The sequence below is a fragment of the Toxorhynchites rutilus genome, chromosome 3 (assembly GCF_029784135.1).
Source record: "Toxorhynchites rutilus septentrionalis strain SRP chromosome 3, ASM2978413v1, whole genome shotgun sequence".
NCBI classification, from domain to species: domain Eukaryota; kingdom Metazoa; phylum Arthropoda; class Insecta; order Diptera; family Culicidae; genus Toxorhynchites; species Toxorhynchites rutilus.
Genome location: NC_073746.1, coordinates 204,511,455 through 204,572,402, shown reverse-complemented (window position 1 = coordinate 204,572,402; position 60,948 = coordinate 204,511,455). Strand labels below are relative to the sequence as shown.

Genomic DNA, 60,948 nt, shown 5'->3' with positions numbered 1-60,948 from the left:
ATAGATTGCAGTTGTGAGAATACATGAAAAAGTTCATTTTCTAATAACTGTATTTTTTGTAAAGCAAATTGTTCCATGATGTCGTTTTTATTACACATCCATGTATGCATTATGTTTACTAAGCTTCATTCGTTGAGAGAATATCAGTTTTCGCCAAAACATAACCATATTAGCACTTTTGGAAATATAGATATTTATAATTTTCATAGCCGATGTCTCAAAAAAAGATTTGGCATCCTTTCTATAGAGCTTTGTGAAACATTTCAAACTCGTTTCAAAATATTTCATTACTGCCACTGACATTCGAGCAGAGTAACGAATCGAGCTGTTTTCCTCGATTTCTACAATTCCAGATTATACTCGGTGTGATAGTGATAGTGATTGTATCGAATCCTCGATTCGATTTCTATAATAGGGCCCGAAAATTGGTATGTAGGGGTTTTTGGGGCCGGGGAAGGTTTTCATGACAGTTTGAGACCCCTCCACGCTCTAAGAGGGGGCTGCCATACAAATGAAACACAAATTTCTACATTACTCGAGAATTAATCAAGCAAATGAAACGAAATTTGGCATGCGAAAGTTTTAGGATGCAATAAATCTTTCTATGGTGGTTAGACACTCCACCCTCCTCTCTTAGGGGGGCTGCCATACAAATGAAACACAAATTTCTGCATTACTCGAGAATTAATCAAGCAAACGAAACGAAATTTGGCATGTGAAAGTTTTAGGGGGCAATAAATGTTTTTAAGCTGGTTAGATACTTCTCCCCCTATCTAAGGGGGGGCTGCCATACAAATGAAACACAAATTCCTGCATTACTCGAGAGTTAATCAAGCAAACGAAACCAAATTATGCATATGGAGGTTTTAGGGGACACGAAACGTTTCTATGGTGAATCGACGCTTCTCTCCTTCTTTAAGGGGGGCTGCCATACAAATGAAACACAAATTTCTGCATTACCCGAGAATTAATCATGCATTTGAAACCAAATTTGGCATGTGGAGGTTTTATGGTGCAATAAATGATTCTAAGGTGGTAAGATACTCTTCCACCCTCTCTTCTGGGGGTGCTGCCAGACAAATGAAAACAAATTTCTGCATTACTTGAGAATTAATGAAGCAAACGAAACCAAATTAGGTTTATGGAGGTTTTATAAGAGGGAGCTGCCGTACAAATGAAAGACAAAATTTCTGCTTGACTCGAAAACTAATCAAGAAAATACCAAATTTGGCATGTCAAGGATTCAGAGGACATAAAACGTTTCTATGGGGAATAGACACTCCTCCCGTCTCTCTGAGGGTGGGCTGTCATACAAATGAAAAACAAATTTCTGCATAATTCGAAAACTAATCAAGCAAATGGAGCCAAATTTGGCATGTGAATAAACACTCCTCCTCCTCTCTAAGGGTTGAAGAGGGGAGGGGTCTGTCTTTATTCTGTCATATTTTCTGTATCAAACATTCATTCCATGTAACTTAGAAACATGTTATTTGCAAGTAGTTGAAAAATCTTGAACGAGAATTGTATCTGAAAATAATCTGATATTATAATGATGAGTTTTGGTAGAAGTACTAGGATTTTTTTTGGTAAACGGTAAATTCAACGGGGTCGATTGGAAGATCAATCAATGAACAGTTCGGCGATTGGAGTCTTGAACTTGCGTTTAGTAAGAAAACGTGAATGTTTGAAGGTATTGATAACAAAAAACAAATTTTGGGCAGAACGAAGTTTGCCGGGTCAGCTAGTAAAAAATAAAATTGCTGACAAAAGTAACACCTACTAATGTACGCTAGCAGGAATAAGCAATTTTTAGGTAGGAAATTCGGTTGATAGTAATTCAAAGAATACGATAAAATTTACTTATGAAGTTTTATGTATCGTAGAAGACACTTACTTTCTGCCATTCTGAACCAATACACATTGATGGTCTCAGTGCATTAAGCTCCTCACTGAATTCCTCCCACTTTTCCTTAACCGGGATTCTATTTGAACTGCCTCCACAAATACCTCGAGCAATGTTTACATTCGCTTTCATTGGTTCAACGAGTCGTTCAAACTGGTGGTGATTTGTCTGTCCACTCATTTTCACCCACTGAAATATGCGCTGGAAGTGAGTTCTGCATTGTAAATTATAACATGATGAATAATGCTGGATTGAACACTTACCCTTTATAGACTATTCTGGCTGCACAGTAAAACAAATACTGATTGAAACAAACGAACATGTGTTGAAAATTGCATATAATTACGCGTTTCTGAAATGTTTCCCAAAGGAAAATATCAGGGACGCAAACCAAAACAAAATAATTCTCTGAAGATATGCAACAAGTGAACCAAACAACTCGAAAAGTTCTGACACTTCCCACTCTACATTGTTGTGCCAGATCGGTCCCAACAAACGGTGCCGATATCGTGCCATTTTGCAATGATTTTATCGACCTACCCTTCGTATTCAATAACCAAGTCAAACCTCCCACTCTACTTTGTTGTGCCAAATTGGTCCCAGAAAATAATGTCGACATCGGGCCCTATTATAGAAATCGAATCGAGGATTCGATACAATCACTATCACTATCACACAGAGTAAAATCTGGAATTATAGAAATCGAGCAAAACTGCTCGATTCGTTAGCAAGCTCGAATGTCAGCGGTTGTGATAAAATATTTTGAAACAAGTTCGAAATGTTTCACGAAGCACTATAGAAAAGATGCCAAATCTTTTTTTGAGGCATCTGCTATGAAAATGTATTTCCAAAAGTGTTAATATGGTTATGTTTTGGAGTAAATTGATATTCCCTCAAAGAATAAAGCTTAATAAGCGTAAAGCACGCATGCATGTGTAATAGAAACGACAGCGTGGAACAAGTTGCTTTACAAAAAAATATAATTATCAGAAAATGAACTTATTCGTGCATTTTCATGACTGCAATCTATGGAATTCCGAAAAGAGTCACGCACGAATTTCACTTTTTCTTTAGCAAAACAAATTTTTGTTATTCATGTAATGCAACATGTAATTCTCTTTTAGCGTCGATTTCTTGTTGTAGCGGCGTCAATAGCTTTATTGTATTGGAGCCACCACCTGTTGCTCTAAATTCTCGCTTGTTGTGTGCTAGTGTTTTCTTTACGTTTCCCCTCATGTCAATCCAAACCTGTAATTTAAATAAAATCATTATTGTTTTGCAGGATAGCTTTAGCATATGGTATAGAAAGTTTGGAATCTTCTATAGGAGCATTGCGACCACTGCGACCATTAGTTTGATCTATTGTAGTGAAAGTGGTGTAGTTTGGCATAGTATAGCAATAAAAAAGAAAATTGCTCCCAAAAATAACGTACTAATGTATGCTAGTAGGGGTAAGCAATTTTTAGGTAGGAAATTCGGTTGAAAGAAATTCAAAGAGTATGATAAAGTTTATTTATGAAAGTTATGTGTATCGTAAAAGAAATACTTACTTTCTACCAACCAAGATGCATTGGTGGTCTCAGTGCATTAAGCTCCTCTCTGAATTCCTCTAACTTTTCTTACACCGGGATTATATTAGAACTGCCTCCTCAAAAACAACGAGCAATGTCTACATTCGCTTTCATTGGATCAACGAGCCGTTCAAACTGGTGGTGATTTGGTTTTATTTTCTTCCGCCACTTATCTTCAGCCACTGAAATATGCGCTGGAAGTAAATTCTGCATTGTAAATTATAACATGATTAATATAAATCATGCTGGACTGAACACTTACCTTGTATACACTATTCTGGCAGCACAGTAAAATAAATGCTGATCAAAACAAACGAACATGTGTTGCAAATTGCATATATTGAAGCGTTTCTGAAACGTTTCCCAAAGGAAAATATCAGGGACGCAAACCAAAACAAAATAATTCGCTGAAGATATGCAACAAGCGAACCAAACAACTCGAAAAGTTCTGACACTTGCATCGATAGCTATCACTTGCTCGGTGCTATCGAATTGCTCGATTTCTATAATAGTAATATAGAGCTAACGAGCAAAATTCTTATCGCCTCGATTTCTATAATAGGGCCCATCGGTACCGACATCGTACCATTTTGCAATGATTTTGTCGACCTATCCTTCGTGTTTGACAACCAAATACGGGCCAACACTGTGCCAATCGACCGAATGCGAAACTACTCGACCCTTATTATGACTATATTTATTTTCAAGTATGATCAAATAGAAAGTAAAATGTACAAATACATATAATTAAATTTATTTTTAAATTTAATTTCGTTACTATTTTGTTTGATTGTCTACCGATCATTCCCTACCGGAATAGCGTTCAGTATTACAATTCATCAGTTCCATAATATCAATCCGTGACATCCTCTGGTATTCTGCGTACTGTCGCGACGAATGAAGAAATCATTCTTGGGCAATATGAAAAATGTAACAATTATAATCGTTATCTCACGTTATCTCAAAATCACCTAACTTACGAAGACCGCTCGTCTATCTCGAAATATTTTTGCGAGTTTCACAATAATATAAACATCTTCGCATATTATTACACAAATAGCAATCATTTAGCGCGAATGGGCTGACAAAATGCTATCGCAATCATTCCAATTTTCAATACTGAAACAAAGCATAAATCGATTGAATATGTGACAACGATAGAAACCAATGCTCATACCTAACGGTCCTTGGTAATAGGTGAAAATTTAGACCTCCCATGAACAATATCCGGGGACTATGTCATGATGAAAGTCATAGTATATAGGATCCGTTTATACATCCACATAGCGATGCTGGTGGTGGTTACTTTTTGTGTTGAAACACGCCACTTCAGTCAAAAGCTGTTGTCATGTTCGCAGGAATTGACCTTGAATCATTTTTGATAACCTTCAATTGTTCTGGTTCCTACACGCTATCAGTATATCGTTGGATACGTTGGAACGGCATCGGTCTTATTTCTAACCGCACATCACGAGACGATATGATGCAGCACCGGAACGTTAGCATACAAGTTCATCACTGCAAAACTCTCCGCACGGTTCTCTTCATATCACTATAACCACGAATAACTTTACGGATATGCTCAGGATGCATATCATTTTTCCGAGCATCGACAAATAAATACTGCCGTTTTCGTCTGCAACTGTTGCATTTTCATTCATTTTTCTTCGAAATAAAATATCCGATTCGTGGGGGCCCATTCATGGAATAAGTCGAACAACTGCTTGCTGCTGTTGTGTTTTGCTCGCTGCATTATGTAGGTCTTCCAATCTGTGATGTTGTTCAGAAAAGCTGAAAAACACAAAATTCATCATGATTGATATTTAAATAAAACAACAAATCTTGTCGTACCTACGAAACTTGATTCTCGATCCATTCCATTCTCCGTTTTATTGTTTTGAACAAACTGTCTTTATCATGAAAGAAAGAGAAAAGACTCGATCAGTGATGCCGTTTCGCTCTGTACAAGTAATCGTGTACAATTATGGCTGAAACTATAGGCATTGCTGCCTATGGGTGGAAAGGCGGGGTAACATTCCGGCACTTTTGTAGCACTTTCCGTTGCTCGGTCCACATGGTGCTTATAACCGCTCGAAAAAATATGAAACTGGGCTGTGCCAATCTGGCACCACGTCGACCGATTGAAAAACTGCTCGAGCCACATTATAGCGGTATTTGTTTTCATAAAAGGTGAAACAAACATTTAAAAACACCGACGATGGAAATTATTTAATTTGTATACTATGTATACTATACTATGTAATAAACGAACCAATTTTTCCAACCCAGTTTCTTAAGTCTGGAATGAAGTTTTACACTAGCCGTATCAAATGTTTCTGCAGAAAGCATAATTATCGGACGGTAATGATAAAGGCTGGAAATGTTCTCTATGAATGGTGTAGCATATCATACATTGTTTCTTGGAAAAATTGGTTCGTTCATTACATAGTATAGTATACATAGTATACAAATTAAATAATTTCCATCGACGGTGTATCGATGGGAATTATTTAATTTGTATACTACAGGGTGGGCCATTTAAAGTGGAAGCATCTGGCAACCCCATAACTTTTGACAGATATGTCAGATTAACAAATGTCATACCGCGTTGGAAGCGTCATTTCAGTACAATTTTAACCATGGAACAATACACACCTAAACAACGCGCTGAAATTGTTCAGCTGTACATTCAAAATAACTTCTCAATTGTGTTAACTAAACGTGCGTGGAAAAATAAAGTTAAAACATCGCCTGGAGACAACACTATACGTCGATTATATGCCAAATTTATATCGTCTGGTAGTGTTGGTAATGCCAGTCATCTGTCCAGACAACGACCAAGACGTTTCGACGAGAATATTGATGCCGTTCGAGCCAGTGTTGCAGAGACTCCATCGACATCAGGTCGCCATCGTTCGCAAGAGTTAGGCATCGCTCGAACCACTCTCCGACGCATAATTCGTTTTGATTTGAAAATGTTTCCGTATAAAATTCAAATGGCTCAACAACTTAACCCATCTGACTTACCACGTCGACTTGATTTTGCGAAATGGACCATCAAAATAGCCAAAAATGAACGTGGCTTTTGGCAAAAAATCATAATGTCTGATGAGGCGCATTTCAACTTGAATGGAGAAGTGAATAAACAAAATTGTCGGTTTTATGCTACTGAAAACCCTCAATTCATCGAAACGCAACCTCTTTACGACCAAAAAGTTACTGTGTGGTGTGGCATTTATGCCGATAAAGTCATCGGCCCGTACTTCTTTGAAAACGAAAATGGAGCAACGGTAACCGTAAATGGGGAGCGTTATCGGACAATGATAACCGATTTTTTATTGCCATTTGTTCGTGAAAATGAATTGGACAATTACTGGTTCCAACAGGACGGCGCTACATGCCATACAGCGGCTGCCACGACCAAATTATTGCGCGAAATGTTCCCCGGAAGATTAATATCGATAAACGGCGATTATGACTGGCCACCGAGATCACCTGATTTGACGCCTCCTGACTTTTTTTTATGGGGATATTTAAAATCCAAGGTATACACTGGTAAACCAAGGACCCTGGCTGCGCTGAAAGACAATATCCGACAAGAAATTGCTGCCATATCGGCCGAAACATTGGGCAAAGTGATGGAAAATGCCGAAAAAAGGGCACATTTTGCGGTCAAGGCCAGAGGCGGTCATTTACGAGATATCATAATCAAAAAGTAGTTAGAACAAATCTCCTTGGACCAAAATAAATTAATTTAAAAAAAATAATTTAAAATTCCACTTCTTTACTTTGCTATTGCAAAAACAAATCCTTCCACTTTAAATGGCCCACCCTGTATGTAATGAACGAACCAATTTTTCCAACCCAGTTTCTTAAGTCTGAAATGAAGTTTTACTCTAGCCGTATCAAATGTTTCTGCAGAAAGCATAATTATCGGACGGTAATGATAAAGGCTGGAAATGTTCTCTATGAATGGTGTAGCATATCATACATTGTTTCTTGGAAAAATTGGTTCATTCATTACATAGTATAGTATACATAGTATACAAATTAAATAATTTCCATCGACGGTGCTTTTTAATGTTTGTTTCACCTATTATGAAAACAAATACAAAATTTTTCAATGAATTATCTCGATTTCTCTAATAGGGCCCTTTGTTTGATCCACTCTGTTGTAAATTGAATCTTAGGTGAATATGTTAATATCCTTTGTTCAGTTCCTGAAAAGAAGCGAAAACTGCATCACCACCCTCACGCCTTTGCGATTCTCCTGTCAGCTAGCAGAGTGACCTAGCAACGAGGAGAAGGAGTTATTTTACAACCGGGAAGCACATAACAACAGTCTTATCTAGAAATGAAACTGCCTATCCGGTCAATATTTGGTATCCGGCCGGATACCGGATATTAGAAAAAACCAATAATTTCTCATTAACAGAGTATAAGTCAAAACTGGAACTTGTAATGCTTATTAATTCTTTTTTGATTTGTAGTTAATTGAATGTATCCTCTCTCAGATTATTATCCGGAAGTCCTTTTTTAATTTTGAATACAAATAATTGGCTGATGTTCTTTGCATATTGAAATTATGTGGCACAAAATCTGGCGATGATTATCGTAAGAGAAAGTCAAATTTTTGCCTAGTTTATGCCTTATTTTTGCTCTTGCTTTGATAGATTCTCATGATCAAAGCAAAAGCAAAAAATAGTCATACATTTCCGAATAATGGATAATAAATAATGAGTCTTGTACAGAATTTATTGGAATTTTCAAAACTGCCTTCTGATTTGGGAATAATCGCATTATTGAAAAAGTATTCATAAGAAAAAGCGAAATTTTTCATTCAATCAAAACTTTTTCCTGTAGTAAAATGACCTCCAGGAGTGTTCTTATTTTGCCGAGTGTAGAATCAATGACATAGTATTGCATACTAGGAAAAAGATTTAGAGGCATAGTTTTATTTAAAAAATATTGAAGTATTATTTGTATTCTATCAACACTTTTTCCATGTGACATCGACTATTACCATAATAGGAACACTTATTACGAAACTCCAGGAACATACGATCATTGTAAATTGATAACAACTGTGATGTTGTTAGCCACTTTGCTGAAGGGTAAAAAATGAATATGGTGAATGACAAAGCGACGAACAAATTTGGTTGAAACCTATTCAATTAGGTGTAACTAATAGTACTTTGTTGCTATCTTTTCGAATAGTTCTAGATTTGCAAGTATACACAAAAATAATTTATCAGATGAAATGAGGTAGCTAGTGTGAAATACAGTATTTTATGTCAAGTGATCAAGTGAATTATACACTGACTGGTATAAGGGAGCTTCACGGTAATCTCTAATAAATAAAATAAAGGTTCATAAATAGAAAATTAACACAACATTTTATTATGGGAATTTTAATTCACGATTCAAGCAAAAAAATCATTTGAAACGACAAATAATTGATCCAAATACTCTGGCAGAAAATACTATTCTGCCTGATTTTTCTTAGGTCTACCTCTTCGCTTACTCTTGCTGGCAAGTGGTTCTGAAATATTGAAACATGTTTTATGGAAAAAAAAATTTGGAATCGAATCATGCGCACTTACCGGCTTCTTCTGAAATAGCATCCAATGTGGGCTTTTTCTGTGGGCTTTCGTTATCCACTGATTCCGCATCACTGTTATTTTTTTTCGAAATTGATGATCTCGAGGATCGTCCCGCAATGTTGTCCACATTGACCTTTCCTCTATTGCTCTGCGATTTACTCTTTGATTGATGACTACCCTTCGAACGCGTCGAACGTTTCGACGTATCGCTATTAACCGATGCAACAGACTCTGGTTCACTGTCATGGTCCTCATGGGAAACATTGTGATCGGAATCTTTCTGAACCGAACTCATTTTCCGAACCATGGTGAGAGATTTTTCTACAATTGCTGATTGATATCGCGTAAGTCGTCTGTTGGTTGAGTAATCAACGAAAGATTCCTCTTCAACTTTACTTGTAGAGGGCGATGATTCCGTTGGTGCCACTCCAGTTATTGACTCCTCAGATATCGACGGTTCAAGTGTTGGCTTAGATATGGAAAGACGGCGACGTCTGCTGTGGCGACCACTCATACTTGTGGCGGATTTTTCTGACTGGCCGTCATCAATAAAACTATCCTTGGCTTTCTCCGGCGATACAGTTTTTACATCTGGTGTTGTTTCGGATATTTTTCTTTTTCTACTGGATGGAACCTTTTCCGACAATTCTTTCGCCATCGACGAGGCCCTTGTTGATCTTCTGGGAGTTAATGGGGCGACTTCTGGCGTTGCAAGATTTGTCATTGACGCATGTTTCCTACTCCTGGCAAGCGACACACTTGGAGATTCCCCATCTGGCGCAACAGAAGAAGCCCTAGTGGTTCGTTTTGTAGGAGTGGTGTCTACTTCATCTATTCTCTCCATGGCAGACATGCGTCTTGTTTTAATGTTACTTTTAGGTGTACTAATTGAAGCTTCCCGACTATCACTCGATAACCGTCTTGTTTTTCTAGGTGTATGAGGAGATTCTGTAGATTCACCAGAATCGGTTCTTAATGCTTTAGTAAGGATGGTTCTTTTAGTTTTGGAATTGTCTTCCGTTGGTTGGTTGGGTCTTTCTGTTTCTGAAGTTGTACCCCCGACATCTTCTTCAGAACAAAGTTCAGGTGGTATTTCCTGCTTATGCGTACCAGCACTATTATCGTCCGCTGTGAGTTCATGGCAGTGCTCATGTTCAGGTATTATCGGTTTATGTGCCGGTTCTACAACTTGCACTGGATCAGCAGTTTGAACAGTAGATAAATTGAGAACTGCAGAGTCATCACTCTCATCGCTTTTGCTATTTTTTCTGTTGGCTCCATGTGCTTCGTCTGGTTTTACCGAAAGATTCATAGCCGGAACGTCCACTTCATGTGCATTCTTTGGATTGCCAAGAAATTGTTTCTCTTGTTTCAATTTGAATGCTTTTTCTCTGCTTGGTGAAGACACCTGCATTTCTGAATTCGAAGATTGTTGTTCGGATCGCTCATTTCCAATCATTGACAAATCTCTAGCTCCACTTGTTGATGGTTTTTCTGTGGCCTGACCATGTTCATTTTCGTCAACTGAATCCTGTTGTACCGATAAATCTTCAGCCTGGGGATCTTTACTGCCTTTGTTCCTTGCTTCTTGAGCAAGCATTCTCCCTCGCGAATGTTGTTCTCTTTCGACTGTTTTATTTTCATTTGATATTGATGAAGTTGAAGTAGTTACTTGTTCATCAAGTGTTTCATCGTGAGATTTTTGCGTCGCTAACTCTGGTTCCTGGGAAGTTTCGTTATCTACCATTAATACATTTTCCTCGTCACAATTCGAATTCAACTCAGAACGCGGGCCCGTATTTTCTTGAGAGGTTTGCATAATGTCTTCATCAGCGCTATGTGCATCGTTCATATCTTCCGAGCTGCTGGATATGTTGATGACATCTCGATCTTGGTCGGAACCGCTCCCAGTAGCTGTTTTCGTTACGTTCTCATGATCTGACTTGCTGTAAAGATTAAGAATGGTTGGTTATTATACTGTTTTAGTAACTGCGACTAGTGTTGAATGTAATCTATCTATATACAGCCATTCCATGCCAAACCGATATAGTGGTTCTCAGATTTTCGAGAAACTTGATAATTTTGTTTTTTAACGCAAAACATTAGACCCGCATTTTATTACTTTTCCATTAGGGTAACCAGCCGCATAGGAATATTGGACGGAGAAAAAAATAAGTTAATTTTGAAAAATCATAACTCAAAAACAAAAAAAAAACCTGTCTGATTTTTGGGTATAATATGTAAAAAAAACCTTAGCTTTCAAGAGAAAATACAAAAAAAAACATAGCGCCCTTGGTCCCGAGTTCATGCAAACTATGAAAAACAAATATGATCAATAATAACGAAAACAACATCCATTTTTTCGCAAGTGTAATATTTTTTCAAAGAAGAATAGACGGATTTCGCGCCAACTTGTCTATGGGATTGGCATGACCCTCTCAGAACCTAATGAAACTTTCTGGGCATGAAGACCTTACCTAATTAAACAACTTGGCATACTTAATTTTCAGAAAATTTATCTAGACTAACATATGGCTATATATTTTTGGTCATTTTTTTATATTTTTTGTTTACTCGAAAATGGCAAATCCTACAAAAAAAGTGATCTATGTAGGAGTTTGAGGAAAATAATTCAATCTAAAGAAAAAATACTAAAAAAATATTTCTTGGAATCCTGCACTGAAAAAAATCGATTTCAAAAACTAAAAGTCGATTTTCTCAAAACGGTCATCTCAGATTTTGATGAAATGGTAGCTAAATTGCAGATAAATATGTGCCCTACAACTCTTCCATACTTGTGCATATTTGAGGCAAAAAAGTTTTCATAACAAAACTTTTTCAAGATTTTTTCTCAAAAATTTTTCTTTTTTTTTTGGTGTATAGATACAGAAAAAATCAATAACAGGCAGAAATGGATTTATGGTGACCCTTGGATGCTAAAGTACAGTTTTCAGCTTGTTTTTGTTGTCAAATACAATATGTTTCAATTCAAAGAGCAACGACAGCTCTCAAACAATAGCCATCTTCCAAAAATCTCTTGATCGGTCGGTCTGGTATCGAATATTTGTTGTAGATTTAGGTATCTATTAAGAGTCACTGTAAGTCACTGTAGATATCACAATAATATATGAATTGTATAGATACCTAACGGATGAATAAAATTGCTCTGCAGTTGTTTGAAAATTACCAGTCGTGACCGGCAGCAAATATAAAGTGACGAAAATAAATAGCATTATTTTGTTTCTGCATAATCATCAGAATTCAACAAAGAAAAGTGTGACATTGTTTGGCAACATTAGGCAAGCCGTGATCTCCAGGATTTGCAAGGATTACAAATGCATTTTCGAGAAAAGATCTTGAAAAAGTTTTTGTTAGTTTTGATATTTATCTACCATTTATCTGCCATTTAATCAAAATCTGAGATGACTTTTAGTTTTTGAAATCGATTTTTTTTAGTGTAGAATTTCAAAAAATAATTTTTTCAGTATTTTTTTCTGAAAATTCAATTATTTTCCTAAAACTCTGCCACTTCTATCACTCTGTCACTTTTTGTAGGACCATTTTCGAGTGAAAAAATATTCATAAAAAAAACTGTTCGGGGTCGGTTCTTGGGTTTCGGTTTTCAAATGTGGACTGTATTAAATTTCACTTGATTTGGTCGGATAAAAAACACTGAACCTTTAACAATATTCTTTATTAGTTCAATGTTTATAACACGTTGTCGGTTCGATAGCTAGAATAACTTTTAACACTTTGTCGGTTCGGTACGCAAAACTAAACTTCGAGTCAAAAATACGTCGTTTCGGTAGGCAAAAAACTAACTCAATAAATCTTCATTGTTGCGCACGCGTTGCTTTCGGCGCTCAGATTTGTCGTTGTATATGTGTGTTCGCGATTCTTCTCTTCCTGTGGGTGTGGCTTATATTTCGGTTTCATTTGCTCGACGTTAGACCGAACATTCTCCCCCGGGTAATGTATCACATCAATGACACTCGCTGAATTTAATCATCAGAAGTAGTTGAATTATAATCGATTGGTAGCACCGAAACCTTGGTTATTGGACGCCTATAGGTTGATCCATTAGTGAAGACATCTACTGCTCTAACTAGACCATCCGCACCCGGATATACAGATGTTATGCGACCCAGTTTCCAACTGAGTGGCGGTTGATTTTTGTCTTAGAGAAGGACGATCATTCCTGGCCGAAGATTAGGCATCATTCGGAGATTTTGCTTTCGAGGATGGAGAGTGTTCAGATAATCCCGGGTCCATGCGCGCCAGAAATGTAGGTGCTGCCATCTATCTAAACGGGTGGCTTTAATATTTTCCAAAAAAGGTTCAGCTAAAGCAACAAGAGGACGGCCAATCAAAAAATGTGCTGGTGTTATTACCTGAGGATCTGTGGGATGTGTAGAAATAGTGAACAAAGATCGGGAGTTCAAAACTGCTTCTATCTCGGTTAGCATGGTAGTCAATTCCTCGAATGTCAACCTTGCTGCTCCGACAATTCTTTTGAGATGTGTTTTCGTGGACTTGACTGCTGCTTCCCAAAGTCCGCCGAATTCGGGAGCATCAGGTGGTATAAAATGCCGCTCATTTTCGCGTTGCTGACAAAACTGTTTAATTTGACTGCAGACTTGTTGGTCTCTGAATTGATGGTAAATTTCATGAAGTTCATTCTGAGCCCCTCGACAATTGGCAATGTCGGAATGTAACTGTTGTACTAATCCTCGTCGTCCAATCAGTCGTTTAAGAGAAGCGATGAAAGCATCGACAATAAGATCGGATACAGCTTTCAAATGTACAGCCTTTGTGGACATACACAAATAAACTGTATCGTATGCCTTAATCAACCTTGGACATCGCACTTCTTCCTTCACCCAAAATTGGACCGGCATAGTCGACACCAGTCACGGCAAATGGTGTGGACGGAACAACTCATGATCTTGGCAGGATGCCCATAAGCTGGGTAGAATCGGCTGGATTGGTTCTGAAGCATCGAATACAATTGCGGGTTACTTTTCTCACCGTAGACCGAGCGTTAAGAAGCCAATATCGCTGCTGAATGGCATTGATAAGACCAGTTTGGCCGACATGGAGTAACACTTCGTGCATCATCTTTATGAATGCCATAGTAATTGGATTCTTATCGGGCAGAATTATTTGATGCTTGGAGGCAAAGGGCAACATGGAACGATCCAATCTGCCCCCAACTCGAAGAAGTCCATCCCGATAAAGTTTCCAATACGTTTACACGGTTGATTCGATTCAATCCGTCGAATCTCATCCTTCAAATATTCATGTTGCAATATTTTGATTATCGTTTCAGTTGCCCGTCGTAGCTCGTTGATCGTGTGAAGACATGACATTCTACGGACAATCGGATTTTTCTGTCGGCAGTTGTCGATAAACCGAATGATGTTGGCCATAATTCGTTGAAGCTTGCGAAAACTGCTATATTTGTGCAGAAAAGGGAATGGCTCTACCTTTTGGATTGACGTTGCTACTCAAACTACCACCTCAGGCAGGAACTGATCTGGAACTTCTGCCATATCATCAACGGGATACTTCGGAGCTTCCAGGAATTTCGGTCCATTCCACCAGAGGTAGTTCTGGCTTTATGCTTCGGGTAGCTGACCTCGTGAAACGATGTCAGCTGGGTTCGATTGGGATCGTATGTAACACTACTGATAATCTGCAGTGAAATTACGGATTTCTGCGATGCGATTACGCACAGCTTGCTGGAGCTGATCAAGCGGTTTTCTCATCCAGGATAGAACAATCGTGCTGTCTGACCATAGCACGACTTCTCGGAGTACCATTTTCAGCGCAGAAACTACACGCTATAACAATCATGTGAGCAAAAGTGCAGCACACAGCTCCTTCCGCGGAATCGAAAGATCGTGAAGCGATGCTACCTTTGATTTACTACTTAGCAAGCGTAGTTTGGCGGAACCATCGACAATTCATTATGTAAATATATGCAAGCACCATAAGCAACTGAAGATGCGTCTGCAAATCCATGAAGCGAATATGACACCACGTTGTCGAACGTAACACGTATAGGAACGTTAATACGGGATAGCAGTGGCAATTCCGTTTTCAGATCCATCCATTCGAGCAATCGCTCATTGTTCACTGGCTAGTCCCATTCGAGTTTCACTTTCCACAACTGTTGAACCAACAGTTTCGCTGTCACGATGACTGGAGCTATTAATTCAATCGGATCGAACAGTTTCGATACTTCAGAATAAAAGCATCTCTTAGAAATGGTATCGTTCGTCGTCTCTTGTCGGAAAGAATTCGCTATGAAGAAGAGGTCATTCTGTGGATCCCACAGTAATCCAAGTAACGTAATTACTCCGTTCGCTTCATGTTCCGGAATCGGCATTTGTTTCTATCGGAATTTTTCAGGAATGTTCGATAACAATTCTTCGGAATTTGAACACCATTTGTGGATGGCGAAACCACTTTTACACAGCAATGTTTGTAATTGAAACTGAATCTCTACGGCGTCGTGAATCACCACCAGATAATGCATCATCCATATAAAAATCTTCTGGCAGAACACGAGCTGCAGTAGGCTTCTCAGCAGCTTCGTCGGCGAGTTTCATCAAGCAGCGGCTGGCTTGAAATGGTGCGGTTGCTGTGTCGTAGGTAACAGTGTTTAACTGAAGCACTCGTATTGGATCGGATGGATTTTCTCTCCAGAATATGCTTTGATATGATCTGTCATCTGGAGCAACATGTCATCTGGCGATACATTTTCGCTATGTCAAACGATAACACGTACCGATATTTCCCAAGGGTAGTATAATCGAAAATAAATCGCTCTGCACTACAGGACCAACCATAAGCACATCATTGAGCGATAAATATGCAGGAGACGATTTCGCACTCGCGTCGTACACTAATCTACATTTAGTGCTACTACTGGTTGGACGTAGAACTGCATGATGTAGCAGATGATATTTGTTCTCGGTTGATGTTTCGTTTGCCATTTCAACTTCTTTACAATGACCATGAGTTTCATATTCATGGATGAGATCTTTATTCTGGTCTCGCAAATTTGGATCACGTGCAAAACGTTTCAGGGCTAGTGCACGGCAGTCATTCAGATCTGAAGCATTCTCTTTTAATGGCAACTTCACAATAAACCTATCGCACCATTTTTGTTTGGCTGAATATTCACTTACGTTCGGAACATCTTCGATTTCCCAAAATCGGTCCATTCTGCTATCAACGTCTTCAATAGATGCTAGATTCGAGTGTTGTGTGTCCAATGTATTTGAGACAACACCAGCTACAACCCATCCTAAGAATGTTTCTCTCAATTGTGATAAATTCTCTGCAAGGATCAACTTTTCCGGTTTCATTAGTTCGAAAAACATTTCTACCCCAATGAGCAAATCCACTTTAGCTAGCAGGTGAAACTCAGGGTCGGCTAGTGCAAAACCGCTCGGTATTTTCCAATGCGCAATATCTATTTACTCGTGGGGATCATTCCGGTCACCTTCGGATTCACCAAACATTCGATTTAGTTTCGGTATTCAGTGTTTCGAGAGCAAAAGCGCACAGTAATCTTGTCGCGTGCGAGCGTTCGCAAAGCGTTGATCCCAGTAATCGAGACATTTGCATTTTTCTTCGGAATAGCTAATTGGTTAGCCATTTGTTCTTCTTCTTCTTTCTTCTTCAATGGCACTAACGTTCCTAGAGGAACTTCGCCGTCTCAACGTAGTATTACTTGCGTCATTTTTATTAGTACTTAGTTGAGATTTCTATGCCAAATAACACGCCTTGAATGCATTCTGAGTGGCAAGCTCTAGAATACGCGTGATCACAGTGCAAGTCGGAGGAAATTTCTTTGACGAAAAATTCCCCCGACCAGAACGGGAATCGAACCCGAACACCCGGCATGTTAGTTATGACGCTAACCACTCGGCCAAGGGAGCACACATTTGTTCGGTGATGAAATTAACTTGTGACCCACTGTCTAACAGTACGCGACACAGATGAGGATGGTTATTTCTGTCAAAGACATAAATCAAAGCTGTGAGCAATAGCACCGTTTTCGTATCGTGAGTGCAGTTATAGGAACAGGTCGTAGAAACTGGTGGTATAGTCGGTGTGATTGCACTCGAAACCTTGGCTGACGGTTGTGATTCTTTTGGAATAGCAGCATTCAAACTTACACCGCGGTTTACAACTTCTGCAATGTCATGCAATTGCGTATGATGTTGCTTCTGGCATTTACGACACGTTTTCAGCGAAGGGCAATCTTTAGAACGGGGTCCGTTTCGAAAGCAATTAAAGCATGTTCCAAGTGATCTTACCTTACCGCTTAGCGTATCGTGAGTGCAGTTATAGGAACAGGTCGTAGAAACTGGTGGTATATTCGGTGTGATTGCACTCGAAACCTCGGCTGACGGTTGTGATTCTTTTGGAATAGCAGCATTCAAACTTACACCGCGGTTTACAACTTCTGCAATGTCATGCAATTGCGTATGATGTCGCTTCTGGCATTTACGACACGTCTTCAGCGAAGGGCAATGTTTAGAACGGTGTCCGTTTCGAAAGCAATTAAAGCATATTCCAAGTGATCTTACCTTATCAATTCTCTGAGCAGCAGATAGATCGTTCAGTTTGTTACACTGAAAATTCAGATGCTGACCACCACAGAAAGCACAAGCGTTTTTCTTCGGCAGGTTTCGTGATAGCAGCGTGGCTTCTCGTTGCTGGCAGCTTAACAGGAATAGGAACAGCTTTCGGTTTCGGTGATCTTGACGATTGAGTTGCATTCTCACAATTCTCCAATATCTGACATCTAGATTTGAGAAACACAATCTTCGGTTTGTATCTTGGCAATTCGCCTCTCTTCAGAGAGCATTGGCAATTAGATATACAACCATATGTTCAGATATACCAGTGAGGTTTTGTTGTAGATAACGCAAACTCTCAACATGGCGGGTTGCTTCATTAAGCAGTTTTCGTAAATCCTTGTGCGATTCAGTGGACATCTTGGGCAGGCTTAACAGTCATCGAATGTGTGATTCTCATTCTGTTCTGTCAGCACTTCCCATGCTTGATTATAATTACCTTCGCTCAATATTTTGTAACAAAGGCTTGCTACGCCCAGCTGCCCGCATGTACTCCTTCTTTTCCCTCCCAGGGTCGGCTCAATTTCAGCCAAATTAGGTTTCTCAGAAAAGGGAAAACAACACGTTATAGATTCCTAAAGAGACGGTCTTTATTCTATTTATTGTCTGCCCTAATTCCCTAACTCCTACTCAGATTTACAAATACTCACATGTGTGTATTGTGTCGTGTCAGGGCCCGCCGCTGGTTCTGCCGCGCTCCTGCGTTGCCACGGCTTTCGGCGTAGGTTCTGACCGCCGCTGATACTCCCTCGGTCCTGCGTTGGTTCTCCTGTTTGGCGGAGATTCGGATCGTCGCCGCCTTGTCCTCTCGTTCGTCGTTCAGGGTGCCGGTACGGATCCTCGGCCACGCCACACCGCGCTCTGGGGTTTTGACGATAATGCCAACCCTCACGACTCAACCTCTTCGACACGACGGTGCGCCACTGTACGCGACCGCCACAAACCGCTAGTTCGGTTTAGGTTTGTGCGGAATGATACTTCCTTTTTTGTGAAAGGACTTCGTAGAAACTACAATTCCACTGAATCGTCGCGGATTTACTTTTCGTTGGTAGTTGAAGACACGTCTAGTCTCTATCGCGTGGTTCAGACAAGTCCCGACTCGCTCCAACCGGAACCTCTACGACCCGCCAAATCCGGGTTGGTTTTCATCGCCTTCAGCACTACCAACCGCAGCGATGTTTTAATGTGTCGTGTAATGTTGTTTGTGCTGTATATAATCCTTAATTCGTGTTGTGTATGACTATGTGCCGTCTTTCTTTTAACCCTTAAATAGCTATTTTTTAATCTGTTATTTCAATTTTATTTTAGGTTTTATTTATCGAAATATAGTTTAGGAAATAAGTATATGTTTTTTAATTTTATGCGAAGGACCCTATTTAGCTATTTTTTTTCTATAGATGTGTGTTTTCTCCTTTTTTTTGTCCTTAATAAACACCATGGGCGGGATAAACTTCAACAGACAGCAAGACCCAACAAGTGACTTGTCACACTACCGCACCGCTCGAGTAAAAAAAAAATATTAATGAAATTAATATTTTTTTTTAAGGAAAACCTCTAATAATCATTACAGTGCCGCACCTGTACCAGTAATCATCAATTACTAAACAAGTAAAACAATCTTCAATACTAATAGCAAACAAAAAAACGAACAATCAGCGGACAAATGAACCGCATAATTAAAGACAAGTATAACAATAGTAGCAAACTCCTTTTAACTTAACAAAGAGACATGAGAATAACAAATAAATTAAATGCAGAACTATATTTTATAAATATTAAGTTGATAAATAACAAAAAAATATAACAAGTATTTAATATTAAATTGTCTTTCATTGTACCGGTACAAAATATGATAATCATTAAGTCATGTAAGTCATGAACTTTTAATCGGTGCAATATAGTTTATTATCACACGCGGAGTCCGTTCTCAGAGTTTAATTACTGGAGAGCAATAGACAATCTATTACACAACCGCGACGTACTAGAGCAATACGAATACGGTTAGCTATGGATTCATGCGATTCGGTTCGGTTTACAAATCAATTATACGCGCGTCTGTGAGAACGTATGCTATCCAGATTAATTAAATTATTGGCCAAAGATCATTTCGTAATGGTTCATCTCACAATTTTATTCGAGTAATTCGTAAACAGAAGCAAATCAACTTCTGTATTTATGGGTTGTTGGAAATTTATCAGGTTAGTGTGCTGATCGTAAGTTGATCACAATACTTCACTTCATTTTAAATCACCCACATCCCAGACGACCTTGAAGGCTACGTCCTTGGATATTGTAAAAGTGTGTGTGATGGCGTTAGTTCTATTGTATTGAGGCAGTGCTATCGAAGATTTGTCTATCGCGTCGTCTAATTAACTCTGGCTGGTACGCGTTCATTCCTAGCATTACTGCTCTACTATTGGTACCACAACGATTAGATTTTTTTTGATAATCATATATGGATGGTAAGTATGCATTATTTGGCACAGTAAAATTATTCTATTGAAATTAATTATATAATAGTTTTAATATTTTCTTAATTTTTCAGATTCCGGATTTATGCGCACCTTACGCTTGAATGGAGGACACCAATATGGCTATGGAAATGTTCCATATTTCTCTTATTTCCATTATTTCCTGGAAAATAATAAGTTTACTGGACAATATTTGTTTAACTGAGTCGAATCAGCAAATATCCACGAGAGATAAATTACCATGGGTATAAGTTTTAAATTCGGCTCACAATTTTACACACGCTACATGGCGGAAAAATAAATTATTCATTTCATTTTCAGGCTTTTAAATCACTTGCTGAGAAAACACCGAGGTTTCTCCCTTTAAGATCTGCAACTTCATAGGAACTGGATCCTTTTCGAGAAAGAATAACGCAGGGTTCATACACTTCCCCTAATTTGGCGTTGAAATTATCCCTAGCTGAGGATTGACGGAAAGTCCTTTTATAGACACGTTATATATATCTTCGCTTATTTTTCGTCGGCCTATTTCCGCCACTTTAGTGCCAATCACCGACATCAGGGAGGCGACTCCACCTGTTCCTACCTATCAGACTCAACAACTCATGAGCCGGGCCAACTTCTTTTACTTCCGCTCCGAAGGAAGACGTAACCAGAGATTTTTCGCCTCAGAAAATCCCAACGACGCCAGCTGGGATTGAACCCAGGCCGATCGGATTGTGAGGCTGTTACGCTAACCATACAACCACTGGCGCCGTCATATAGACACGTTGACCTATATCGAAAATCGGTGAGTAGCGTTTATGTCTTAAATCATATTTCTTTCTAGTAGTCTCGTGAGCTCGCTTTAAATGAATAGTCACATTTTCGTAAACAGTTTTACTGATTGTTTTCAATCGCTTTAATCTCTCCTCTGGAGAGCAATCATCTTCATCTTGTAGTAGATGTTCGGTTCCTTTCGTCACGATTTCGTGTCCGAAGATCACTCGATAAGGTGTATATTTTGTAGTAGAGTGGATTGTGTTATTCAACACAAATTCCACTTCAGATATTTTCGTATCCCATACTCTTTGATTTTCCCGTACGTAGCTCCTAATCATCGCATTGATCGTGCGGTTTACTCGTTCTGTGGGGTTTGCTTGGCTATGATGCCTCGCACTGGCCCAATGTTGGATTTCATATTTATTGAGCATTTCTTGAAATTCTTTGGATAGAAATGTTGTTGCGTTGTCGGTTATTATAAATTGGGGAACAGACAACCGTCTGAACCACAACTGTTCAACGTTTTCACAAACGCTGCTTGAAGAAATTTTCCGAACGGGAATCAACAGACAGTATTTTGAAAATACGTCCATGAGAACAAGCAAATGGGTATTGCCTCGAGCACTTCTCGGGAGAGATTGGATGTAATCCATTGTTAGGATCTGAAAAGGTCTGGTCGTAACACGCTGGTTGCCCATTTCGGGAACAACAGACGTTGTCGAATGCTTGATCCGTTTGCAAATATCGCAATTGAGTACATATTTCTTTATGTCCGCGGCCATACGTGGCCAATAATAACGCTTTTTGATTTTCTCAACCGTTTTTTCATATCCAATATGGAATGAATTATCATGTTCTTTCATCAGAATGTCCTTGCGCGACGATTCTGGAACACACAATTTCCAATCAAAGGTGTAATCTAAAACATCAGATTGCGAGGAAACAAGCTTATAAAGCTTTCCCTTTTCAAGTTTAAAGTCCATGTACTTCTCGGGTTCACGCTGAATTGAAATGAACAGTCGAGAGTACCAATTATCTCTGGTTTCTATCTCTGAGATCTCCAGTGACCTTGACAATGCGTCTGGTACAACGTTCTCTTTCCCTTTACGATGTTTGAGCACCATATCGTACTGCTGAAGTTCGATGCTCCACCGCGACAATCTAGAGGACGTCCTCCACTTCGAACGCATTATGAAAGTCAAGGCTGACGAGTCAGTCACCAGAGTGAATTGAGTACCCTCGATGTAACACCGAAATTTATCTATACATCTGAGAGCTGCCAACCCTTCCTTTTCTGCGGCATGGTAATTGAGCTCAGCTCCTTTCAATTTTTCAGAGTAGTATGCAATCACCTTCTCATCACCATTCTGTACCTGTGTCAAAACACCCGCTATGGCATGATCGCTAGCGTCTGTTTGCACAGTGAACTGTAGTCCAAAATCGGGGTTCGCCATCACTGGGGCGCTAATCAATTTTTCTTTAATGGCTCGGAATGACTTATCGGCTTCATTCGTCCACGTCACTGTCTTTGGTCGGTTTTTGAGCAAATCAGTGAGCGGGACGGTAAGTGCACTAAATTGGTCAATGAACCGTCGGTAATAATTGACCATACCGAGGAATCTGCGTAGTGCACGAACGGATTTGGGCACCTCATACGCAACAATCGCATGTACGCGATCGGGATTGGGTCTTATACCGTCTTTGGATAGGATGTATCCCAAATAAGGCAATTCCGGCAAACAAAATTTGGACTTCTCTAAATTTATTCGTAAGTCTGCAATTCGCAAACGTTTAGCTAGCTCTTTTAAATTTTTGATGTGTTCTTGGAAGGTTCTACTAGCGACAACAATGTCGTCCAAATATACAAAAATATTAGGTTCGAGTTCTCCAAATCCCAATACTCTGTCCATTAATTTGCTCAATGTCGCAGGACTATTCATTAGTCCGAATGGCAATCTTTTGAACTGGAAAAGTCCTCGTCCAGGGATCGAAAAGGCTGTATATGGACGAGATTCTACGCTAAGGGGAATTTGAAGAAATGCTTGACTAAGGTCAATGGTTGTTAAATACTTGAATGATCCCAATCGACTTAAAATGCGATTTTGATGAGGAAGTGGATAAGCATCACGTTTCGTACGCTCGTTTAATTTCCTCGCATCGAGACATAGCCTCACATCTTCGCTACCTCGCTTCGCAACTGGGACCACAGGTTGTGCCCATTCTGATCGTGATGATTCAACAATATCGTCTCTGATCATGTTATCTAATGCTCGATGGATTTTACGTTGTGTTTCAGGGCTCCATGGGTATGGGTTTTTCCGTATTGGAGGTTGGTTTCGAAACTCATCTTTGATTTCAATAGAGTGTGCGAGTAATTTAGTACAACCTATATCTCCAGGAGTGGGTACTAAAAATAACTTTTTGACTTCGTTCAGTTCTTCTTGCTCTCTGAGTGATAATTCATCTTCTCCGTGATCTTCGATTTCATCTATCACTTCAATGAATGAATCTCGGAGTGATGGGTAAATTCCGAATTCGTCCCAAAACGACATGCCTAGATAGCATGGTCGCTTTAATGAGGGAGCGACAACAAACGATACAAATTTCGTTATTCCATTAAATGAAACTGGAATATCAATTTCTCCTAACACTTCTACTGGATGTCCTTCAGCTGTAACTAAGGTTAAATTTGATGGTATGTATGAAAGAATCAAGTTTGCAATTATTCTTTCGGAACCTCTTCCCAAAATGTTTCTATTTGTACCACTGTCTAGAAGAGCTAAAAGTTTCATCCCTAGCAAATCGATTCTAACAAACGGTCTGTTATCACCGTGTGGGTGGAGAAAAATTGTGTTGGCCTCCTTGTCACACTGTGGAACAGACTGTACAGGATAGTAACCGCGTTGTCCAAGGATATTACTTATGTCACTTCTATCAGAATGAGGCCTTTCGGGAAATGATGTTTGACTCCTCTGCCTCATAGAGCAGTCTTCTCGAAGTTTTTTGGTGGACAATAAGGACAGTCCTTTTCTATGAAACCTGGGAAACCACAAGTTTCGCAAAATATTTTTTTCTCTTTCGAACATTGGTGAAAATTGTGTCCATATTCATGACAGTTAAAACAGGTTCCCTTTTTAATTGGTACATATGATTTCAAAATTTTCTCGATTGTGTTCAGATTTCTACTCGGACCAGGTTGGGGTTCTTGAAAATGACGTGTTTGTGCTTGGTTCACCGACTGTGATTGTGTGTTTCGATATGACCTTTGTTGTTGAGCGGGGAGAATTTTCTTGTACTCAGAAAATTTGCTCAAAGCTTTGGGATCTCTCTGAGCGTTCTCTCTCTTATTCCACTGTCGGAAATTGTTGTCTCTCTTATCCGTTGCTATCTCATTAACTTGATTTTCATTACGCTTAAACCCTCTCGAGTTTTCTTTCTCAATACGTGTATAACACTGCCAGTTGATGGAATCAAAGTTTTTCCCAAACTCTCGCATTTTAGCGATCGTTGTAATGTTAGCTGCAAGCATTGCATTTTTATACTCGGAACGGAGGTTACGAAAAAGAATCTGGAATCGTTTATTCTCCTCCAATTGGGTAGTCATACTTCGGAAAACACGTGTCATATCTGAATAGTAATCCTGAAATCGCTCTTTCGCTCCTTGTTTTCTAAGATGCGCTTGGCGTTCATAAAAATAATCTAGATCCGGTGGTAAGAATTCTCTCTTCAACTCTGTTACTAGATTATCCCACGTTCTCAATTCATTTTGAGCATTCACCTCCATGTACCACGATCTTGCTCTTCCCAAAAATAAGTGATATGCTGAATTATATAATTCATCATCTGTGTAACCTTCTGATCTAGCATTAAATGCGACTTCACGAAGAAAATCATTCAATCGACGGCCGTTATCCGCACCATCGTATCGAATTTTCCATTTGTGAATTGGAAATCGTTTATTAGCATTTAAATTATCTTGGTTTCGTGGTTGTGGTGACACCTTTTCGGATTGCACAGGATCACATCTTTCTACAATGTCATTTAATTTTGCTTCTACTAATTTTTTGTCTTTTATCAACCAATCCAAGAATTGTCTATACGCAAACTTTGGTTTGGAATTCTCGGAATAATGTGACTCTTTCGATTGAATCGATTCGGTCGTTCTATCAAATGGTGTACTATTTTTCAACTGTTCGGATTTCTTTTGTGATTTCACTTTTTTATTGTTGATTGTGGGTTCTAATTTCTCCATGCGCGTTAACAACTGTTCCAGAATTTGTTTTAATTGCTTGTTCTCTTCTCGAAGCGCACTCACTTCACTCACTTCTAAATTTCTTTCACCTCCTACCGCTTCCTCAAATAATTCATGTTCATCCTCTTCTTCAAGAGGTGCTAACTCATTTACCCTGCTTTCTCTCGAAGTATTCTCTTCGCCTATACGCTCAGTTTCGCTCTGGAAATTAGGTTGTTCATTTGGAAAAACTGGATTTTCTATCACGATTCCATTTTGTTCATCAGGTAATGCATAGCGCATTCTAAGTAAGCTATGATTTACGATATCGATCTCTGCTCTCCGTACTTCTGGATACGGTGATGCAACAGAATAAAAACTATTCAAAAGCCTCACACACTGACCTGCTGTTTCTGAAATTGAGTTTTTATCAGGCTCTTCTGTAGCATGAACTTTTGCTCTCAGCATACGAAAGAGTAAATGAAGTAAACGAGACTTGAACTTTTGATCAGGAGCTTTTTTATACCGCCTACTTTCTAGAGCATTTCTAATCTCTTGCACTTTCCCTACACACGTTTCGAGTTCATCAATCAATGATTCCCATGCTTTATCATAATCGATTTCTAACTTATTTTCTTCTTTTTCTCGTTTCAGCTCAGCTCTACACTTTCGTTCCAGCGATGCTCTTGAACCTGAGCTGGCATCAATGCGACGGATAATCAACTCGTGATATAATTCGTCGTCCAACAAATGCGCGACATTCAACCCAAAGTATTGTGTGATGAAATGTTCCATGGCGAAATGATAATGGCGGAAATTGAATACAAAAGAAATTCTTTTTCACTAAATATTCGAACTGATTTTTTTTTTAATAAATTAAGTTTATTCTCTTGTCTTTTTATTCGCGAAAGAAACTAACAAAAAACCGCTCTACGATTGAAGATTAGCACTGTTGAAATACGTTCATCAAAGATCATGCAGTCTCTATATAGAGTTTTGCCAGCTTTTCGCACGCAATTTACGCAATTCGTATCGAAGTGTTTTTTCTTTTTTTTTTTGCTTAGCAAAGGTGAACTTGGGCTCAATCACCAGAATCACCGACAAAAGCAATAATTTTTTATTGGTTTTCCCTCCCCGAGCTAACCTAGAAAAAATGTGGAAATTTTTTCGTTGGTCGCCAATATGTAACAAAGGCTTGCTACGCCCAGCTGCCCGCATGTACTCCTTCTTTTCCCTCCCAGGGTCGGCTCAATTTCAGCCAAATTAGGTTTCTCAGAAAAGGGAAAACAACACGTTATAGATTCCTAAAGAGACGGTCTTTATTCTATTTATTGTCTGCCCTAATTCCCTAACTCCTACTCAGATTTACAAATACTCACATGTGTGTATTGTGTCGTGTCAGGGCCCGCCGCTGGTTCTGCCGCGCTCCTGCGTTGCCACGGCTTTCGGCGTAGGTTCTGACCGCCGCTGATACTCCCTCGGTCCTGCGTTGGTTCTCCTGTTTGGCGGAGATTCGGATCGTCGCCGCCTTGTCCTCTCGTTCGTCGTTCAGGGTGCCGGTACGGATCCTCGGCCACGCCACACCGCGCTCTGGGGTTTTGACGATAATGCCAACCCTCACGACTCAACCTCTTCGACACGACGGTGCGCCACTGTACGCGACCGCCACAAACCGCTAGTTCGGTTTAGGTTTGTGCGGAATGATACTTCCTTTTTTGTGAAAGGACTTCGTAGAAACTACAATTCCACTGAATCGTCGCGGATTTACTTTTCGTTGGTAGTTGAAGACACGTCTAGTCTCTATCGCGTGGTTCAGACAAGTCCCGACTCGCTCCAACCGGAACCTCTACGACCCGCCAAATCCGGGTTGGTTTTCATCGCCTTCAGCACTACCAGCGATGTTTTAATGTGTCGTGTAATGTTGTTTGTGCTGTATATAATCCTTAATTCGTGTTGTGTATGACTATGTGCCGTCTTTCTTTTAACCCTTAAATAGCTATTTTTTAATCTGTTATTTCAATTTTATTTTAGGTTTTATTTATCGAAATATAGTTTAGGAAATAAGTATATGTTTTTTAATTTTATGCGAAGGACCCTATTTAGCTATTTTTTTTCTATAGATGTGTGTTTTCTCCTTTTTTTTGTCCTTAATAAACACCATGGGCGGGATAAACTTCAACAGACAGCAAGACCCAACAAGTGACTTGTCACAATTTTTGCATCAAGTACTCCAACAGCAGATCCAATAAGAGCTTTATCAAGGTGATAAAGTTTGATAGCGTCACTATCTCCTGAGATCGCCATCAGATCTTGAAAGACAGCTTTGTTTTTAGGCCACGCGGAATAACTACCATCGAAAGTAGGTATCGGCGCTTTTAATGGTTGCTGTTGTATAATAACTTGCGGCTTGGTTGTCGAATTTTCATTCTTCGCGGTGAGAGTTGAATCTTCCACAATCATTGACACGAAATTATAAAGGTTTTCAAAATCCGCATAGATTTCTTCTTCTGCCGCAATTTCGTCATCGGAAATAAGTGCCATCACTTTGCTGTAAAAACTACTAAATTTGGTGTACGCTGCCGATAAGTTTTTCGCAAAAACATTCAACTGTGCTAATCCTACATTTTGTTCCGCTTGTAGTGATTTCTGCATGCGTACAACTTTTTGCTTAACCTGGTTGCGCTGACGAAAAACTGCTGCTAGCTCTCTCGAATATAATGTACTTGCAGCACTCACATCTTTTTCGTTGTCGGGAAAACCGTGGAATGATTCACTATGCTGTTCATCAGCATTTTGCTGTATTGGATTCGGGAAATGTTCAAGCGGCATTGTACCTATTTTCACTAGTAATTTATTTCGCTTTATAAATTCACACGCTGAACAAGTTCAATCACGTCGAGAAAACTTTCCATTGCGAGAGGCGCAAGCGAACAAGGGACGAAAATTTTCCTCTACACACGTGGAAAATCTCTTTTTTTCGAAACGCAATGGTACTTTTCCACTGCTCGCGGAGTCATTTTTTCAGGATCGAACCTTTTTCAAAAACACTTCCTTCGCAACGGATACATTTTTTATGCTTGCGGAGAAAATCCTTTTACTCTGGATCGATTCATTCACTGTAATCCGGTTCATCTTGGATCAAATTATGTTCGGAGTCGGGTGCGGTTCTCAAATGTGGACTGTATTAAATTCCACTTGATTTGGTCGCATAAAAAACACTGTTTGAACCCTTAACAATATTCTTTATTAGTTCTATGTTTATAACACGTTGTCGGTTCGATAGCTAAAACGGCTTTTAACACTTTATCGGTTCGGTACGCAAAACTAAACTTCGAAAAAAACACGTCGTTTCGGTAGGTAAAAAACTAATTCAATGAATCTTCATTGTTGCGCACGTGTTGCTTTCGGCGCTCTGATTTGTCGTTGTATATGTGTGTTCGCGATTCTTTTCTTCCTGTGAGTGTGGCTTATATTTCGGTTTCATTTTCTCGGCATTAGACCGAACAAAGACCAACAATGTTTAGCCCTTTCCATATATTAGTCATGTGTAATCAAATGGGAGCATACACACTAGGCAACTGGCAACTTTGGTCCGGCCAACTTTTTCGATTCAACCTAGCATGTCGAGTCGCGCGCGATGTGTGTTGGCAACCTTTTCGTTCAATTGATGTTGACATTTCGATTTCTGCGTTCGTTGAGTTTCGGTATTTGTCAGTTGCAATACCAAACATTGTTTCCAAAATTGAACTAGTTTACAAAAACACGAATGAAATGTAAGGATTTTACTCATTTGATATACAATTTCATATATTGTTTTATTGTTTTCAGGTGAAAATATTACGGAGCAAGACGCAGTTATTGTGGCGGTCGCTCTTCATACATTCGTGTGTATGTATGGATTCGGGGTAGTCGGTCACTTTAAAAACAATGAATCAGATCGTGAATTACGAGAGAGCACTCCGGTAAAAACATTGTTTCATCAAATAACTCGCAACTTTCCTGCCTTCTAGACCCGCATGACACGATTCACTAGAATGATGCATCTTCAATTAACACCGGATCTACGAATGAAATAGAGGGAGAGAGAACAGAACCATAGCTGAGCACAGTCCCAGTGATGCTTCAATGGATGCTGATTTAACCACTACCGAGATCATGTCGGAGGTGATACATGAGAACAGTACGGCACTACTGCGAGAATTTAACAAACATTCGAATTCGCTAGCGATAAAATGTTCAACATGAATGTTTCAATTTCATCATTTGTTTTTGTTTTATGTGAAATATTATTAAAGTCGCCTGCCCAAGAGCAACACGTTATATTTTCTTGTCTTTTTCATGCAATCACTAAATTTGTAGTGATGATGATTATCTGTTTCATGCAGTTGATATGAATATTGGACCGAATTGGAAGCATTTTTCTACACAAATGTTGTACTATAAAGCTGCTCGTTTTTATATCAATGAGAGTGTTGAAAAGTTACGTATATATTGATGCTTTTGATTTTATTTCTGTTCGTTCGAATTAAGGAAAAATCTAAGCAAAAAAGATTTTTTGAAAACAAACTGTTTTATTAATAATTCGCTTTCCATATGATTTCCTGGGGTAATTGAAGAAATGACATCTCAGCTAGCGTAATGACGTGTGATGCATGATGAAGGATGAAAACTTAACGATTTTATCACCTTTGAGTTGCCTCAATGTGAAGAGCTGAGTTGGAGATCCGATTGACATCGCCAACATAGATCGGGTTGCGGTTGCGTAATGTGTAGATGACCTAAGTATGCCAAGTTGCTTAATTAGGTAGGGTCTTCACGCCCAGACAAATTCATTGAGTTCTGATAGGGTCATGCCAGCATCTGGTCGATTTGGCGCGAAATCTGTCTATATATACTTCTTTTGAACTAGTGGTTATAGAAACCAATCAGAAATTTTCAAACAAATCTGCTATTTCAACAACATTCGAAAAACAGGTAATTTTGAACAGAAAAAATTGTATGTAAAATTATTGTGCATCATTATCATGAGGTGCTCTTTTTTCAATCGTCCGCAAAATATCATGAAATGGTAAATTTAACAATATACTGAAATACCATTTCATAAAAAAACATTATTCTGCACCATGTTTATTTTGAAATTAAATTTCATGAAACTTTTGAAATTATTACATCATAATCTTTTCTATTATAAATGTTCATTTTGATTACAAGAAATAAATATTCGCTCGATTAATCGAATACTGAAAAACAATTATTCGAATGAATCGAACATTTAAAAATGGCTCCACGATTAATCGATAATCGAATAAACGAAAAATTTAAACATCTCTACTTCCATATATTTGCGAAGCGGATTCCCCCAGGCACATTGATTTTGAAGTCCGTGTTAGGGAAACACAGCTCGGTGGGAACAAAAATACCCCTACTTGTATATATTTTCAAAGGGGATTCCCTCAGACCCTCATTGATTTTGAAGTCCGTTTTAGGGAAGCATATTTTGGTGTGAATAACAATACCCCCGACTTGCATGTATTTGCAAGGCGGATTCTCCTAAGCACATTGATTTTCAAGTCCGTGTTAGGGAAACAGATTTTGATGTGAACAAATGTGCCTCCGACTTGCATGTATTTGCAAAGCAGATTCGGATAACGCGGATAGATACCGCTTGACATTTTACAGTTATCCAATTGTTTATATCATGAAAAATAACATTTTATTAATTGTGATAGTCGCGTAGAAATATTTCCTATCAATTGATGCAAACAACTTTCTGATGTATTAAGAAATGTTCGAGTTTTAAGCATTCGGAATCTTTCATTTTTCCAGCATGTTCTGTGTTAAGTTTTTCATTACACCCCCCATATATACCGGTTAGACGTGGTCTCACTTAAAAAAAAACTTCCTTACGCAAACATATCTGCCAAATACCAGCTATTTACTCTTCTGAAGAGATAACATCACCCACAGCAAAACGCAAACAGTATGTACCAAAGAACCTGACTAGTCAAATACGCCCAGGTTTTTTTACGCGGTTTTTTACGCGGATTTTCCAATTAACGCCTTTTTTTACGCGGTACCCGCGACCAGTGCAGTATCACATCTCCCCCTCCGCTCACATTTTTCTCTCATGTTTTCTAAGAGTATATTACGGTAATTAGTTGTAACGGAGCTTAGCGCCTAGTACCGCACCTTATCACGATTCTTACGTGGATTTTAGGTGTTGGGTAACGGAGAGCTCGCCGGGCGGTGCAACGGGACGGGGTTTTTTACGGGCAGCGATTCGTGAATGTCTTTCCCTGTCTACTTAGCTTTGGACGGTCCAATAGTGGTACTGTACGTGCACCGGCAGGAGAGTGTACAAATTACTAGGGAATCTTCTAGCAACAGCAGAACTATAGCTACCACTAACCAACGAAATTGCAGGAAAAAACTACGGGTTTTCGGAAGCGAGCAACACTTAACTTTTTACTTCCGTTATACATAAGGATAGTCCCATTTTATATCTATTTTTTTCCAATTAACGCGGTTTTTTACACGGATTTTCGAATTAACACGGTTTTTTTTTGCGCGTATTTTCCAATTGACACGGTTTTTTTTACGAGGTACGTATCCCCCGCGTAAAAAAAAAGTGGGTGTACACATTTTGACGTAAGACTACTTTTTCTTTGATTTCTATATAGCGAGGTCACTCTACAAAAATGCAACGGAAAATTGAGAGATTTAAAAATATATATATATATATATATATATATATATATATATATATATATATATATATATATATATATATATATATATATCATTAGACTTCAAATTTATCCAGCATTTTTTTTTTCATCAGAGATATTTACAGTGAAAATAGTAAAACAAGTGAACAATTTAACGAATAAAGCGAAGGTCAAGTATTATGTATTGTTTCTTTCAACTTGCTTGAACTTGGTGATATTGTCATGGCCCATTATTTTATTATTTTACCGAAAAAGCTACTATTCCCGATGACTTGAAATAAGACTAATAATAAGAACAAGACTATGGAAAGAATGCACAATACCATAGCTATCCATGAAAAATAAATCAACTTTATGATTTTATGTGTACTTTGCCTAAAAATATCACCAAATTGTAAGTATTTTCAACATTCCTTACAATCCTCCTCTTAAACTACATATTTAATGTAATCATTTTTGTTTGTTTGTCGATCCAATTCAACCCTGTTATGTGTCACACTGATATTCATTAATCTTTTTCAGTTAGACATGAACTTCCTGCTAAAAGCTTTTAATTTTTTGTTCGTTACAATCCGTTCGACGGTTATGAGTACATATAACAAACCTCCTTTTCATGACCACCATTTGGAGTTTCAAAAGAGTTCAATAACAGACTTCTGAACAATGAAAATAATAACATTAAAAAAAAATTGTTCCGAATAATCACAGTCCTACATCAAACTTACATCCGTCTCTTCTACTTTTTTGAATCTTTAGCTTTCCAGCCACGACAATAACTGAAAACCTAATCGGTTTACATATCAATCGAAATGTATTGCAATTTCACCCTGACTGCTGAGAAAATTCCCTGATATTCCCTGAAAGCTATACCCTGACATAGTATTGAAAGGTTTAGTAAAGAGAGCAGGCGTACAAAGGTACCATCATCACCAAGTCTCACGTGCGATCACCAAGTGTAATGGGCGATTAGAGAGTTGCAGCACAAGAACGAGTGTTTTCGAGACATGTGCTAGATTCGTAACGGCCTGTAGCCATAAAAGTAAAGTAACAGCAGTAGTACATAAACCTAGAGAATTCAATTGCACAGTGACTCAATCTAGTTAATACTTACTCTGAATCGGATTCATCGATCACTATCTGTTCAGCGTCGTCCATGCCGATGTCATCGCAGTCTTCTTTGTACACTAACTTCGAAATTTCAAGTTCCTCGTCCGAATCATTTTCAAAAGTGGTGCACGTACCGTATGTTTCGGGCTTGTCATCACACTTCAACAGTAATTCAGAGCTCTCGAGTGCTCCACTGCTCTCCACTATACTTGTAGAGTGAGCCTCAATGGCTTTACGCGCATTTGCTTCAAGAACTAACCGCCCAAGCGGTTTTCTTGTATTTTTCCCCGTAGTAGGCAACTGAACAACAGATGGTTGCTGTTCGGTAGTAAATGATTCAACCAGATCCATTGCTTCATTTTCAATCACATTTTCTTGCTGCTTGTTGTTCGAAGAATCGTCCTCGACGTCTTCAATTATTATTGCGATATTATTCTCTACAGGAGTGATCGATCTCGAGCGGCTGTGGATTGAACGCCTTCGTTTCGGTCCACCGGATACAATTTCCTTCATATCTAGACAGGACTCATCATCTAAGGCTCCCATTGACGTTTCGGGTGAGAAAAATTCGTCATTCGAAACAAAGGAACTGTTCGGCGTCTGGGATTGAATCTCTCTTTGCAACGGAGATTTCGCAACAAGAGGTGATTCTGGCAAATCAAACCGTAGTATTTTCTCTTCAGCCTCGCTTGAGCGGTAACCGGGCATACTACCGGGTGTTGGAGAGACACTCTTCCGATTTACAAAACTTTGAACAGACGCAGCCGATTTAAGTATCCCATGGGGCGTATATGAGCTTACACTTTCCGGCGAAGGTGGGCTGTAGGTGTGTATTTTTCTCACCACTGGGGTTGTGAGCTGAGCGGATGGCGATCTACTTAGGGATTTTTCGGTTGTGTTCTCTGACATCCTAGAACTGAAGTTGTAGCTAGGTTTCATTGGTTTGAATTCGGTGAGGACATTTTTCGGAACCACGAATGATGTCGTGTATAAATTATCGTTTTCAATGCGTCTGCGCTTTTTGGGGTTTTCCTGATCCACAGAAAATTCAGTCACCTCTTTTGTGCAAGTATCGTTATCCAATTTTCGTTTAGTGACTTTCGCATCCAATTTTACCGGATAGCATATATGACTGCTCTTAGTTCGGGTTCTAAATTGAAAAATTCCGAGTTCTGGTTTTTCAATAAATGGTTGGTCATGTTCCATCGGTTCAGCAGCTTCTTTAATAGCTTTAATTGAATTGTGAAACAATCGATCACGAGAATCCGCTCTTCCTCGGATCAAACGTAAGCTCAACGGTTCGACAGTGGCAGCTTTTGGGCGTTTTTCTTCTTTCTTTTCAGCGTAAGCCAAATAGGACAAATGTTGGGTTGTTGGTTCCAACGCGGCGTGATACAGAGTTAACGCTTCTTTGGGTGCCTCCAAGCTGAATTCGGTTGAATGATTTCTTACCAGTTTGTCCACCATACGCACAGCTTCGACGAAATCGAGTTTTTGCAACAAATGAACAAAATGCACATTGTCGGCCAAGGGACCACTGGCTTTCGTTAAATATTGCCGAAGATTTTTCGTTTCTTCATCTGACAGGGCCAAATCCAGCAAAACATCATGCTTCGCTGCCCTCAGTGTTCCTTCGAAAAAGCACCTGAGTAGATTGGAATCCTGTTTCGAACGTTGCAGTTTGAATGCTTCGGCAATCAGATTGTTCTCCAATAACGTTCTCAGCTCCAAGAATGGTGATATTGGCATCCCAGGGGCTCTTAAAGCGCGTAACGCTAGATGCGGCGCATCACATTTTAGCAGTGTCGAAATAAGGAAATCTCTTTGCCAATCGGGAATTTGCTCGCTTTGTGATAGAGGAGAGAGTAGTTCCTCAAGTGCATTCTGTGAAAAAGGCTAAATATAAACATACATATATGATTTTTACTTCTTTATACTAACGTCTATATGTCCATGATCAAGAAACCAGAATCCCTGTGTGCGCTTTATAGTTGCTGAATTTAGTTTGAAGACTGTAGGAAACTTTATCAGGTTTTGCACTATACCACCATATCTGGAAAGCAATGTAAAAAAAATCATTTTTGAGTACGCTCATTGATTAATAATAAGAATGATAATATAATGGAGATCCCTCCTCTTTGTGAGATAGCTTTATCTATTCAAGAGTGTTATTTAAGATGCTTGTATGAAGCAAACAGTAAATCTATCAGTTTTGCCAAGTCACGTCAAGCCATCCCATACCATCTTCTGAGTGTACTGAAACATGACTTCCAAATTTGTCAGACAAACGGTACTGATCTCCCGATTAAACAACCATTTGACTTGTTGGATTATTTTTAGATTGTAGCACTTCCATTCATTTTGACGGTAGTCTGCTTGATCCTTCAGAAACAATCCTGCGACACGACCTATTGGTCTACCCTCACGGGAAGTGAGAAGATCTTCAACAGTTCCTACGCAAAGATCATCTATTTGTTGAAGCGAGCGAAACCGCGTATGACTGCGTATTATACGTTCGCTTGGAAGCGGCAACCGGGGTGCAAATCGCTCTAGCAGGAGCGAAAACCAAAGTAGCCACCCTAAAGGCTCTATCAATATGTTGGGAACACTGGAAATCGTAACTCAAAAGCACAACAGGGATCAGCTTTGGCAGGCGACTATCATCGGATGGACGTCATCGATGTGTCACCGAGAATGAGGTTGTCTCCTCGAAAACGTGTTTAGCTTAACATTCTTTTTAATTGTCTCACGAATAAAGTTTAAGTATTTGCAACGTTTTTTATTAATCCGATTATTTTCACAGGTTCAGTTACATAGGTTTAAAGGATCCACGCTCTTAACTAAATTTTTACTATAAAATATTAACATGTTTTCTTAATTCTATCGTTAATAAAATGCCTTCCTCGAGCCCGAAGGGAGTTTACTAAATTCGATCTGGCGACAAGATACAACTCGCACGACCAAACAACGTGTTCGATGTCGTGGTAACCATGGCCACAAACGCAGAGATTGTTGTCGGCAAGATTAAAATAAAAAAGTAGCGCGTCTAACGAACAGTGATTAGACATGAGTCGGGAGAAGGTTCGAATAAAGTCCCGACTCAAGTCCAGACTTTTGAACCATGGTTTGAGGCTAACCTTAGGGATAATTGAGCGGAGCCACCACCCCAATTCATCTTCGTTCCATTTGCGTTGCCAGTTAGCGATGGTATTTTTACGGACTAAAGAATAAAATTCATTGAAGGCGATTTGACGCTGATAAATGTTGTCTTCAATCACACCCACCTTTGCTAATGAGTCAGCCTCCTCATAACCCTGAATTGAGCAATGTGAAGGAACCCAGACAAAGGTGATGACAGAACAGCGTCTGGATAAAGCACTCAAAATTTCTCGTATTTTCTCAAGGAAGTACGGCAAGTGCTTTTCCGGCCTCACTGAACCGATAGCTTCGACAGAGCTAAGACGTTACAATGTAATAGTGTTCAACAGGTCGTGAGGCGACGCTGTCCAGCGCCCAGTGAATCGCTGCCAATTCAGCAATATACACTGAGCACGGATTCTGAAGACTGTGGGAGGTGCTAAAAAATTCGTTGAACACTCCAAATCATGTGGACTCATTCATAGAGGACCCATCAGTAAAGTACATATTATCACAATTGATACCCCTATACTTTGCATCGAAGATCGTTGGAACGATCCTCGATCGGAGATAATCTAATATTCCATGGATATCCTGCTTCATGGACAGATCAAAATGTATAGAGGAATTGATGTAGTCAGGAAAACAAACACGGTTGGAAATAAACGAAGAAAAAACAATCTGCATGGAGATGAATTCATCATATGAACTCATGAATCCAGAGTGAAAATTTAGCTCGATCAGTTGCTCAAAATTTCCGATCACCAATGGGTTCATAACTTTACACCGAATGAGATACCGATGAGATAATCAATTGAAGCGATCTACGTACGCCTGCCAAAATCTCGAGACTCGCGGTATGCGTTGAGGGCATACACCCCAACGCAATACGGTGACAGAGATACTGAATTCACTCGAGTTTAATGAGGTGTGTTTTGGCAGCTGATTGAAAACAGAAACTGCCGTACTACATCACTGAGAGAATAGTTGTTCGATACAACATTATAAGATCTTCTGGATGGGCTCCCCACCAGGTGCCAATAATTGTACACAGAAAGTTTATTCTTTGTTTTTACTCAGATACCTAATATGTACCCCGAGTACATTTGGAGTCGAACCAGACCCCAAGATCAGATTGCTCATAATAAAACGGAAGTATTGTTGGTGAGTAACTGCAAAGCCGTGCAGCGAGCGGAAATTACAGTCGGGGAACACGTGATACCTTCTAAGCGTAGGTTGAAATATTTGGTAGTTATGATCGACGACCGGCTGAATTTCAACAACCACGTCGACTACGTCTGCGAGAAAGCAGAGAAGTCCATTAGCGCGATAGCGAGAATAATGCCGAATAACGCAGGACCTTGCAGTAGCAAAAGGCGTCTCCTGGCTGCTGTATCCTCGTCCATACTGCGGTACGGAGCACCAGCCTGGTCTGCGGCTCTCGAAACCCACCGGAATCGTAGAAAACTGGACCGTACGTTTCGGCTCATGGCGATGCGAGTTGCGAGCGCGTATAGGACGATCTCGTTGGAGGCAGTCTGCGTTATCGCCGGCATGATCCCTATTCGCATCACTCTGGCGGAAGACAGAGAGTGCTACAGACGAAAGGAAATCAGGGGTATCCGGAAAACAGCGAGAGTAGAATCACTCTTGAAGTGGCAGCAGGAATGGGACACGGCGGAGAAAGGCAGGTGGACGTATGGGCTCATACCGGTACTATCGACCTGGCTGAACAGGAAGCACGGGGAGGTGAATTTTCATCTGACACAGTTCCTGTCTGGACATGGCTGCTTCAGGCAATATTTGCACCGGTTCGGGCACGCAACGTCGCCACTCTGTCCGGAGTGTGAAGATGTAGAGGAAACACCAGAACACGTGGTATTTGTGTGTCCCAGGTTCACCGCAAGACGCGAGGGGCTGCCTGCCCTTCATGCCTGGAACATAGTAGAGAAAATGTGTCGCGATGAGGGCACCTGGAACGCTGTGAACAGTGTAATCATACACATCATGTCCGAGCTACAGCGGAAGTGGAGGGCCGACCAGCGTAGTAATAACCCCTGACCATAGAAGAGGAACAAATGCGAGGGCTGTTGCAAAGTGTAGTACCCCACGAGAGTCGTTGTGACGGAGTGCGCGTTATGTTGGAGGGCACTGCCTAATCGGCGCTCCGTTGGGAAGAGAAATCCTGCGAGGGTGGCTGTGACGGGGCGCGCGTCAAGTTGGAGGGCGCTTCCTAGTCGGTTCACGTCTCGACAGGTGAGAAACCCCGCGAGGGTGACTGTGACGGGTTGCGCGTCAAGCTGGAGGGCAATTCCTAATCGGTACACGTCTCGACGGGTAAGCGGAATCTGGAGAGCAGGGTCAAGAAAATGCTGGCAATGCCTGTTGGTGGATGGAGAGAGGAACATTGCGAGGATCGTTTCGGCGGAGCGAGAGCCTAGGAGAGCATCATCAAATCGGCGGGTACCCCACGAGAGTTGCTGTGACGGAGTGCGCGTTATGTTGGAGGGCACTGCCTAATCGGCGTGGCGGAGTACAACGGAAACGTAAATGAGATGTATAGAGAAAAAGGGAAGGATCAACGCTAGATAGCGTTGAAAACTCGTGAAGTGCATGAGCACAGCCGCCCCCTGAAGTAGTCGCCTAGATGTGGTCCCGGGGGGAATGAGGCTAGGAGTAGAGGGCTTGGTTTTTGTGGGTGCGATCCCCACTCGACGTCTGGGTTATCCCTTCCCAGATAAGGCTGGAAGAGCGTTCCTCACCTCTATAATAAAAAAAAAAAAAAAAAAAAACTGCAAAATACTGCAAAAACCAAATGGGGATCAACATAGGGTAGGAGCCTGCCTGTTGGTCTCAAATGTTCCTATCTCACGCCTCCACGAAGATCATATGACGACATTTTTAGATCGGGCGTGAACTGGAAACACACACCTGGTCTTGGCTCCGAGAACGGGTGTCGAAAGTGGCTAAGTGAGGGGGTGCGAGCGTGTCAGAGCGCTATATCTCTCCCGGGGAAGGCCTCCCGGGTCATGGAGGCCTTGCCAACCCGCTGTCTCTCGGGCAAAGGAGATACACCCAATAAAATGGAGCTACGATCACGAAGAATAATTAGAATGCGATCACCCGAGGAGGGTCCCCGAACTGGAGCTGGTCCTGGAACGGGCGTAAGAGCGAGCGGCCAGCGGCTGGAGGGCGATGTGCAAGAGCGGGCCACCAGCCGGGTTCAACCCGAAGAGCTACCGCCACACGGAAACAGCAGCCATCGACATCACCAACGAAACGCTGCGCCTACGAGGCGTGTTGCGACTGTCAGACGACAGTCGTCCACACTTGTGGGTACTACTAGGCGACGGATCATGTGGACACACGAAATGAACGAATTCGTGATCCGCGCCTATTACATCTGCACTGCTTTGGAGACGGACATGAGCGGTCGCCCTTGAATACTCGCAATGTTCGAGGAAGCGTATCCAGAGTTCGTCGGGAGGCTTGACCAAAACGCGATGAACGCGAGGCGTAGAGCGATTGTACGCAACAATATGCTCTCCCAAACGCAAGTCGACGAGATCAAGCAGCAGGTGCAGAGAGAACTAAGCTCCAGAACAAGCAGAGCAAGCGATGTGTCGAGACGAAGTTCAGTACGGCTGAGCAATTCATTCGCGAGTCGGGCACGCGAATCAGCACCAGTGGAGGCCACAGTACAACAACCCCCTGAGCCGGAAGACCCACAGCCAGATCAACAACTACTACGCGATCTGGTCTTCCACTACGACGAGGCGATCTCACAGTTCCGCGACACAGACCCATTGTCGCGCCCCAGGATCCCGAAGTTGCAGCATTCCCGCAGGCTGACAAGTGCAGTAAAGCTCATGAACGAGCACGTTCTTCCGCTGCACTTGGTTGATGCTGAGAACATGGAGGAGCTGCAACTGAAAGTTTACTGTGCTGCTGTGGCGACCGCCAAAAGTTTAGGATACCGTATTAGGCCAAGAGGCGGACTGCTCCAACATCTCCGTGAAAGGCGTGAGCCTCCATGGCGAAGGAGATTGGAGCAACGGATCCTAAACAAGCGCGCCGCAATTGGAAGACTGATGGCGTACAAAAGAGGCAGCAGATCGGCGAAATTATGTCGCCAAGTTGCTGTGATCGTGCGGCCTACTGAACTTCGCCAGCTGGGAGCTCACCAGCTGACGGAAAAACTCGACACACTGGTACAGCAATTGAGCGTCCTAACTAAACGGCTGAAACGTTACTCTGACTCTGCAAAGCGCCAGGAACAAAATCGGATGTTCAGAGATAACGAAAAAGCGTTCTACGACCACATTGGCGACGAGAAGCCCGACTACCGCGAAGGTTTGCCAGATATTAGCGATGTGACGAACTTCTGGGCTGGTATTTGGGAGACCCCAGTAGAACATCGCGACGGGCAAATGTGGTTAAGACGGGAGGAGGAGAGTTGTGGTGAAATTGGAGAGATGCCAGCTATCATCGTCGGAGAGAACGATGTCCGCGAAGCCTCGCGGTACCTGAGGAACTGGGCAGCACCGGGCCCCGATGGTGTCCAGAACTTTTGGCACAAGAAGCTGACCGTCGCACATCCAAAGATAGCTGAGTGCTTCAACAAGGTGCTACGTGACCCACACAACCTTCCTGAATTCGCCACCCGTGGCGTCACCTTCCTCCTCCCGAAAGACAGCAACACATTGAACCCATCAAAGTACAGACCGATAACGTGCCTATCTAGTCTGTACAAAATACTGAGCAGCATAATTACCGCCAAAGTTTCTGCTCACTGCGAACAGCATCACATCATCGCAGAAGAGCAGAAAGGATGCAGGAAAAATACGCATGGCTGCAAAGACCAGGCCATCATCGACGCAGCCATAGTCGGCCAGGCGGTATATAACCAGCGGAACCTAAGTATGGCCTACATCGATTACAGGAAGGCTTATGACTCCATACCTCACTCGTTTCTCGTCCGGGTATTGGAGCTCTACAAAATTGATCCCGTCATCGTTAGGTTCCTGCAGCATGCGATGAGGCAGTGGAGTACGTCTCTGCACCTCAGTGATGGGGAAAATGTGTTGCAGTCTAGAACGCTGCAGATAAAGAGGGGGATATTCCAAGGCGACTCTTTCAGCCCGCTTTGGTTTTGTCTGGCACTGAACCCCCTCAGTAGGACGCTCAATAGAAACGGTCATGGCTATAAAATAAGGTATGGCGACGGCGCTCACGAAGAAGTGACCCATACCTTCTACATGGATGATCTCAAGGTCTACGCTGATTCACGTCAGCGTCTAGGTGTAGCTATCCGGGTTGTCGAAGACATAAGCAGGGACATCTGCATGGAGTTCGGCCTTGACAAGTGCCGCTGTGTCCATCTGCTGAAAGGGCAGCTTACCGAATCCGGAGGTTACGAGGTCTATGACGGCGAGTTCATAAGAGACATGGTTTGTGGCGAATCCTATAAATATCTTGGATTTCGACAGCTCACCGGGATTCGCCACTCCGACATCAAGACGGAGCTGCGAGACAAGTTCTTGAGTCGAGTGAACTGTGTCCTGAGGACTTTCCTCAACGCGGGGAACAAGGTACGCGCGATCAACACATTCGCGGTTCCCCTGCTGACCTTCAGTTTTGGTGTAGTCAAATGGAGCAAAACTGACCTAGAGGACCTTGAGAGGAGGATGAGGAAAGCATTTAAAGAGGCCGGAATGCACCATCCTCAATCGGCACTGGAGAGAGTTTCACTGCCACGCAAAGAAGGGGGACTTGGAATAGTCGACATATCTGCACTGTGTGTTGCCCAGGTACGACAACTGCGCGAGTACTTCGCAGAACGCGCCAACCAAAACGCGCTATACCGGGCTGTCTGCGCAGACGACAGAGGATACAGCGCTCTGCACTTGGCGCAAGCGAAGTACCAACTCAACTACAACCTGCAGAGAGTGGAGGAGAAGATTGCAGCTTGGAAGCAGAAGGCAGTGCATGGTGCCCACCCCCATCAACTGGATCGGCCACACGTCGACAAGGCCGCATCTAATCTGTGGCTAACGCGTGGTGAACTCTCTTCAGTAGTAGAAGCCGACATGATAGCCATCCAGGACAGGATAATGCCGACGAAAAACTGCAGGCGGTACGTCTGGCATCAAGACGTTGATGACATTTGCCGGATGTGCCATCAACCAGGTGAAAACATAGAGCACATTATGGGAGGCTGTCCCGTTTTGGCCAACGCAGCCTACACCGAGCGCCACAACAACGTGGCCCGTATTGTTCATCGACAACTGGCGCTCCAATGTGCTCTACTGGAAGACAACGTACCAAACTACCGGTACCTGCCTGCATCTGTCCTGGAAAATGACCGTTTCAAGCTGTACTGGGATCGCACTGTTCTGACCGACCTCCACCACAACCGTCCAGATATAATGGTTTACGACAAGAGCGACCGCAAAGTCACCATCATCGATGTCGCTATTCCACTGAACCAGAATCTGGAGGAGACTCACGGTCGCAAAATCTGCAAGTACCGACCATTGGCCGTGGAGCTCAAGGAACTGTGGGGGCTAAGGGAGGTCCCAAGAATTGTTCCAGTCGTTCTCTCTGGAACTGGAATTGTCCCGAAGACACTTCTGGAAGCGCTAAAGGTGTTGAACATGGAGAAGGAATTGGCCGGCATCCAAAAGTCGGTCATCCTTAGCACCTGCGCGATTGTCCGACAATTTCTCGGTCAGCACTGAAACAGCACGAGCATGCAGATACGTGCATTCCGCAGAGCCTAGTCCCCCTTTGGCATTCAGAAGCCCGGGGCAGGTGAAAATTCTGGCTAGGTTCGCCTAGTTAAGAAGTGAGATAAGTCTGCCAAAAAAGGAGGTTGGTTCTCAAATGGGGATCAACACTAGGGTAGGAGCCTACCTGTTGGTCTCAAATGTTCCTATCTCACGCCTCCAAGAAGATCATATGACGACATTTTTAGATCGGGCGTGAACTGGAAACACACACCTGGTCTTGGCTCCGAGAACGGGTGTCGAAAGTGGCTAAGTGAGGGGGTGCGAGCGAGTCAGAGCGCTATATCTCTCCCGGGGAAGGCCTCCCGGGTCATGGAGGCCTTGCCAACCCGCTGTCTCCCGGGCAAAGGAGATACACCCAGACAATGGAGCTAAGGTCAAGACGAATACTACGAATGCGATCACCCGAGGAGGGTCCCCGAACTGGAGCTGGTCCTGGAACGGGCGTAAGAGCGAGCGGCCAGCGGCTGGAGGGCGATGTGCAAGAGCGGGCCACCAGCCGGGTTCAACCCGAAGAGCTACCGCCACACGGAAACAGCAGCCATCGACATCACCAACGAAACGCTGCGCCTACGAGGCGTGTTGCGACTGTCAGACGACAGTCGTCCACACTTGTGGGTACTACTAGGCGACGGATCATGTGGACACACGAAATGAACGAATTCGTGATCCGCGCCTATTACATCTGCACTGCTTTGGAGACGGACATGAGCGGTCGCCCTTGAATACTCGCAATGTTCGAGGAAGCGTATCCAGAGTTCGTCGGGAGGCTTGACCAAAACGCGATGAACGCGAGGCGTAGAGCGATTGTACGCAACAATATGCTCTCCCAAACGCAAGTCGACGAGATCAAGCAGCAGGTGCAGAGAGAACTAAGCTCCAGAACAAGCAGAGCAAGCGATGTGTCGAGACGAAGTTCAGTACGGCTGAGCAATTCATTCGCGAGTCGGGCACGCGAATCAGCACCAGTGGAGGCCACAGTACAACAACCCCCTGAGCCGGAAGATACACAGCCAGATCAACAACTACTACGCGATCTGGTCTTCCATTACGACGAGGCGATCTCACAGTTCCGCGACACAGACCCTTTGTCGCGCCCCAGGATCCCGAAGTTGCAGCATTCCCGCAGGCTGACAAGTGCAGTAAAGCTCATGAACGAGCACGTTCTTCCGCTGCACTTGGTTGATGCTGAGAACATGGAGGAGCTGCAACTGAAAGTTTACTGTGCTGCTGTGGCGACCGCCAAAAGTTTAGGATACCGTATTAGGCCAAGAGGCAGACTGCTCCAACATCTCCGTGAAAGGCGTGAGCCTCCATGGCGAAGGAGATTGGAGCAACGGATCCTAAACAAGCGCGCCGCAATTGGAAGACTGATGGCGTACAAAAGAGGCAGCAGATCGGTGAAATTATGTCGCCAAGTTGCTGTGATCGTGCGGCCTACTGAACTTCGCCAGCTGGGAGCTCACCAGCTGACGGAAAAACTCGACACACTGGTACAGCAATTGAGCGTCCTTACAAAACGGCTGAAACGTTACTCTGATTCTGCAAAGCGCCAGGAACAAAATCGGATGTTCAGAGATAACGAGAAAGCGTTCTACGACCACATTAGCGACGAGAAGCCCGACTACCGCGAAGGTTTGCCAGATATTAGCGATGTGACGAACTTCTGGGCTGGTATTTGGGATACCCCAGTAGAACATCGCGACGGGCAAATGTGGTTAAGACGGGAGGAGGAGAGTTGTGGTGAAATTGGAGAGATGTCAGCTATCATCGTCGGAGAGAACGATGTCCGCGAAGCCTCGCGGTACCTGAGGAACTGGGCAGCACCGGGCCCCGATGGTGTCCAGAACTTTTGGCACAAGAAGCTGACCGTCGCACATCCAAAGATAGCTGAGTGCTTCAACAAGGTGCTACGTGACCCACACAACCTTCCTGAATTCGCCACCCGTGGCGTCACCTTCCTCCTCCCGAAAGACAGCAACACATTGAACCCATCAAAGTACAGACCGATAACGTGCCTATCGAGTCTGTACAAAATACTGAGCAGCATAATTACCGCCAAAGTTTCTGCTCACTGCGAACAGCATCACATCATCGCAGAAGAGCAGAAAGGATGCAGGAAAAATACGCATGGCTGCAAAGACCAGGCCATCATCGACGCAGCCATAGTCGGCCAGGCGGTATATAACCAGCGGAACCTAAGTATGGCCTACATCGATTACAGGAAGGCTTATGACTCCATACCTCACTCGTTTCTCGTCCGGGTATTGGAGCTCTACAAAATTGATCCCGTCGTCGTTAGGTTCCTGCAGCATGCGATGAGGCAGTGGAGTACGTCTCTGCACCTCAGTGATGGGGAAAATGTGTTGCAGTCTAGAACGCTGCAGATAAAGAGGGGGATATTCCAAGGCGACTCTTTCAGCCCGCTTTGGTTTTGTCTGGCACTGAACCCCCTCAGTAGGACGCTCAATAGAAACGGTCATGGCTATAAAATAAGGTATGGCGACGGCGCCCACGAAGAAATGACCCATACCTTCTACATGGATGATCTCAAGGTCTACGCTGATTCACGTCAGCGTCTAGGTGTAGCTATCCGGGTTGTCGAAGACATAAGCAGGGACATCTGCATGGAGTTCGGCCTCGACAAGTGCCGCTGTGTCCATCTGCTGAAAGGGCAGCTTACCGAATCCGGAGGTTACGAGGTCTATGACGGCGAGTTCATAAGAGACATGGTTTGTGGCGAATCCTATAAATATCTTGGATTCCGACAGCTCACCGGGATTCGCCACTCCGACATCAAGACGGAGCTGCGAGACAAGTTCTTGAGTCGAGTGAACTGTGTCCTGAGGACTTTCCTCAACGCGGGGAACAAGGTACGCGCGATCAACACATTCGCGGTTCCCCTGCTGACCTTCAGTTTTGGTGTAGTCAAATGGAGCAAAACTGACCTAGAGGACCTTGAGAGGAGGATGAGGAAAGCATTTAAAGAGGCCGGAATGCACCATCCTCAATCGGCACTGGAGAGAGTTTCACTGCCACGCAAAGAAGGGGGACTTGGAATAGTCGACATATCTGCACTGTGTGTTGCCCAGGTACGACAACTGCGCGAGTACTTCGCAGAACGCGCCAACCAAAACGCGCTATACCGGGCTGTCTGCGCCGCCGACAGAGGATACAGCGCTCTGCACTTGGCGCAAGCGGAGTACCAACTCAACTGCAATCTGCAGACAGTGGAGGAGAAGATTGCAGCTTGGAAGCAGAAGGCAGTGCATGGTGCCCACCCCCATCAACTGGACCGGCCACACGTCGACAAGGCCGCATCTAATCTGTGGCTAACGCGTGGTGAACTCTCTTCAGTAGTAGAAGCCGACATGATAGCCATCCAGGACAGGATAATGCCGACGAGAAACTGCAGGCGGTACGTCTGGCATCAAGACGTTGATGACATTTGCCGGATGTGCCATCAACCAGGTGAAAACATAGAGCACATTATGGGAGGCTGTCCCGTTTTGGCCAACGCAGCCTACACCGAGCGCCACAACAACGTGGCCCGTATTGTTCATCGACAACTGGCGCTCCAATGTGCTCTACTGGAAGACAACGTACCAAACTACCGGTACCTGCCTGCACATGTCCTGGAAAATGACCGTTTCAAGCTGTACTGGGATCGCACTGTTCTGACCGACCTCTCGATCCACTACAACCGTCCAGATATAATGGTTTACGACAAGAGCGACCGCAAAGTCACCATCATCGATGTCGCTATTCCACTGAATCAGAATCTGGAGGAGACCCACGGTCGCAAAATCTGCAAGTACCGACCATTGGCCGTGGAGCTCAAGGAACTGTGGGGGCTAAGGGAGGTCCCAAGAATTGTTCCAGTCGTTCTCTCTGGAACTGGAATTATCCCGAAGACACTTCTGGAAGCGCTAAAGGTGTTGAACATGGAGAAGGAATTGGCCGGCATCCAAAAGTCGGTCATCCTTAGCACCTGCGCGATTGTCCGACAATTTCTCGGTCAGGACTGAAACAGCACGAGCATGCAGATACGTGCATTCCGCAGAGCCTAGTCCCCCTTTGGCATTCAGAAGCCCGGGGGCAGGTGAAAATTCTGGCTAGGTTCGCCTAGTTAAGAAGTGAGATAAGTCTGCCAAAAAAAAAAGACCCCAAGATACTTAAATGACATAGCATGAGTGATCGGTTTACCGAAAAGTTGAAGCTTTGGTTTTGCGGGTCTATGCTTCCTAGAAAAAACCACCATATCTGTTTTCTCTTTTCTCGCACATATGTTCACGAATTTGCAGACCTTTAATTTTGTCACCACCTTTTATTCCTGCTGCAGGCTATTTAAAATAGTGACAAAACATTATTGATTACAAGTGATAAACGAAACTAACTAGTATCTCAGACATTAGCACATATTTACAAATATTTCAAATTTGTATCGCATATATTTGAAAAAAAAAAAAACATCTGGCATCCCAGAATTTTATTTGTTTCGCTCAGAGAGGTCAGATATTTGTTTTGCTTCAGTCAGTACCGTATCTATAGATCTGATTTAACTTGGCCTGTTGTTAGCATAAAAAGTTTGTTGTGTATCAGGACATTCTGCCGAATATGCAAGTATTTGATTGAGATTTAGTGAAACGGTTGATTGTATCCTGTAAAGTTTAACATTATTATTTGTTTTGATCGTAGCTCTCTGCGCTCTCAGTGCTAAATTGTTGTTCTCGTTCCGGCCCCAGCGTATACCACGGCTTCTGAAATGGATATGCAGTTCGGTGATGATGACTCGCGTCTAGATAGATGAAACACAAGATTCATGTGATAGATATATTTTAGAGAAAATAAATAGATTTCATGAAAAGGAAACAATTCCGGTGTGCTTATTCGTCCGATTGAGGGATAACAGATTCACTACCGCTTTCACAAAAAATCAAACTACTTGCAATTCCTCACTCGCACTGTGAAAATTGATGATAAATTGAATTTATTGGAAAATACAATACTATTACTATCGATTCTATACGACCCAAAACGACACTTATTATTCCTCTTCCATTTTTCATTTGTTTTTATGCGCTGTCGACACCTCAAGACATATCGACGATTGTCACCTAGAAATCTCAGTTCATGTGACAATCGTTACGTAGATTTGAGAGCGGGAATACGGCGAGAGTTCATTCAAGTGAGATTTCTCACGGCATACGCCTGGTGGAATCGCGTGACATAAGTGACAATTGTCATCTCACCTCACACGCCACGCAGAATCAGGCCGAATGTGTCTTTTGAGGTCATATGCCATGTTTATACATTCAGAAGAATTTGACCCATTGGTGATGGAACTTTTGATTGGCAAGTGATCACTACCGTTGGGATCCTGAATTACATTCCACTTGCAATCTAACGATAGTGAATTTGAGCGAAGCGAAAGGTCAAGCACTTGGTTTAGCAGGAGGTTTAGGTACACGTGTTGTTTCTCCAGTGTTCAAAACGGTCATATTGAAGCTGTTACAAAGGCCATACATCAACAATGAACGGTTGTAATCGTACTGTTCCCCCCAGGCGGTTCTGTGAGAGTTGAAGTCTCCCAAAATCAATCGTGGCTCCTGAAGGAGTGAGCACTTATTGATCCCAAATAGCACCCCTCCGTATCTGTCATCACGGTCCATGCGTATAATATAAAAATCGTGGAAAGAGAGATCATCTCGCGAAGAAAGTCATGTTTCGGACAGAGCAAAAACATCACAATTGAAGTTATGAATTAAAAATTTGAATGTATCTAATTTAGGAATAAGACTACGAAAATTCCACTGTAGAACAATATTATCTCCGGACTCTCTATTTGAATTAGACAACAAGAGAGATAATCATTGCAAGGAGAAGCCATTGTTGCATCAATTGCTGCAAAATTGTCTTTAATACTGGAAGCATTACGGTGACAATGGTTCTGATGGAGTCAGAAACGTTAAAACACATGAAGATTTGATCCAAAATGTCAGTCTACTTTACAAATCCCGATTGGAAAGTTGAACTGGACGGAAAAACAGATTTTTGATGTCCCCTCATGTGCTGGGTCATTCGAAGGTGAACTATTCCCACGCAAGCCAGGAGGAACCTGATTTTGTTTGTCCGTTGCACTCGATTTTTTAGGTAAGCTAACAGGGCGTGAATTTTGTTTTCCCTCTCCCTTGGACACTTTTCCTAATTGATGGCAGTCCAAAATTTTTACTCCTGTCAAAGGAAGCTTTTTAAATCTGCCATCTCCCTGTTTTATTAATTCGCTCTTCAGACCTGTTTCTGTAATCGTGTTCAACGTGTTCAACTTAACATTGTTTCTTTTATTTCACCACCTCGCTACGTTAGCGTTACAACACAAACCCAAGACTCGAGCTCAAGATGGCCGATTTTGGTGCTCGCCTAATAGAGGCCATAAGGCATATCGCACATTCCAATTCTACTACCACAAATTTTCTGTGTTCTCAACCCCGTAAACCCCGCTAAATGTTCTGTCATTTCGTTTGCGCGCACGATATGAAACATACTGTACAAATGTTTAGTTCAACACGGTAATTAAGCGCATCAGCGAAGTCAAGGACTTGGATGTTATTTTGGACACGCAAATCTTTTTTCAACCACACGTCTCGTTCATGGTCAATAAACATCCAGAACTCTGGGGTTCACCTTCAGGATTGCTAAAAACTTCACCGACATCTACTGCCTCAAATCCCTCTATTGTTCTTACTCGTTCTGTATTAGAGTACGGTACAGACCCTTTGCGATTACCGAGTTACGAGAGTCGTTGTCAGCTGGTCGACTTGGAATCTTTGTCGTTCCGTAGAGACACTGCCAGAGCTTTGCTAATAGCTGATGTTTTGCAAGGACACATCGATTGTCCCATTCTCTTGGAAAGCCTCGAGGTTTCCGGATACTACGTATGTTTGTATTTGGTATGTTTGGAGAATTCAGTGATTTGCAGAGACTTTTAACAGGGCAATCAGACTGTTTGACTATCACCTATCCCGAATGCTTCTTTGTCGGAGAATCATTTTTTTAATGAACAGACTGCCATGTGATTATTGTTTTATGTGATGACTATGCACGACTTCTTCTAATGCAATATTCGTGTTTAGATTTAAGATACATCTTTAGGGCCCTTACAGCCTGTTAATGAATCGAAAAATAAACAAATAAATAAACATTTGACCGCTTTCGTACAGAGGCTACTTTCACCTGATTGGACGACTTTTAACCAATACTCGCAAGAGTGGACAGGAAAAGCGTGAAACGATGAAAGGTTCAAGAGCAGTTCCCATGGAGGTACATCGCTTTATGTAACGCAGAAGTAGGTAGAGCAGAATTTGAACCAACAACTCCATCTTCTTTCAAGGTACACATAACGAGATGAAGGCGCATCAGAAAGCATTGAACATTACACTGGCGGAAAAGTTCACTACCGCTGAGACAACTTGGAAATTTATCCCACCAGCGTAACTGCACATGGGCGACACATGGGAAAGACTAATTCGCTCGGTAGAAGTTGCATTAGGGGCACTTTCCCAAAATTACTAGAAGAGGCAAGTGGTACGAAGACATAAAAGACGTGAAGATTGATGATTTGGGATTGATGATTGGTGGAACTAGGCGGAACCAGTGGATAAGAGATCGGATCAAATAAGTGTTTCCAAAGCGAGACAGTAGTGTACGAACACATTTGAGAATCTTGAGTAGTTGTTCTTCAGAAATAGGCTGCACTGGACGTCGAGAAAAAGAGTAAACCTGGTTCCAGTGTTCCAGAAAACTCTGATTCTCATCAAGGTTTATGGGTGGGACACCGCGGTACTAATGTAGATGACGTTGGTACAAACGGCAGCCCTGTTTCGCTCAGTTAACAGCCAGATTGAAGTCTTGCCAGAAACCGCCTGCTAGAAACTATACTTGAATCGCATTGTTTGTATCCATATTGGATTTAGCCTTCATCCAAAAAAAAAACTGTTAGTAGTATCCAAATTCATTTAATAGTTTTCAACACCGTTCATCTAACTTTGATTTCAAAAATATGCGAGCCCAATACCATTTCTACAACCATAGCTTTTTGTTCAAAATATAATTTCCATAATTCTAGCTACACTGCTGTCAAACTTTTTCATATGTTGTTGAAGAGCAGTATTAACCCTTTCACTACGGCAATGTGCTCCGTCGGAGTGCTATCTCTGTACGGAGCACTGCGCTGAAAAGTATTCATATCGCGCTGGTGTGATCAATGTGCAGTATCATCAAGCTATAGACGACACTCGTACACACAGGTCATCGCGGATGTCGCATGTAGACGACGCTCGTAGAGAAAGGGTTAAGGTTCGTTTCCAAAGCAATCGCATCACGAATATTGGTTATTGTCTCTGCTATGAAAATGAGATTTTTCATCTCCTCTTTCAACAATGAATTGTCAACAACAAAATCATTCTGTTTACCAGTAGATAAACGGTCATTATACTTAAATAGAACATTCGCATAAGCGTTGATCAGCTTTGCTGCTGCTTTAGTCAGATTTGTGCAGCGTCTGTGTATACGAGCGCCACAACTTCCAACACACGCAACCGGATCATCGCTGATCACAATTTCTTCGTCACACACCCAATATTCATCCACTGGCCTGAGCACTATATGTGTAGCGGAATACAAACCACAATATCTGATCTGTGATACTAAAAACAATATTTCATCAACAGCAGCTTCCGGTTATGTCTACTTGCTACTGTTTTTAAAAATAATGCTGAAAACAAATAACGGTTGATGTAGCAACCTTTACTTTTCTCTTGCAGTATCAATTACGCTTTAATCGGGTATCAACGTATCACGAATTTGAACAGAATTTCACAAACAACTTCAATCTTCAAATACACAAAAACTAGTACTTACCTTCCCTCGCCAAGCACTGCCGTAATATCCATGAACGTATAACACAGCAGAATATATTTTGCCTCGGTACTAACATCCTGTATGAGCAATGCTCTTAATAAATTTTGCATCGAGTTGGGTGGATACAATCCGGGAGCACTGCTTTCACTCCAAATATTTCTTAGTGAGTCGGTGGAAAACTCGTGCTCAATGAAATTATCGATAAATAAATATTTGCAGCTTTGTTTGGCAGGACTTGATGAATTGCCGTGCTTCAATTTTCCATCGCTGAGTGTTTCCCTCTGCGAAACATAGTATGAACAGATGGCTTGATAAGGGAACGGCACTAATAAGAATTCTTCCGATAGGTTAATTCCATCTATGTTTCCTTCCGGCAATAATCCGACGTTCAACAGCCATTGTACAACCTCTTGATAATCCGCAGCGTGTTGAATTGATTTTTGCTGACTTGTGAGACTTATGAAAACTATTCGATAAAATTGCAAAGATAAAACACAATGCGAGAAAAAATGAAAAAATATCTCACCTTTGTTTGGAATATATTGTCTGCACTGAACGAGTAACACATCATAGAGATTAGAAAGCAACCTTAGCTGCCGGGAGCAGTGAAGTAAGGTTTTTTGTGTTCCATAGTCAATTCGGCGTCCTGATAAATCAAATAATGACACACAAATTGTGTTCGTTAATTCCTTCAATGCTTTCGCACGATTCCATATCCAATCCGTTAGGGTAGACAAAGAAACTCCGTCGTTTGGTTCCTGCCCCAGGTGACTTCCATCTGCCCAGTTGACGGCACATTTGCGTAGTAGAGAATAGGAGTTGTATTCCAGTGCAACCGAAAGTAAAAACTCTCGTTTTATTTCCAATGGTGCCTCTATGGAGTAATTGTAATCGATGAATTGTGGTATTAAAGAGGCTTGCAACATAACATTATAGAGCTGACATGGTTCCAATATGCAAGATGATCCGCTTCGTTCGAAATGTTCCAAGATCTTGTTCTGTAATCCAATCCAGTGATACTGAGCACATATATCGTTTTTCAACACAAATATATCTGAAAGTAGACGTTAAGTTAAATTAAAACTGGACCATTGAAAGCCAACCATTCGCCTACCAAAAGTTAACGAATTTGGATAAAAATGCTCTTCCGGTCGATGAATGGAATTGAACGGTATTAAGGAATCCGCCGTAAGACGTGTCATCATTGCAGTATCTTTAATATTGAACACAACCGTGTGGTTTAGCTCCTTCCTCCAATCACACGTAAATGGCATCTCTGCTTTATACCATTGGTTTAAATCGAAAACTAAGATGTAGGTAGAATGATCCGAAGCAATCCAACTTAAAACAGACAATGTCAGAATCTCCTCTTCTTGACTCACTGTTTTCATAATCGACTGCACACCCAAAGGGAAGCTCCCTTTATCGTAACACGGAACATTTAGACGCGGACTGCATGATATAAATCTTTCGTATACATATTCATTCTTCTCAGCAAATTTTTCTTCATACATTAAAGTATGCATAATTGCAAACGCTCCCTCCTCTCCAGCATGGAACGTCCAAATGTAAACGCATGCCTTTGGATCATCAGCAGGCTCAACGAAATCCATACCTATTATAGGAGTGTTCTCTATAGGCGGATGAAAAACGTGAATTATACGCAAATCGAGAAGATTGTAAAGAACCATTCGGCCATCGGCATATCCAACAGCAATTGCCATAAGAGCGGGGAGATCAAGCAATGAAACGACAGAACTCTCATCGTTTTCAGTTGTTTCCAACTGCACACCGAAATATATTCCTCGATCTCGAATGAGTTCATGATTCTGAAGTTCGCGCTCTCCACCAACTTCGGCACACTCAATATGACACTGACTTTTCTCTGGTCTGTTCATTGCCAAACGACGTCCGAATATAGCTGGAATTAGAAGCAAATGATGAATGTTATTCGAAATGGAAAAAAACAAAGTAAAATTACGGTTCTCTTCAAAATTTAGACACGCATCTATTAGCACTATTTTTCCAGATGCTGTTCCCATAGCTAAACATCCATCGAATTTCGCTAGTTTTCCTCTACTGTAGGATAGCTTATTTATAAACTGGAGACATGATATTTTCTCGTGAATATCAATACGCCCTAGTACTCGATTGCCTTGCACTGTTAGAACAATAATTGTGCTCATATCTTTTTCTAGCTGTATCCCGACAGCAATCATACAGGAGCTGATATCTTCAACCGGTACTTCCTGTACGCTGCAGATCGTGCAGTACCTCATTCTGTAGAAGAATACGAACTTAAAAAATTTAATTTTCTATTTAAAAAAACAAACTCATCTTACTTTGAATCGCACTCGAAGTTGTATGACAGCAGCTTCTCGCCAGTTTTGGCACACAGAACTTCAAGCTGAGACCCTCTCGCCATCCACGCAAATAACCCATCTTTCAGGAATCCTCCAATGCCTTAAAAAATACACATTTTTGCAAACTACAAATGAAACACATTACCGCAGTCCCCCTTACTCGATAGTACTGTTTTCGCCTGCGATGAATGCTCCTCCTCTCGGTGCTCATATTGATCCATATCGATATGCACCGCATTTTTAAGCTCCAACTGAGTTTCACTAGACCACATAACGTACCGAATCGATTGAATCGTATTTTTTAACCAGTATCTGTCATGAGAGTATAAACATGAGCACAATACAACTGGATTCGATGTGGGCAACCAAATTTCAGCGCGACTTCAGTGGGTAATGCAGCGAGCACCAAAATACCACTACATGTAAGGACACCAAACAGCCAGGTGAGGCTAACAAAATTGTATGGATGCACACTAAACGAAATTTGTGAATGCGCGCGAATTTTTTTCACATTGAAGATAATATATGCCATGAGACTAACTATCGAACAAATTAAAAATCTCAACCATTATATAAAATAAAGATAAAAGTAGGGGTGGCTGAACTTTTGGGCCCGTTTTTTCTTTATCGCAAAATATTAGACCCGTATTTTTTTTCGTTAGCGTTCCAGTCACAATCTACGAGAACAACCAAGGTTGTATCGGGATGGCCAAGATCTGTGAATCAAAACACTCTAAGCATGTTGATGTGCAGCATCATTTCATACGGAATCTCATTTCCAATGACGCTGTGAAAATTGAACATGTGCGAACCGAAAACCAACTAGCTGATCTTTTCACCCAAGGAGTTAGAATTGACAGATGGTTCGGTTTCGACAGTATGAAGATAAGGCATGGAAGATGCGATTGGGGGTAAAAAATGACAGCGACTATTTTTGTTTATAAACATTGACATCAGCGTGGGAAACATTTCTGTGTAAAACAAAGTAGACAAATGATAGACAAGTGAGAGTGATAGCCATACGGAAACCCAACAAGCCGGCTTGCGATCACAACTCGTATAGGCCGATTGCAATGTTATCCTGTATTCGTAAATTGTTAGAGAAAATGATTCTACTTCGTTTAGACAAGTGGGTCGAAACGAACAATTTGCTGTCAAATACGCAGTTTGGCTTCCGCCGAGGTAAAGGGACGAATGATTGTCTCGCGCTGCTATCTTCAGAAATCCAAATCGCATTTGCTCGCAAAGAACAAATGGCTTCCGTTTTTCTCGATATCAAAGGGGCATTTGATTCAGTTTCCATGGAAATTCTCTCAGAGAAGCTTCATAATCGTGGACTTTCACCAATTCTGAATAATTTCCTGTACAATTTACTGTCAGAAAAGCACATGAATTTCTCTCATGGCAACTCAAAATCTTCTCGTTACAGTTTTATGGGCCTACCGCAAGGCTCCTGCCTAAGCCCCCTCTTGTACAGTTTTTACGTCAATGATATGGATGATTGTCTAACTAGAGACTGCACGCTGAGACAACTTGCAGACGATGGAGTTATTTCCATCACGGGTACTAATCCCGTCGCTCTGCAAAAGTCGTTGCAAGATACCATGAACAATCTGTTCACGTGGGCCCTCAAGCTGGGTATCGAATTCTCTACGGAGAAAACTGAAATGGTCGTTTTTTCTAGGAAGCACGAACCCGCCCAATTCCAGCTTTACCTATCCGGCAAAACGATCCAACACTCTATGTTTTTCAAATACCTGGGTGTATATTTTGATTCTAAATGTACCTGGGGGAGACACATTGCGTATTTGAAACAGAAATGCCAGCAAAGAATCAATTTTCTCCAAACAATAACCGGAACATGGTGGGGTGCCCATCCAGGAGACCTCATTCAGTTGTACAAAACAACGATATTGTCAGTGTTAGAATATGGCAGTTTTTGCTTCCGATCAGCTGCCAGGATTCATATTCTCATGGTGGAGAGGATACAATATCGTTGCTTGCGTATAGCCATGGAGTGTTTGCATTCGACACATACGATGAGTCTCGAAGTTTTGGCAGGAGTACCCCCGCTTACTCTTCGGTTCACATAATTATCCTACAGATTTCTCATCCGTTGCAAGATCATGAATCCATTGGTGATTGATAACTTCGAAAATCTACTCCAACTGACTCCTCAGTTAAGTTTTATGTCTTTATACCATGAGTACCTTACCCACGACGTGCACCCTTCACCAGGCATCTCCAACCAAGTTTGCTTCCCATACTTTTGCAATTCCTCTGTCATTTTTGATCTGTCCATGCGACAAAAAATCCATGGAATACCAGATCACCTACGCTCCAATGTTATTCCGTCGATATTTTCGGAAAAATATGGGAAAGTTTGATCTGATAAAATGTTCTTTACTGACGGTTCATACATAAACGGGTCCACTGGCTTCGGCATCTTCAATGAAAATTCCAGTGCCTCTTTCAAACTCAAAGATCCTTGTTCCGTGTATGTCGCAGAAATGGGTGCGATATACTATGCTCTAGGGATCATTGAAACACTGCCCATCGACCATTATTTTATTTTTTCAGACAGTCTCAGCTCAATAGAGGCAATCCGCTCAATGAAAGTTGATAAACGCTCATCTTATTTCCTAACAAGAATAAGACATCTATTGAGTGTTTTGGTCGAAAAATTATTCAAGATTACCTTAGCATGGGTTCCCTCTCATTGCTCGATTCCGGGGAATGAGAAAGCGGACTCGCTAGCTAAGGTGGGCGCTTCAGAAGGCACAGTTTTTGAAAGGCAAATTGCCTATAATAAATTTTTCACATTCCTCGTCAGGACACACTCGTTAGTTGGCAGCGCATGTGGAGTGAAGATGAGTTCGGTCGTTGGTTACACACGATTATCCCTAAGGTCTCGACGAGTGCATGGTTCAAGGGATTGAATGTAGGTCGTGATTTCATTCGCGTGATATCTCGGCTTATGTCCAATCACTACAACCTAAACGCGCATCTCTATCGCATTGGGCTCGCAGCAAACAATCTTTGTGATTGTGGCGATGGCTACCACGACATCGAGCATGTTGTCTGGTCGTGTATCCGGTTCCATGCTGCTCGCTCTCAGCTCTCTAGAGCACTGAGAGCAAAAGGCAGACAATCGGATATCCCCGTCCGGGATATCTTAGGTAGCCGGGATCCTGATCTTCTGCTTCATCTATACCTGTTCCTCAGAAACGCCGATGTCAACGTTTAATGATGTTTCCTTCGTTGTGTCCCCGTTTCATATCCCTCCTATCCGATCGATAAACTTTTACTTAGTCGCGGCAATACATACACACACTCTTTACAGATGCACGGGCCAAAGGTTGTGCAGTCCACTGATGATTCAACAAGAGCCAAAGGTTGTACCGCTCATGACAACTCTACACGAACTGATGATTGCGCCGGCTAGTGACCATTCTATCCTGGATTCCTCGAGTCGAGAAAGACGCACCACGCTAGATATGGGGTACAGACTAGGGAGCGTTGCTGATTAATGGTCAGCTGCATCCCAATAGGAAGTATCCCGTGTCGGGCACACGTATAGAGCATCGAAGACTGCAACATACCAATTATGAGAACACTTGTAATACTAACCTCGAGCCAACCGCGAGTAATCGGTTACATATTACTAACATAGTTGTAAGACAAAAATTGTCAAAATATTGGACTCCCGGCCCCGTCAGACTAACGCCACATGTGCCTTAATAAAAAATATATTTTGGAAAAAAAAAGTAGAAAGCAACGGTAAGCCATTTGAAACTAATACTCAATTTCTACATTCGGAAATATCATTAATGCAATGAATGCACATTCTTTTCCTTGAGTTTAGATGCAGCGACATGAATTCCAAACCAATCAGATAACACCGATCAACCAGGTCTAATTTTTATGCTGCAGAGTATTTCCTCCGCACCAACAGTTTTTACCTACGCTGAGCCGGTTTCAACCGACCCTTAACAATCATCAGTCTTCAAATAACATCAACCACAATGGTGGCCATCAGTAGCAGCAAGGTGACTGAGATGGCTTAAATTAACAGCATTAAGAGCCCCCGCAGACTGCAGACTTTTTTGCGGCCGATAGTTTGTTCGGCCGACTTAAGCAGTATGGAGAGATATGCATATGCGCACATTACACCGATTCAGTTGGATCGGTTTTTGCACCAACAGGCCAACTCGATCAAACTGTCTGCGAATAAAAAAAGTCACAGAAGGTTGTGTCCGAGACACGACCGCATAGTTGACGTAGGATTATGTTAGGCTATCTGTCGCATGCTGATTTTGGATGTTTGAAAAAATATATTGTTAAACTCTTTGATAATGATCTGATGGCCCTGAAAAGGGCCGTTTGATTTGGTTGTTGGGTATTTTGACGTAGGACTACGTCTAACCGGAAGATATAGGGGGTGAAATGGAAATCTAGGCACTGAACAAGTAGGAAAAAATGCAAGATTTGGAACGCTTATAACTCGAGCATTTCTCAATAGATCGCAAAGGTTTTTGCATCAATTGATAGGAAATATATCTACGCATCTATCATAACGAATAACATTTCATTTTTCTTGATATAAATAATTGAATAATTGTGAAATATCAAGCATTCTCAAAATTCACTATGTGCCCATTTTTGATTGGTCTATTTTGTGCTCCTCAAATCGTACCGACCAAAACGGGCAACCAGAGCAGCAGCGAAATAGAATGAAGCACGATTGGAAAGGAAAAAGAAAAAATGAACGAAACATTGGTCGCAGTCTCACACATGCGTAATTCTCGAGCCAGCCAATCAGCTTAAAAATCCCCGCTCCGCTGCCGTAACGATCATTCTCATTCAAACCGAACACCATATCGGTTCGCATCACAACACATCAACAAACCAACCCAAGCACCCATGTCTGGACATGGTAAAGGAGGAAAAGTGAAGGGAAAGGCAAAATCCCGCTCGAACCGTGTTGATATGGAGTTCCCCGTAAGGCCGATTACACATTATCCGGTTTCTGCCGGACCGGTTTGAAACCCAAATGGCAAATTTCGATCGGACCAACCTTTTCACGGCGCCGTGATGCAGCCGTCTACAGCGACTGCAATGTCCGGTGACCGGACAAGCATTATACGCGATGACCGTAGAATAGTGTCGACATCTGGTGGAGACATCGGTTTGGGAAAGCAAATCATTCTCTATAAGATTATCACACCTCAAGACAGTTTTAAGTTGTTTAAATTTTTAATGAAAACTTTTACTTCATATTATTTGATTGCTCAGAACCTGTGGTATTGATTCTTCCTTAACCATTTTTGTGTAGTTTTCTTGATATTTTAACTAAAACTCATCATTGTAATATACAATCATTATCAGACACAATTATTGTTCAGGAGGTTTCCCAACTTGCAAAAGAACGTATTACTTTATTACATAAAGAACACATTTCATGAGAAGAAGTTAATTTTCATTCATAGTTTTTATTTTAAGATATGTGTTTAATGCACCTGAAAATCCATTATCACTATCATTTCCCAAAAGCGGAGCACGAAACTCCATGCCATGAAAGCGAATTGACAGTTGTTTGTCATGTCTGTTAGTATAAGTACAATTCAGGCAATTTTTCGTCTAATGTAATAGTATGTGTGCACTATTGACGTTTGTTTGTTGATTTTGAAACCAGTTAATAATTTGCAAGTGATATGGATGCTGAAATTTTTATTTCACTTCTTCAACAACTACCAGTGTTGTGGAACTAATTCTGTGATGCAAGTTTCTGCTCAAAAAGAAGCAATGGTCACAGGTGCACGATGTCATCATTTAGCATATTGCCACGGACTGTGTTATTAACGGTGAGTGATGTCTTTTGACAAGCAGATCGAGTTATTTAATTGACTTTGTTACTGAACTTTTTTTGTCCATTGATTACAATGAGATCTAGCTCATAGATTCAGGGTCGTTTCGGATGTGAGGCGTTCTAAATCACGACAACTAGTTTTTAGACTAAACTAACCTTAACATTTATTGTTCACATACATTTTCTTTGTCTCCGGATCCATCCAAGCCACCACGCCACGTCTCCTGCTGCTGCTGCTGTTGCCGGTTCCCGATGTCCTGGATGACTCCTCTTCATGAACTGCCGGTATTCCGGCGGGAAAATCTCTGCTGTCACGCAATGCTGCGCGTGATGACGTAACAAGGTGTACGCTCTCTCAAATAACTCCCCAATTCTTGGGGGTAGGCCGTGGCACTTTGAAAACTGTCACACGGCTTTCCGTTCACTTGCACGAACGTTTTCTGGGATTTTTCCTCAGGAATTTCGATCCCTGCTTTCTCACTCGAGTTACACCGTTGATGCGTGATATAATCACCGGCGAATCGATTCCACAGAACGTGTGGTTCAACTACGTGTTGCCTCTTAGACTCTCGAGGGCCGAATCCTCCTCTTACACGTCATTCGACGTCCTTTTATTATCTCTCCCATTCCTATTGACCAGGCATGGCGGGAACCGGATCCTTGGCTGTGGTGAATATGGCATGGTAGCTTGGGTGACAGGTGGCAGGCTTGTGTGGCGGTTGGTTGAAGTTTTACATTATATAAATGATATTTCGAGTTTACAATTGTATTTTAGTATAAGGTATCGATTGTATTTTTACTACAAATAAAACAGAAATTCTATTTCACACGAAAAACA

At 41.8% G+C, this 60,948-nt stretch overlaps 1 protein-coding gene and 1 long non-coding RNA gene across 4 annotated transcripts; both read right to left on the bottom strand.

The window, feature by feature from the left end:
* Positions 1 to 1,992: 1,992 nt before the first annotated feature.
* Positions 1,993 to 5,505, bottom strand: LOC129777497 (uncharacterized). 3 transcript variants are annotated; one of them, XR_008743250.1, is made up of 6 exons: positions 5,455 to 5,505; positions 5,326 to 5,384; positions 4,652 to 5,265; positions 3,737 to 4,593; positions 3,454 to 3,668; positions 1,993 to 3,151 (listed from the first exon to the last, which is right to left on the bottom strand). It is a non-coding gene; the product is annotated as an uncharacterized LOC129777497 (long non-coding RNA). The 3 variants fall into 3 exon arrangements; XR_008743251.1 differs by lacking the exon at positions 5,455 to 5,505 and having other exon boundaries at positions 1,995 to 3,151; positions 3,737 to 4,385; positions 4,455 to 4,593; positions 5,326 to 5,443; XR_008743249.1 differs by lacking the exon at positions 5,455 to 5,505 and having other exon boundaries at positions 5,326 to 5,443.
* A 3,338-nt stretch (positions 5,506 to 8,843) lies between these two features.
* Positions 8,844 to 54,635, bottom strand: LOC129775976 (uncharacterized). The gene is made up of 10 exons (XM_055781281.1): positions 54,402 to 54,635; positions 54,221 to 54,341; positions 53,860 to 54,158; positions 52,993 to 53,799; positions 52,405 to 52,932; positions 51,879 to 52,344; positions 34,975 to 35,086; positions 33,038 to 34,917; positions 9,078 to 11,023; positions 8,844 to 9,016 (listed from the first exon to the last, which is right to left on the bottom strand). The coding sequence occupies exons 1-10, from the start codon at positions 54,511 to 54,513 to the stop codon at positions 8,958 to 8,960; spliced, it is 6,330 nt and encodes a 2,109-aa protein (XP_055637256.1). The 5' UTR covers positions 54,514 to 54,635; the 3' UTR covers positions 8,844 to 8,957.
* Between the last annotated feature and the right edge of the window lie 6,313 nt (positions 54,636 to 60,948).

What these genes read in the sequence shown, in the direction of transcription:
- LOC129775976 (XM_055781281.1), bottom strand. Translation starts at nt 54,513, where the DNA reads ATGTGGTCTAGTGAAACTCAGTTGGAGCTTAAAAATGCGGTGCATATC. An exon ending in AACTTCGAGTGCGATTCAAA is followed by an intron (nt 54,159 to 54,220) that starts GTAAGATGAGTT and finishes ATTCTTCTACAG; the next exon opens with AATGAGGTACTGCACGATCT. An exon ending in GCAGTGCTTGGCGAGGGAAG is followed by an intron (nt 35,087 to 51,878) that starts GTAAGTACTAGT and finishes ATTGCTTTCCAG; the next exon opens with ATATGGTGGTATAGTGCAAA.